Below are 57,381 nucleotides of genomic sequence, written 5' to 3'. Positions count from 1 at the left end.
ATTTGGCTGATTTTCGTGGAATAAAACGTGATTTCTGATCAACGCCTTCTTTTACACCAGATGTACATCCACTGATTGTAGCAGCAGAGAGCCTGTGTGTTATTTTACGTGAGTGTGATGTAATCTTAGCATCCAGTAAATAAAGTCCCATATCAGCTAAAATGCAGCGTGACAAAGTCATTATAGTGCGTCAACACAGTGGATTTAATAGAGTTTTAAAGAACAATCTCTGAGTGGAGTGAGGTTAGTTTTTTGTCTCACTGCAGATATAAAAACGAACTCTGCATCAGTCAGACGCAGCAAAGCTCACCGTCTGTATGAGCGTGAGCATCGGAAAGCTGATCAAATTAGCTGTAAAATAATTAAAACAAAAGTAAAAATGTTCCTTTGCTTTTTAGAGTCCACATCCAGAAGACTGGAGCCGTGTTTCACTGACAGGCTGTCAGACTAACGCCCTGATGAGCTCAGCTGGGACAAACTGGTCTGATGTTTAGGTAAGTGAAGATCTGCTTCTCCAAGGCCTTGAGATGCTAGTAAAAAATAATTTAGCCAGCTTGCTAATGTTACTTTTCTTCTCCTCTAAGGAACACAGAACGTTCAGATGTTGAAGCTCACGTCACCTACTGAGGAAGGAGACCCACCAGTAAAGAGATGGTCTGGACCAGACCAAAGTGAGTGATGACACACCTCAGCCACCCTCATCATTAAGAACACCTCACCCCCTGAATCACTCCGTCTGATGACAGCAGAGTGATTTATTTGATGTTTTACTTGTTTAGTCTGTTTAGAAATTATTGAATTACATTATTTTCTGTAAACAACCATCTGATCTGGACGTGTGCAGAATAACTTTCCCCAAGTTCAGCAGCAGCTGGTCTACAAAAACAGCTGCAGCATGTAGTAAGTCTGTCTGCACTGCTCTCTAATGAGCTTCCTTTCATAAGGAATCATTTGTATAATTTTAGTGTCACTATTTTATTACATTTGTAAGAATATGAAGTCACTGCAGCAAAGTGAACTTGTGAACAAACACAAACGTGACTATAAACATGAAAGCTAAAGAAACAACTTTCCTAAAGCTGCTTGTAAACAAAATATGTCATTAAAGTTATTGTCTTTCATTGCAGAATATGGCGATGACATCATGGAACTGGTCTTTGGAAAAGTTTTCCCTGAACCAACTCCGTTTCTAGATGAGGTAGAGAAGATCTGCATCTCACCAACCCTCTGGTCTCAGTATTCAGACAACGGAGGTCTCCCACTGTTATCCAGGACCAGTTTGAAGCCCACATACTGCCCCTCCCTCATCATCAGGAAACATCAATCCGTATCCTGAGGACAACAGAAGACGGCAGGAGGACAGGAACTCTGAGACCTAGATACCACCAGCACCGGGACACAAAGCACCTGTGTGCACAACGCCTGTTTAACTACTAAAGCCTGTTTATTATATTATTCTACTTATTTGCTGTGAGGTTAATACTTAGAAAATTTGTATATTAATGTAAACAATAAAAAAAATCACTGATTGTATGCTTTCTTTTAGATGTAATGGTCCAAACTCAGCCTTGTAGACATTTATTGCATCCTGTAGGTAAATACACAGAACAGGCCCAGATCCAGGATGACCCAGCATGCTCTTCTTCCATTCTGGCTGTTAGGGATTGTATCAATAACTCAATGCCTACTGATGTTTTCACCTAACGGTATTTATTTAGAATGCAGGTAAGATTTAACTATATTTGTTAGCAAAGCAGACTGATCTTGGGAATTTCACTGCAGCACTGATGTCCACCTCTCTGTACACATTAGAGAGAATTACCACTTTACAGCTAAACACATTTAATAAAGATATAGGCTACGCATTGCAGACAATAAAAACAAAGTTCTAAGCATTAGAATTATAATCACATTAAAGAACATTTGGAGGAATGTTCTTTATTTTTGACTAGAATCTCAAATCTTTAAATTAAAATGTAACTGCTTTTTATCCATTTTCAGCCATTAAGACACCCAATATAAAATAAGACTACTTATAAAATTATTTATAATTATATGTATGTATATATATAGATAGAGATCTTAATAAAATATATTCTTTTAATGGTGTTTTAATGAGCTGTATCATTTTTTAAAACATTTTTTATAGAAATAAATAAGCAAGCAGCATTCCTTGTGTGTGCGCGCGTGCGCGAGCCTGCTCGCTTGTCTCGTCGGCCGTGACGGGTGTGTGTGTGTGTGCGCACGTGCCTGCTCGCTTGTCCCTCCGTCGGCCGTGACGGGTGTGTGTGAGTGACTACAGACAAATGCATGAGAGAGTTAGCAGCCTTGAAACAGCTTGATGAACTACTCTCCCCACATGTTTTAAAAATGCTAATATGCTATGCTAAATCTGCTATGCTAAATAATGATTTCTCTATAGAACTACAAAGTCCGGCTGGGGGAGGAGAGTACAGGTCTGCACTATGGAGGGGGGCGGAGTTTACAGCTCCTCCTCCAGTTTAAAGAGACAGTACCCAAAAACGGCTCGTTCTCAAGACTCTCCTCAGAACAGGGGTAGATGAGGGTCTGTAGAGCAACAATAATGAGGAAATCAGACCAAAGAACTGCAGTTCCACTGTTTTTAGACCCCAAACTGAAGGATTTAGATGTAAAAAGGAATAACTTAAAAGCATGTTATATCTCCAAAATGTTCAAATTTAGCCACGATGGGACGAGGTCTTCTGCTGTCTCCTCTTTTAGCTCCAAGGCGATGTACCCGGTGAAATGTGATGTTTTTAACTTTTTCTTCGGGTATCTTCATTTCTGTCTGAAGAAAGTTCTTTATTGTTTGCTCGCAGTTCTCCGCCCCTCCCGTCTGCTCCGGCAGACCTGCGAACACCAAATTATCCCTCATGCTGCGGGCCTGAAGGTCCAAAACCGTCCCCTTCAGAGTTTTGTTGTCCAGGGTGATCCGCGTCATTCCCTCTTCCAGGGAAGAGACGGACTTCCGCAGAGACGCGTTCTCAGCAGCGAGCCGCTCAACCTGTTCCTGGCTGAACTCCAGAGATGTTCGGAGGTTCTGAAACTCCTGGTGAAGAACCTCGAGCAGATGAAGTCGCCCCTCAAATCCCAGAAGCCGTTTATCAATAGAATCTAATAATTCTAATACGTCTTTCCGGGGAGATGAGGCCTCAGGCGAGTCCTGAGGACGGCTCCTCTTGGTCCCAGCAGGTGTTTCAGCCTCAGCTGCTGATTTCTTTGGACCCATAACGAATAACTCGAAAACTTCGTCAATATAATTTAGTAAACTTTCTGAATTCTCTTCACTTACCTCCAGATTGAGTGAGTTATACTTACCAGATTATTATTTGCGTTGTCAGTAAATAAATTAGGCGAAAATGTGTCTTAATTGTTTGTGGATGTTTGTTAACGAGCTGCCATCAGCTTCAAACGCTGCCTTGTATCCGGTGATCGGCCGTCAGCACATGCTCACCTCCTCAGCCCAAGTTAAGTTATTTATTAACATACTATTTATACATTTAGATACTTATTCCATCTTATTCACATGAAGGCGTCACATTTTAGCTACTCACACACACATCTATGGGTGCACTAAGGTTTGTCTCATGGAACGTACATGGGGCTGGCTCTAGAGAGAAGAGATTACAAATTTTTGATCAGTCAAAGAGATTGCAAGCAGACGTAATATTGTTACAAGAGACTCATAGATCTGCCACATCCGCAGATGAACTTAAAACACCTGAGTTTCCCAGCATGTTCTCTGCCTGCTATAACTCTAGGCAAAGAGGTGTAGCTATTTTAATACACAAAAACATCAATTTCACAGTATTGGACACAGTCTCTGATCCAAAGGGTAGATTTATAATGTTAAAATTATCTGTACAGAACCAATGCTTATGTATCGTCAGCATATACTGTCCAAATATGGATGACCCTCCATTCTTTCATAATTTTTTCTCTGTACTCTCCGAACACTTGGACTGTCCACTTATACTTGGAGGTGATTTTAATTTTTGGATGAATTCCTTAACAGACAGGCTCAGTACAGCTGGGACTCAGCGCAATTGGCAATCCACTAATATAGTTAAACAGTACATGAGTGATTATGGGCTTTGTGATGCATGGCGATCTCTTCATCCTAACCGTAGAGAGTATACTTTTTTTTCGCACGTCCATCACTCTCATTCACGTTTGGATTATTTTCTAGTCAGCAGCTCATTGTTGGCTGACATTTCAGCCACTGAGATACACCCCATAGTTGTCAGCGACCATGCTCCAATTTCTTTAACTCTGGTAAATAAAAAGACAATCCCACCAAGCAAAAACTGGAGGTTTAATACATCACTGCTTAAAGACGAAGGTTTTATAGAATTTTTTAAAAAGGAGTGGGGTTTATATTTAGAACATAATGACCTGCCTGGAACATCAGCATCTATTCTTTGGGAGGCAGGAAAGGCAGTGATGAGAGGTAAAATAATCTCTTTCTCATCACATAAGAAAAAAACGGAAAATAAACGTATTCAGGAGTTAGAAGAAATCATCAAGTCTTTAGAGGCGTCCACAGAAGAAGAGTCAATGAGCAAATTACGTAAAGCTAAATTAGAACTTCATGGAATTATTGACAAAAAGACACAATTTTTAGCACAAAGACTACGAATAGAAAACTTTGAACATAGTAATAAATCAGGTAAATTCTTAGCTAGCCAATTAAAAATAACTAAGGAGAAAACTACCATATCTGCTGTTAAAGACTCAACCGGGAATATAGTATATGACCCTGAAAGAATAAACAACACCTTCAGAGACTTTTACCAAACGTTGTACTCACCACAGATAAACCCATCAGATAATGAGATCAATGAGATCCTTGGCAGGATAACACTTCCTAAATTATCAAACAGCCAAGTTACAGTCCTGGACTCGCCACTAACATCAGCGGAGCTCCAGGAAGCCCTTAAATCCATGACGAATAGGTCCAGACGGGTTCCCAGTAGAATTCTACAAAGAATTCTGGATCATTCTGGCTCCAATATTTTTCAGAATGGTGAGGGAAATCGAAGAGAGCAGCAGATTACAGCCAAACATGAATTCAGCCAATATTAGTCTCTTGTTAAAACCAGGCAAAGACCCGGCATTTCCTACCAGCTATCGCCCAATTTCTCTTTTTAATGTTGATCTCAAAATAATTTGTAAAGCCCTGGCCAAAAGATTAGAGAAGGTAACCCCCTTCATAATACACCCTGACCAAACTGGTTTCATTAAGGGTAGACAGTCATCCACTAACTCACTTAGATTACTTACTACAGGCCGTATTCAATTAAAGGCCGGGTGGCCGGTCCTCTTATTGTGGCCAGGTGGGGGTGGGGGGTGGTTGTGTCATGTCTCACTTTTGATTTGCCAGCGATAGACCGCGAGGGTAACTTTAACCATGCGGAGACACGGAGACGAAGAAGAGGCGAAAACTTGATATTGTAGTGACCCCTAGCATCTCAGCGGCAATCCCCAACTCAACCAGCAGGAGGCAGTAGTGGTTCACACCAGACCTTTATTAGGCTTCTTCTTCAACACTTTGTAACGCTACAGACACCGAACTTCTATCACGCTCCTACCACACAGAGTCACGGTGTCAGTTAACCATGCTAATTCAACCCGCTCCACAGAACACACATCACCTTCCCTGTGGCTTACATAACACTCAAATCAACACATAGAAGCTAGCAGAATGTTAGGAAACACATATAACACAACACCCAGAATGCACCTGGCTTACAACCCCAGCCAGGTCATTACAATATCAAGTTCAAAGAGAACGTTCTGATTATGCTGCAGAATACTGGGGAGCAATAGGGGTTGTATGAACTAGTCGACTTCACTATAGTGACTTTTTCTGCCTGTCGTCGACTAGTCGCTGTCACGTGATAATGACCGGCAAGATGCAGCCCTCGGAAAATACAGCAGCCTGCTGTCAGCAGGTGACAAGCTCCTGCACTGGCACAGCTCCAACGCGCTGTGCCAGTGCGTAGGTACTGACACGCGATCGTTCATGTCGGTTCATTTCCTTTAATGTTTTCTGTCTTTTATTTGCGCCTGATGTGTTTCGCTGCTGTGGAGCGGGGCACATCGCCTTGTCCTCCGACGCACTGATCACTGATGCGGCCGCCAAGCAGGGAGCGCTCCGCTGTTTTTGCGGTCGGATCTGCCTCCTGAGCACGGCCACAGTAACAATCAGGTGTTGCCAAATTATTTAACATGCAATAGTTCATTTCCTTCAGTGCGTCGGAGGACAAGGTGATGTGCCCCGCTCCACAGCAGCGAAACACATCAGGCGCAAATAAAAGACAGAAAACATTAAAGGAAATGAACCGACATGAACGATCGCGTGTCAGTACCTACGGTCTGGCACAGCACGTTGCCCCCCCCCCCCCTCCCCCCCGAGCGCAGGAGCATGTCACCTGCAGACAGCAAGCTGATGTCTTTTCCGAGGGCTGCATCTTGCCGGTCATTATCATGTGACAGCGACTAGTCGACGACAGGCATAAAACGTCACTAGTGAAGTCGACTAGTTCATACAACCCCTGCTACTGCTCCCCAGAGTGTTATTTGCGCCTGATGTGTTTCGCTGCTGGAGCGGGGCACACCTTGTCCTCCAACGCACTGATCACTGATGCGGCCGGCAAGCAGCGAGCACTCCGCTGTTTTTGCGGTCGGTAGATCTTTTAGAACTGCAGTTCAAAGGTAACTCATGAGGTGAATATATATGAACCCAGGTAGCAGTTTTTCTTTAGGATTGAGAGGAGATGCAGGAAGATAATAAACAGACAGGACAGAAAAATAGTCAAATAAAAACAAGTTAGTTTTTGTACCTGGTGGTTGCAACAAACAGACACCACTGAAGGTCATCAGAAGTGAGGAACAGAAAATGAAATAATTATTTTAATGTTTAGAGCAGCAGGAACTCCGAGAGGCTGCAGGCGCATCAGTGAGTTGCAGGGGGAGGGGGGAGAGGGCTGAAGCAGGGGGAGGGGGGAGAGGGTTGAAGCAGAAACTACCGTTGTTAAAAGAAATGTGTTTAACTTTGAAAATGTGGGCGCAATTTTAATTGTCAAAAACTCCAGCGAACCATTAGTTCATTTTGCTCCAATAGAAATAGAGGCCTGCCTCTAATACTGGCCCTCCTTCCAATAAAGGCCTGGAGCTTGATGAGCTTGAGTCAAATACAGGCCCGGGCCTGTATTAGAGGATTTACGGTATTATTGTTTTTCACTGGTAAACATCTACCTTCTTTTCAAGCACTTTGTTTTGTTTTCATGATTTTATTTGAATAATTTCCTTCCAGAAAAACTGTTTTCCTAGATTCATCCAAAGAGATCTACCGAACGCAAAAAAAAAAAAAAAACCTTAATATGCGCTGTGCTCCAGCAGGGCTGATTATTTTGTTTTAGCGGAGCGATTTTGTGAATATAACAACGGCCGCGTGCAGGATGCGGATCTTTTTTATTTATTTTTTAGGAAACCCACATTTTTGATTCTGAGTTTAAAAATACTATGTAATTAACGAGTTACTGACAAATGCGTCAATTAAATATTACATTACAGTGATGCTTACCATCTGGTTGTTAAGGAACAGCTGCACGGGTTGTGCTTTCTTCGTCACTGGTCACCGACGGTTGTTCTGGAAGGAGAAAAAAAGAGAGTATGAATGAGTCATCTTTTAATTTATTAAACACTATTTTTTTTTGGATCACTTACCAGCTGTCTGCGCGGTAGCGGGACCACGTGGTGCGGGGGGAGGGGTTGACGCGGCATGTTGACCGCAGGTTATCGGCGGATGCTCTGGAAGGAGAAAAAATATGAATGAAACATCATCTTTTACTAAAAAACTTTTTTTTTTTTGACTTACCAGGTCTCTCAGCTTCTACGATCGGATCAGCTTGTTGTCTGGTCACCGTGTAACGCAGATCTTGATGTAACTCCGTTCGATGCTGATTGATGCGTGGAGGCATGGTTGTGAAAAAGTTTAGACTTCTGGGGTATTGCTGAAGTTCCGTTCTAGCGCCCTCCCTTTCTGTGAAATTAGCTCTTTCTCAGCTGAAAAAAAAGGAATGTTAATACATTACGTATAAAAAAAAAACACTGAAATTTTTCAGGGCTCGGTCGATTTGGCTAAATGTATCATGAGGGGATGGTGGTTTGGCTCGAGGCGGTGTACGTGATAATTGAGAAAGAGGAAGTTCCTCCCATTCACTCTCCAATGAGATAACAACGATTGCGTCTAAAAATAAAAAAAGATTAGATGTTGTTAGACCAAACAAAGCGGAGCCTGAGTAAAAAACTCACCTGTCATCTTGGTAGCTTCACAGAATCAGGACTCCAAAATGCGTTCTACATTTTTATACCGTCGTTTAAAAAAATCTTGAATAGAAACGACGCGATTGGTCGAGGCTAATGTTTAAAAACACTACAAAGAATTATATTACAGCTGTGCGTGCGTGCGTGTGCATGTGTGCGTGTGTGTGAACTAGCCTGTATTTAACTCGTGTCCATCGGTTCTTCAAAACGTTCCACAGGAGAAATAAAAAACCCTTTACGATCCAAAAAATAATACTTGACCAGCTTTGTACCTGACAATTGTTTGTGGAAACGTTTATGAAAAATCTGTTGCGATGTCAGGCCTGTCTCATCATTTCGCAATTCAAAAGTCGTTATTAGCAAAGCAATATGAGGCTTTTTATGGATCAAAACTCATGTTAAAAAATGTTGCAGCTGAGTATGTTCAGTGCAGCTCTGAAACGACCATCACCCCCTACGGCTTCTTTCACTAATGTATGACAATATCGTTGTGGAAGAGGGTGTGTGTGTGTGTGTGTGTTTTACAGAACAAAAAGTAAGTCAAGTGCTTTGTGAGCTGAGGAGCTGTTTGTCTCCATGCCGACTACAGCATCACCAGAGGTATGGCTCAAATTTTATTCATAAAGCACCTTATAGGCTTGAGTATGCAGGGTGCTGTACAACAAAACAATAAACGGTTTAGAGTCGGTAACCCTTCACTAGTCTTAGGATCGTGCATAGCCAAATGGATGGTAAATGATCAACTAGTGTTTTGTTCACAAACTTCCTGGCACTGTTTAAAAACCCACCACAGAACAAAAAGCAAGTCAAATGCTTTGTGGCTGAGATGGGGGTGATTTTGTTGTAAAGCATCACCAGAGGTATGGCTGAATGGTTTAGAGTTGGAGACACATGTCTGAATGTAACCCTAACCCTGTGTGTGTGTGTGTGTGTGCGTGCGTGCGTGCGTGTGTGTGTGTGTGTGTGTGTGTGTGTGTGTGTGTGCCTGTGTGTGTGTAGATCCGTTTACGACATGCATGGGAATCTAAGTTATGTGTCTTATTTCCTTGAGTTTAACTATTCTGTACTTCATATCTGAGATGTTAAATTACCGGGCTGGTTCTGGAGATTTATGCTTGGCTAATGTTAAGACAGTAAAGGGTTGATAAAGAAGGTTTGACCAGAAGTGATAAATTTGGCTTGTATCAGTAGCTGCTGTCTTTATGCTTTAATTCATGTTTCCATAGTATCAAAACTGACTGGATGTGACGTCTTTTAGTACATCTGATCCATCATATTCCCTCTGCTCACATCTTTTTTCACAGATGTGCCTTTAAACAAAATGGTCTCTTTGTGTTTAAATGTTACAACAATTGAATGTAATTTTCAGAATTAGATCTAGCAATGGTCAAACATTAATTTAATGTGTGTGTGTGTGTGTGTGTGTGTGTGCGTGTGTAGATCCGTTTACGACATGCATGTGAATCTAAGTTATGTGTCTTATTTCCTTGAGTTTAACTATTCTGTACTTCACATCTGAGATGTTAAATTACTGAGCTGGTTCTGGATGGATTTTTCACAAAGCAAGGTTTGTGATAGCGGCGACAGCATATCCACACTCTCTTCTTTCACCTTTTGGGTTGAAGTTGAAGCGTCGGATGTAAACACTTCTTCCTTTTCCTCTTGGGTTGGTGCTTCATCCATCGCTTCTTGCTTCACTTCCTTCACCTCTTGGATAGACTCTTGCTTCACCACTTTCTTAGAGGTATTTCTTTGGCTCTTCATCATTCTGACATGATCTCAGTCTGACCCTTGAAATGAATCTGAGCTTTTAAAGAGGCAATCAGGGTTGGAGGGTATTACGTATGAAAGGGAGGGGCTGTGGGAACTGCGGGGCTAAGACAAAACAGTTATCAAGCGTAACTAAAATGATTCACAAAAGGAAACTTCATGCGCCATTACACCCAGTCATTTTCTTAACATATCGATCTTCACAAAAGAGACTACTGACAATATGATTTAGGCTAAGGTGGGGGGACTAGGTCAATGAACAATACGCATGCCAATCAGATTTATGCTAGGGCGGGGGGGCCAAGGTCATCGGGTCATTGAACAATACGCCTGTCAATTTGAGTTAGGCTAGGGAAGAGTGGGGCAAGGTCATGAGGTCAAAGAACAATAGACCTGTCAATTTAATTTATGGTAGGGATGGGGGGGCAAGATCATGAGGTCAAAGAAAGACCTGTCAAAAAGTTTGATGAAAGGTGGGTCCTTATATCTCTCTCATGGCACATAACAAGCTGAATTAAAGGGACTATAGAGATCCGGACGTCACGTGACTCTCAGAGAGTAGACGCCATATTGGCAGGCAAAAAAGGTAAACAAACACGGATCTTAAACATGAACATGAATGGGATTGGCTTGGATTTTACTCCGTCGGAGTTCACTTCTCACTTTAAAACCGAAGAAACCATTTTATATAGTCATAAATTAATTATCTCCGACCCTTACCATGCCCCTGGGATAGTTTTTAAAATGCCAGAAGCTGTCGGAGTGGACCTACCGGATTTGAGATACCCTGACATTTACAATTTTCTTATTAATTTTCCCTCGTCCTACTCCGGAGCATCGCTACGAGCATATAAAAGCCTGGAGGGATACAAATGGACACAATCAGGGTTTGTTGTCAGTATCCAGTCTGGATTCTTTCTGCAAAGGACAGTGCTGTTGTCACCGGGAGGGTAAGTGGAGATTTTTTTTTTACCGTTAGCAACAGCCCGTTGCTAGGTTATCTCTGTGTGAAACGTTGTGCGTTCATGAACCTCAGAAAAATAACTTCAGTATTTTCTTAAAACATAGATGTGAAACAGAACTGTAAACTTGCATCACTTAACTCTTTAGATGCCAAAGGTGTAAAATTGCGACAAGCAACATTTCTGACTGTTACGAGCCACAGTTGCAGATTTGATCACTCATTCTGCCAGGAGATGATAGACATCTGTAACTTAAATCTAAGACACTTTTAATGTGTGTTATCATGTAAAAATTTGGAGTAAATACAGTTTGAAATAATTAATTTTAAAAGTGTCCTTACAAATAAAACAGATATTCCTACCAGCTTCTAAAAAATATATATAAAAAAAAACTTTACCGTAGTCAAATCAATTAAACACACACACACACACACACACACACACACACACACACACACACACACACACACACACACACACACACACACACACACACACACACACACACACAAATAAAATATAAACAGGTGCCTAAAGAGTTAATGATACAGGAGCAGTTATAATGATGGTATTAAATCTGTGTTACAGGCGAATCACTCCCAAAGATTAAATGACCCTCAGTTGAAGCCATGGGTGGCCATCAGGAATGATGGAGTGGTGCTATTAATCTGAGTAATTCGTGTGAACCCTAACCCTGCACCTGATACAGGTGAATGATGCAATGCTGGGTTCCGTATTATTGTTTTATTAATTACAATGATTGGACCGTGACATATAAATGTTTTTGGCTGTTGTTGGGAATAATAATAAAATCACGGTTCGGTCCAGTTCGGAGAGAGGGCGGGGCGCTCCACCGCTTGGTGTGCGCTCGTTTTATAGATCTAGTGGCTGCAGAGAGGCGGGGATGCTGCCGCCGATCTTCCCCATCGTTCCGCCGTCAATTGTGAATAAACGCGGAGAGCAATGGCCTCGGACAGTAAGTAACTGTTTTATAGATGTTTGACCGTTTCTAATGCAGATTTTATTCATTTCATTTCTAAACTGGAATCCGTTCAGCCCGACTGGGATCGAGGGAACCCATAGGCCAGCTGATCGCTTTCCTCTGACGATGGCTGCATTATTATCATTATTATTTTATTATTGTTATTGTTGTCAACGGGGATGATCGCGCTCGTCTGTGGCATAAAGACCACCTGTGCTGTTGTAAGCAGGGCAGTTGCCTCATCTCTAGTCTTATATCATTTATTTGCACTTTGCAGATGTAAATTTCCCCCTTTTGCCAAACCAGCAGGCGGAACCTGAGCATGTGCAGATCCTCAGTCAGTGGTGCATCATGCTGGATCAGGTTTAGGGTTTAATGCCCTGCAGGAGAATCATGACTAGGATGCAGGAAGGGTTCTGCTTGACAGAGTTTTACAGGCCTCGCTCAGCGTGCAGAAACTCATTTATGATGGTAATAAACAAAATAAGCAGCTCCACAGGTAACACACCTGTAGTTCTGTTCAAATCAAACAGACCCACTCAGGCACAGCTACAGCAGCAGGGTTAGAGGAGGTAACGGTGGAGTCCACCATAGCAGCAGCGATGTCTGAATGTCTCCCGCCTTTGATCATCTGTCTAACTCAGACGATGACGCATGCTGCCATGTGGCTCTACTCATGTAACCATGCTGAGATCCCTCTGCTGCTGTGGTTGTGCTCTATGACCCAGTTTGGTCCAGCTGTTGGATGGATCTTCTCACATGTGTGTCTGGAATACTTTGGTAATTGGAGGAGTTCATGTCCAACCCAATACCAGGCCCAAATCATCAGCTCTCCACCACCGTGCTAACTGCTATTATGAGGTTCTGGTGTTTGCTGTGAATCATGAATCTGTGGTCCTCATGAGCATCATGTGGACCCCTGGGAAGCTCATCAGCATCTTAAGTGTTGTTCTTGGTGTGTGTAAACACACACCTACGCTCCAGACCGCCACAAACCCCTATCACGGTCGTTCTGATGACAGTAGAGCTGAATGATGTCAGAAAAAACATGCAGATTTTTGGTTTACTTGTCTACGTTGTGATAAATCCACATTTTCTTGACTCTCACCACGACGTAACAAAGCATCCCTCACAACTCTATCATCTGGGTGCAGAGAGATGGACAACACAACCATGACAGCTCTAGCTAGCTGTGAGTAAGAGGAGGCATCGTTGAGACGTGTTGTGACTAAACCGCAAGAAGAAACTTGGCACAAAATTCATTAAAATATTTTCACTGATTGTTTTGTTTGTTGGTTGTTGCCTCAGCCTGGTGGGTTGTTGCTGTTTCTGAGTGTTCTGGCCTACTTTCAGCTCCTCTTCCATGTCTAATTCATGTCCGTCTCCTCCCTTCTCAGGGATGGCGCGCGCTCTGAGAGCCACTTAATGCTGCTGTTTCAGGAAACTGGAACCAGCCTGAAATCCATGTTTGTTCCTGTCTGTTTGAGCAGTGGGGCCTAGCGATGTGCTGCCCTCCTTTTAGCCTTAAGCCAAGCCTCGGACAGTTACCGGTTTTTAGCACGCTTTGCTGTAAGGGTGGAGGGAGTTTAAAGTTGCATTAAGTACAAATTACAGCAGAAGTTTCTGATTCAGAAGAACAGAAACCTTTCCTGACGTGTGATTAGACTGGAGACCTGTCCTGGACGTCCCCCACCTGCTGGCTGATGGAGGCAGAGCAGCTCCCCGCGACTCTAGTGAGCAGGGTTCAGAGGAGGAATGGAAACCATTTAGTTCAGCTGCTTTTGAGTAAAAGTAATAAATGATCATCGGAGGCCTCCCGAACGACCTCTGAGTTATATCCAACAGGACTGATGAACTAACAGCTGAGCACAGATTCCACAACAACTCATGAAAACAGTGTTTTATACATCACTGTTGTTGCTTTCCACGATTTTTTATGTGTGTGAAATTCACCAGCTGCAACAAAACGCAGCTCTTCACTACAACTAAACTTTATTTATATAGCGCCTTCACATGGCCCAAGGACCAAACAAAGCGCCGCACAACAGAAATGAACATGAAGAAATAAAAACATATAAAACCATTTAAAAACCAACAAAAACATGCAGGTAAAGTCTAGGTGGGGGAGCAAAAAGTGCAAAGCCATCCGTTAACGAGACTCCTCTTGAGTAAAAGCCAAAGAATAAAAGTGTGTTTTCAGACGGCTCTTAGAATTGCCGAGCGTGGTGGCCTGACACGTAGGTAGCTCATTCCAGAGCCTCGGCTCCAGTACCGAGAAAGCACGACCCCCCCGAGATTCCAGTCTGGTTGGGAACGACCAGCAGTCCTTGCTGTGCTGACCGAAGGTTCCTTGAGGGAACATAAGGATGGATCAGATCCGATAGATATCATGGAGCCAACTCATTTAAACATTAAAAACAAACACCAAAACTTTAAATGAAATTCTAAAGGAGACTGGAAGCCAGTGTGGGGATGCCAAGACAGGCGTGATGTGTTCAGATCTCCTGGTACCAGTCAGTAACCTGGCTGCCGCGTTTTGGACCTTCTGTAGTTTGGCTTCAGGTGCACGCAGGGCTCAAGTCTGGCAGGAGTTTGTTAAAGGGATCGTTCAGATCCTCTGAAGAGGACTTCTAAGGAAAAGTTAATTCATTTCCTGCTGTAAATCTTCTTAAAACTGAACTGGTTTTGAATTTCACCCGATTATTGTAGCATAAACAAGACAGTAGAGGCTGAAGCGTGTTCCTGTGTTGGATCGCCTTCATAGGAGGAAAACGTTGACGTTGGTGGAGCCCGTAGTTCTAACAATAGGGTACTAGGTGAGTAGCTGCTGCATTTCTGCTGCTTGTTGTGTCTCAGTGGCAGGATGTCCGCCTCGCCTGCTGATAGTTAACACAGAACCCAGAGCAGGGTCAGAATTCATTCGGGGAAACGGTACGACTCACGTTTGTTACCTTCAGAAGCGTTTTTATCTGTAGAAACCAGGAGAGGAGGAAAGGCATGGCCAGCAGTGGAGCAAGCGCAGCAGGATACAGTAGGTGGAAGGATTCTGTCTTCAGATTTTGGATCCTTGTGAGCGAACACAGCTAAAAGAGAGCCAGTTCACCAGGTCAAAGCAGTATAACCCTTATAACTGTCATGAACCTTTGTCACAGACTAACTGTACTGAGTCCAGAATAAAGGCTACTTGGCTGTATGAGATATAAACAAGTATTAAGTTTTAGAAATATATGAAATGTATTTAGTCTGCTAATTTATCTCAAATACTAATAACTACCGTATTTTCCGGACTATAAGTCACACTTTTTTCATAGTCTGGCCGGTCCTGCGACTTATACTCCGGAGCGACTTATATACCAAATTATGTAGGCTACACCCCGCTGCTGCGGACCGGCTCCGACCCAGGAATGAGCTCCCCTGTCCCGCTGGGAGGGTTGGAAACACCGCCATCCTCTACTGGAGACCGTGGCGCGCTGCTGTGCTGCGTTGTTTATTCTGTTATTGTTACCGGTACTTGTCTTGCAATGTGAAACGCTTGGTCTCAGATTTTGTAAGAAAAATAATAAAATTTCACCCCAAAATGCGACTTATAGTCCAGTGCGACTTATATATGTTTTTTTCTTCTTCATTATACTTTTTATGGCTGGTGCGACTTAAACTCCGGAGTGGCTTATAGTCCGGAAAATACGGTACGTTAAAAATATTGAAAACTTGCTCATAACAAAATATATTTTCATCAAGGAAATAACTTATAAACTTACCGATTTAATACTTTTTTATTCACAGAAAGATAGTTTTCATGAAAAAGCACCGCAAACCTCCACACAAACTCCGTGTGAGCTTCAGGTCGCTGGTGTTCCACAGAGTTAGCTCCGGTTGTAGCTAGGTGGCTACCTCCGTTAGCTTAGCTCCCACCTCTGCGTTAGCTTTGGATTAGCTTCAGGTTAGCTTGCAGCTAGTTCGACCGGGTGTCGTCAGTTGATCCCAGCCTTACAGCCCCACCCTCAGCTCCTCCTCTCTTCCCTTTTGTGGAATTGTCTGGGCTTGACGGAACCTGTGACACGGTCAAAATGGCGGTGGTGGCCGCCTCCCATTTTTCTTCAAAAATGTGTTATTGGAGACTATGGAAACCCATTGTCCATATATGTATGTCGATGCAAACTAAACAGACATGGGACCAGTTAGCTTGTTCTAACATAAGGGATCTCAATAGAGGAGACCCCTGCTTCACTCACCACACCAACATAAAGGCATTTCAGATCATGATAACTGATATCATTATTTATCTTTATTTTCTATATTCAAATTATTTCTTGGGCAACAAATTAAAACCAGAGGAATGTTTGTTTTTGTGTTTAAAAGATGCGTGAAATCAAAAGTGGAACCAAACAAAAGCTTTTGGAGGAAAATGCAAAGATGCTCGTTTTTACCGCCTCCTCTTTAATGATGGAGCCATGATAGGTTCAGGATGTAAATCAAGATGAAAGTCACGTTTTATTTCTCCTTCCATGTAGATAGACAAGAAGAAATAAACACTTTCATGTTTAGAGCTTTTTCAGTTCTGGTAGAAAATCCGTAAAATCGTTTTCTAAGTTAGAGATGATGAAGAGTCGAGTTGTTGAGTATTTATGACTCAAATGTTTTCAATAACCCCAAACCTTTATTTCTGTGAGACGTTACTTATCTTTTATTAGATGAGTTTTGTATTAATTTTCTTGTCATGGTGTGTTCGTTATGAGAGTCCCAGTTTGGGCCCCAGGAAGCTTCCAGCACGTTTATCTGAAGTATTAAACAGGTTGTTTTTATAATTATGGTCATAGAATAGAAATGTGTCCATTTTTTATAAACTGTGTTTTAGTGTAAAGTTGTTTCCTGTGATGATGTAAAGCAGATTTACTACCAGTAGAGGGCGCTTCAAAACCAGCATACTCTCTCACTGCGGTCATTTAGTCCTGATCAGGCTCCTGGAGGGGCTGCAGCCACACACACACACACACACACACACACACACACACACACACACACACACACACACACACACACACACACACACACACACACACACACACACACACACACACACACACACACACGTGATGTCACTGATTCATCTTTCTTAATTCATCCTCTGGTTTCGGGTTAATTGACAGACTTGTTGTCTCGTTATCATGTTTTAAAATGTTTCTGATGATTTTAATTAAAGTCTGTTTTAATGAAATAACTGGACTAAAAGATGAGCACACTAGAGCCACATGCTGAAAGGTTCCATTTACCTACGTGGTGCATAAATGGATCACCTGAGCACCCCCCCCCCCCCCCCCCACCACCACCACCACCACACACACCCAGTAACTCAGCTCTGAGATCCATCCCAGCCAATCAGGGCAGACAAACGGATGCCACCATGGTAACATAAAACCTTCACATGTGTGGGTGGTAAAAAGCACATTCATTACATCCTAATAGAGCCACTGGACCGTTTCCAGGGAAACGATGATTTTCAGGAGCATGCGTACGCCCTGTGGCCTGCTCTCTGCTGAGAACAACTTGTGTTTCTGGGTTGATTTGACCTCCCATCCCAATGTCAACAACAACAGCTCAGCTGTTTGTGGTCTCGGTGATGTCAGCAGGAGGGGCGGAGCCGTGTTTGACATCATGGCTGACATCGCTGGCTGACTGGTTTCTGCTTCTGGTGTTGTTTGAGATTCGTTAACGCTTTTATGGTATGGTTGTGGTCAGAGATTGTCCTTCATTTGGGATTTTTGTGATGGTTTGAAGTGTTTTTTCATATAGAATTGTAGAATTTCTCTCCTCCACCCAGGCTCAGACTCAGACAGAAAATAAAGTATGGATGCAAACAGCCGAAATGAGCCTCCTGCATCCGGGGAGGAGGTCAGAGTAGCGGCGCTGTTCCTCCTCATCGAATGGAGCCAGGTGAGGTGTTCAGGCATCGGATTTGGATGCTCACTGGCTTATTTCTTCCAGTTCTAATTGATTATACGTATTTCATTAATTACCGCTTTGACTCAGCAAAAGAAAAACCCAAGAAAGCAACTTGCTCTGTTTCTGGATCTGAAGCCACGCGGTGCTGTTTGCCAGCGCTCTGAGACATTGTTCTCTTTTGCTCACATCAAAGTACTCTCTTCTCTCATCTGTAGCTCCTCACTTCAAAGTGGAGCCTGCAAAAGTCTGCAGCTGCATAGTAATCAGAGGATAAAGATCGCGTTGTCACACTCACAAACATCCTCTCACCACCAAAGCTGTCAGAGTAGTATCTGTGAACATCGCTGGTTCTATTTCTCCACCTCGTTAGTGTGATCAAATGCCTCCTGATCTATTGTCCCTCACGTTGCCTCAAAACCTTCCTCAGTATAATAATTTATTAGGTTTGGCATTTAACGTTTGCACATTCATCACAATGTTTCAGGGAGTCCAGGGGTTCTTCCAGTCCATCTGGACACAAACAGTAGGAGTCTCTGAGCTTTTAACACTGAGCTCAGTGTGTGCCCGAGCAGCTGAGAGGGAAACTCCACTTTACAGATACACCCAAACACACCTTCCTGTTGTTGTGTGTGTTCTGGCAACACCTCAAGCAGATCCTCACCAAGGGCAGCAAATCAGCACTTCTTACCTACGTGCATGTTTTAAAAGTTCAAAATGGGGTGGCTGAATAAACTTTCCTGTCGAAACCAAAAGAGCCCCCACAGCATCACCCGTCAGGTTTCTGAAGAAATTACTTGAAGCCCAGTGGGAGTCAATGGGGACTTGCTCCTTTCTGGAACCAGCCCCTACTGGATGAGGGAGGAACTGCAATCGTGTCACTTTCAAGTTTAGACAGGCAGACTTTCTCCTTGGTTGTAAGAAGGCTGCAAGTATTTAGCATCGAGTTCTTTATCTTTATCTCTGATGTGAGTAGGGTTACGCTGCCCACCATGGTGGATATTACATAGGAAATCAGATGTTTTCATGTAAAAACTGAATAGACCAGATCCACACAGAGTGGAACCATTTTTGTTTGGTTTTTGAGATTGTGAGTGTTTGCGTTTAAAACTTTCAATTAACACAGGGAGTTTTGGTCTGAATGAATGAGAGATGTCTCCGTGAAACGTCTGAAGGAACATCATGGTACCAAAGTAACATCAAAGCCCTTTTGGCCATAAAGCATGCATTTGGATCATCAGGATTAGTACCTTCATCATAAATCATCTCTGAGCATGACTGTCCCACAATGGTCCTTGGAGACATGAATGTTCACCTGGACAATCCTAGCTCATCAGGTTTCCTGTCCTTAATTCTCAGCACTTCTGACACTCAGAAACAATTTTTGACATTCAAAACTCTACTGAACCCCCTTCACCACCTACCAGCAATCTATCAGCAGACAAATTTGCCTCATTTTTCACTGACAAAGTGGCAGTTATGGGCAGTTTACTGAACTGGTCACTCCTGAGCCTTCGCTACTGCAAAGTATTCCTAGCCGTACCATCTGAAGCCCTACTGCATCATTTTCTTCATTTACCCCTCACTGAGAACTGTGTGTCCAAACTTCTCACATGCAGCTGCCCTACCACACGCCTAGTTGACCCCATTCCTACTAAGCTGCTCCAATCTACTGCTGCCACAGTAGCAGTCACACACGTGATTAATGCTTCACTAACACCTGATGCATTTCCCACCTCTCAAACATGCTCAGGGTAAACCGCTGCTACAAAAACCCTTCCTTTCCTCCAAATCATGCAGAGAATTACTGACCTGCCTTACCGATTTCTGTCTAAATCATTGAATGGGCGGCCTTCTAGCAGGTCACAGAGCACTTCTCACAAAACTGTCTGCTTGACCCACACCAATCTGGGTTTAAAAATGGCCACTCCCCCAAAACAGCTCAGTGACAGAAACCTTAAAAGAAGCTAGAGCGAGCCAAATCCGCAGTACTCTGCTTGACTTATCGGCTGCATTTAACACTGTCAACCATGGCTTCCTTTTGTCCGTACTCTCTTACATGGGCATCACAGGGAAAACACACACCTGGTTTAAATTGTACCCAACAGTATGATCATTCAATGTATCTTGGCTCGGACAATCCACTGCTGTTCACCATCTTGCCACGGAAGTCCCCCAGGGCTCTGTACTAGGACCTCTTCTCTTTGCCGTATACACCACCTCACTGGGTGAGATCATTCATTCACATGGCTTCTTTTATCACTGCTATGCTGACGACACCCAGCTCTATCTGTCATTTCCGCCGGACAACCACACAGTATCCGCACGAATCTCAAACTGTCTCTCTGACATATCAAAATGGATGAAATCTCACCATCTCCAGCTCAACCTCTCAAAAACTGAATTACTGTTCCCAGTGAAACCATCCTTACGGCACAATGTCTCAATCCAAAATGATTCCCTATCTCTGGTTCCTTCAAAGGCAGTTTGAAATTTGGGTGTTGTGATTGATCACCTGCTGATCTTTAAAGACCATGTTGCACAACATATGCAATGTATGTACAGTATAACATACATAACTTATGAAAGATCATACCTAACACAATATGCCACCCAGCTCCGACCTAGTGCAATCTACTGTCATCTCCCACCTCGACTACTGCAATTCCCTTCTAACCTGTCTTCTAGCCTGTACTGTGAGACCTCTTCAAAAGGTCCAGAAAGCAGTGGCGCGCCTGGTCTTCAATCATCCTAAAAGAGCACATGTCACCCCTTTGTTCACTGAGCTCCATTGGCTACCGTTAGCTGCATGCATCAAATTCAAATCGCTAACAGTAGCATACAAAGGCCTGGATGGTACAGCTTCTATATATCTAAGTCCTCTTGTAAAGGCTTACGTCACAGCCCAGCCGCTCCGGTTATCAAAGGATCGTCGGCTAGCAGTGCCTACCCCACGCTCAGTTTTCCGGCTATGGCTTCAAACTTTGGTTTACTTGTGCTTGTTAACTGATGAGGAGACAAACTTCCACAGAACTAAGATTAAAAGATAACAACAATTTATTCCACAGCTTGTAATCTTACAGGAGTATCCAAAATGAGTTTTCCTCAAAAAATAAAACAATGCTACGGTAAGAAAACCATATTGTTCTACAATTCACGACCCTCAGCTGGACGTAACTGGCTTCAAAGGCCCTATCATGTGTCTGCCTTTCTCTTAAAGTGACAGTAATCTATTTACTACCCTACATGAATTGACCAAAACAAGACTTCTTTAGCAAATAACGTTTTTAAATCAACATATACACAAATAAAATTGTTTTTGGCTTAACATATTCTATGAAATTACCTATTTATGACTTGTTAGCAAAAATGAAACACATCTTATACCAAACAAACAGAGTAACTTATTTTTAGACTTAAACAAATATGAACTCAAACTTGGCTCCCACATACCGGCCCTAAATTAAACCACAATTACCAAACAATAAACATGTGGAGCCAAAGTATCAAAGTCTTTCTGTGTAGACAGTCTTTCCTTATCAGTCTCTGCAGGCAGATGCTTTAATCAGCTTCTTGCAGGAAACAAATCTTCGTAATGAGTCTCATTGTTGTCTGTAGAATTGTTGTCTGGATTACCTTTCGTGTGACCCAGGAGTTGTATGGGGTTGAGTCATCAATGATAAGCACAATGGCGAAGTTGCGAGACGGATGGGACAACTTTTGACGCTCCTGAAGTAGCGGCAAATATTCCCTGGTTCACCTCTATGTCAGATAAATACTGGATCTGTTTCCACCTTCTCCTGGCGTAGACATCTTGTCTGTCAAAAAGACCAGGGGCCAAAAAGGCTTGGTCTTGAGAAGCAAGAGGTAATTGGGCGTAAGAGCTTCTAAGTCATTTGGATCATCTGATGCCTTTGTTATTGGCCTACTGCTGATAATAGACTCTGCTTCACACAACAGTGTGCATAGGCTCTCTTCGTTCGGTGGTTGTTGCTTCAGGGTGGCACTTAAGATCTTCCTCACTGACCTAATCATTTATTCCCAGACACCTTCAGGGTGGGAACCAGTGGGAGGATTGAACATGCATTGAATGCCACATTGTTGTAGTGTGCTTTCAATGTGAGAAACGTTCCACTCGTCAATGCCTCTCCTGAGCTTGCGCTCGGCTCCGACAAAATTGGTTCTGTTATCTGAGCGAAGGATCTGTACCAAGCCTCCGCTAGTTATGAAGCGACGAAGAACATGTATAAAGGAATCCGTATCCAACGAGTCCGCCACCTCTAAGTGTATTACATGAATTGTTAGACACGTAAAGATAACGCCATATCTTTTCACTGTGCTTCGACCTCGTTTCACTTCGAATGGCCTGAAGTAATACACTCCAGTGTTTGTAAGGGGAGGGTCATCCAGCAGGACTCTATCTCGTGGTTGGTCAGCCATATCTTGCTGTCCTGCAGCTCCAGGTATACGTCAACAGATAATGCACTTAGACAGATTTCTCCTTATAGTGGTGTTAGCTCCAGGAATCCAATACTTGTACTTGGTCCTCAACTTGGCTAGAACATAATTGTGACCACTGTGACCCATGTACTCATGGAGGTCTTTGAGGATCAGAGTTGTTACATAAAGAACTTTGTTCAGAATTGCTGGTCACTTTGACTCTACGGGCGATGTGGCTCTGCTTAGCCTACCAAATGCCTTGCTCAAGGACTGGGTTGAGCTTGAAAAAGCTGCTGTTCCTCTTCATGCATTCACACTGCTGAAGTGCTGTGACCTCTTTAGCAAACATCCTTTCTTGGCAGTGGCAAACAATAGCTTGCTTTAGTAGTACTCAACTCTTTTTTCTTGTGACACAGCATTAGCAGAATGCTCTAAACTTTAAGCATCCATACAACTGCCTTCTTTCTTCACTGGCATTGGCAAAGTTTATTGAACGCTGTCTCTCCAAAGCCAGCCGGCTTAAAACATCTTGGAAGGCTGACACTATCAAGCTGGAGAAACTGAGTTTTCCACTTGTGCCACTCACGAACAAGGTAATCTGGAATGACAACATCCCAGCCTATTTTTCTTCTGCACAGCTCTTGCAAGATTTTCTTTGCCAGCAGTATAACTGGTGCTAGAATACCCAGCGGGTTGTAAACAGAAGATGTTCCTCCTAGTCTGAACTTTATCTGACATGATGATCTTAAACTTGAAGCTGTCAGACTCGATACACCAGTGTCCCCCAAAGCTCTATTTATAGGAAGTGCGTCAACAATCTAGTCAAGGCCTTTGACTTCTGTCACCCTCTACTCCTCTGAGATAGTTGACAGCACTGTTCTGCTATTGCTTATCCACTTCATGAGTTTGAATCCACCTTTGTCACATAGTACAGCACTAAGTTAGTGGTATCGTCTTCTGAGCAAACTGACTTTAGGCAGTCATCCACGTGGAACATGTGCGGCACTGTTTCGACTACTTGGCAATTTGACTGATCTCTGTTGTCTTTAGCACTCTTGCTCAGGGCAAAGCTGGCACGGCTCGGCGATGACGTTGCACCGAACAGGTGTACAACCAACTTGTACTCATCCATCTCCTGGCTGATGTCACCTGATGTCCACCATAGAAACTGCAGAAGGTCAGCATCTTCATCAAGGACCTTAACCCTTTGATGCATGAATTATGAAATCTTCAACCATGATTTTTTAAACATTTTTTTCATTCATATTTAGGTGTGAATGAAACAAATTTCAACAAATATTTTTTGTAAAATTTTATAATTTACAAATAATTTATTACATGTCCACCTCAGTGGACAGTGTGCATTCTGAGCATGAAATATGTTGGCTTGGCTTACTGAAGTCCAAATGGAGGGGCTCAAATGCAACAAAGTCTTCAACAGCTGTGCTTAGTAGCAAAAACAAATAAATAACAATTTTGAGTACTTGTCCACTGTAGTGACCGTTATGCATCAAAGGGTTAACCTGGTGGAACATTGCTTCCACATCTGCCGTGATTGCCACTTCTTGCCTGAACCTTGTAATGACACCAAGTAGGGTACTAGTAAAGTTTGGCCCTTGTAACAGTTTGTTATTGAGAATGGTGCCTTGGTACGACGCTACACAGTCAAAGACTACTCAGAGTTTGTGCTTCTTGGGGTGATAGACCCCATGGTGCGCTAAGTACCAGACTTTACCTTTGTGTTTGCTGAGATCTTTGTTGGGTACCTTTACAGCATAGCCCTTGCTAATAATGTCTCTCATGAAGGCTGAATATTCTGTGTGATATGTAGCGTTCTTGATAAACTTCCACTTAAGACTTAAAGCTCGTTGTACAGCAACTTCACGATTGTTGAGCATTTTGATGTTTTTGTTTCGCAGTGGCAGGACGATACTTAGTGTCCATTCACCAGGGTAGCTGACAGTGTTGCCATGTCGAGAAACTGCAGATCTTTCCTTGACATTTCCAACTTGTCTTCCTTTTCACATTCAGGAAAGTCACTTCTGAACTGCTGAGTCCAGAGTTTGTCTAGTCTACTGACTGATATGCGGTTTGCTGAAACTTGTATCAGTCCCTAGTAGATTTATTAGAAGTGTCTTCATGTATGGGTTCACTGACAGTCCAGCCAAGCCTGGTTTTAACCAGCATAAGGACCATCATTTTTGCTTGTGATGACCTTCCAGAGTTCAATAGCTTTGGGTGCATTAGTGCCTATAATGAGTCCAATTTTTGCATCAATCTTTGGGATAGACACCTGCTGAAGATGGGTCCAATTGTTCACATACCTTATGTGGCAGTGTGAGCGTCCTGTCACAGTGTCCTGATTGATCATGCACCCTGACTACTTCGCCAAGGGGATGTCCCTTTGGCTGACTGGTAAGCGCGCATGACTCTCACCCGGGAGTCTGGGGATCGAATCCCGCCCGGGCCCTCGTTTCTCCACTTTGCCACATTTAGTGTAGCAATGTTAACTACAGATGCAGGGATGGTGCTCTGGCTGAACATGTCTGGGAGTTCTAGAAAGTCATTGTTATCGATGCTGCTTATTGGGGTTAGGGTTATTTCCAAGCTAGAAACAATCTGACTGTTGACCACCTTTTGTTCTCCCATAGTTTTCAGTAAGATACGTGTTTTCCTGCCAGCGAAATATAATTCTGTCCTTGACGCTTCAGTGCAGAAGCAGGCGGTTGAGGATTAGGGTTAGGAAAAAGGCATATGTTTGGGTTACTCGACTCATTCTGTGTTTAACTGGAACCAGAACTATTGCTAAGATGTGTTCTGTACTCTCAGCACCAGTAGTTGATCCATCCATTCCCACATCTTCATTCACAATGGACTCTGAAGGGTTTCCAATGTTTTCTCGTGACTCCACTTCAAGCTCTGTCTCTATAGTACCGGGTCTCACTTTGATGTGTAACACTGTTGGGTGTGACTGTGTGCAGGCTTGGCAGCTTAATTTCTCCTTACATGCATTACTCACGTGTCCATGTTTAAAGCAGCTGAAGCACAGACCTTTTGTTCACAGGAAGTCTATTTTGTCTTTATGAAGAGTCTTATTCCATAGCATGCTGGCCACCTTGACAGAAAATACAGGGTTTGGAAAACGCACAGACTTGATTGCCACTGACTTTACTCTTTGGCTTTGGGGAAGCCTCTTGGTTACTGGCGATAGTTGCAGCTTTGGTGAAGCTTTTCCTAGTACCACTTTTGCTGTGCAACCTCTCATCCACTTGCCCTATAGCTTGACACCTTGACATTGTGTCCTTTATGCCCTCAAACAATGGATGCAGTACTTCTTTGGCTTGTCTATTAACAAAGTCCACTAAGTCATGAAACTTGACATTGCGATTTTCCTAGTCATAAATTCCAAAATTCTCCATCTTTCCCTCAGTTTGTGCAGAAGCTTGGCAATAACAATAATAATAATAATAACAACAATAATAATAATAATAATAATTATTATTATTATTATTATTATTATTATAAGATGAAGACAATCTTTTATATAGCGCCTCTCAAGATTAAAAATCACGAATGATAAATGACCCGCACTTGTATAGTACCTCTCAGAGTAAGGACTCCAAAGCACTTTACACTACAGTGTATCATTCATCCAGTCACACACACATTCACACACTGATGGTGATGAGCTACGATGTAGCCACAGCTGCCCTGGGGCACACTGACAGAGGCAAGGCTGCCGAGCACAGGTGCCACCATCCCTCCAACCACCACCAGCAGGCAAGGTGGGTTAAGTGTCTTGCCCAAGGACACAACAGCAGGATTCTCTGTCTGGAGCCAGGATTGAACCTGCAACCTTCCGATTACTGGACAACCCGCTCTACCTGTTGAGGTACTGCTGCGCAACGAAGCGCTTCACCTAAATAAAACCAAAAAAATTAAGCATTAAAATATTTCAAAAATGATTAAAAATATGTTTTGAAGGAGAAAAGGAAATATGTAAGGAAAGAGAAAAAGAAAATAAACAGGAAAGAGGGTACTCAATGGATCGCGGGAAAGGCAGAATAGGACCAGAACAAGAAAAGGATGGTTTTGACGGTCACACAAAAGCAAGTGAGTCTTCAGCTGCTTCTGAAAGGAGACCACTGAGTCCACTGATGTCAGGCTCAGGGGGAGAGAGTTCCAGAGTCTGGGGGCCACAGCAGCAGATGATCTGTCACCTTTGGTCTTTAGCCTGGTGCTGCACAACCAGTAACAGTACAAATATTGGCTGTATTGTCGAGCTCTTCCATGTACTCCAACTCAGTCATAGCATTACAACATCCTGTAAGATAGAGCACCCAATCTTAAAATGTAGATTAGCTTAGCATGAAATAGGAATAACCAGGGCTTAATTTGAGCCGGATCTTGCAGGAACAAGATCCGGGAACTGTCTTATTTTGAAAGGACCGTCCCGGCAACTGTCTGCCAGGATCCGGCAACTCACACGACCAATTTGTGCTATACGAAGGGTTCGAATTACGGATGAGCTAAAGGGAGCCCGGCTCGCCCCAAAGGATGACCCTCCCCTGGAAGCCCTCAGCTTCCACACCCAGGGGGAGCCCGAAAAAGATCCTGGTTCTACTGATATTACATTATCTATGTGGACTCTAGGGATTATTTAGAGCTGAGAGGTGCAGAGCTCTGATTGTTGATGCGCTCCAGACAGATGCGTCCTGAGCACGACCACAGTAACATTCTCAAAGTGTCGCCACCTCAAAAACAAAGTTAACACGCAATTGTTTATGTCAGTTCATATCCTTTTATGATTTCTGTCTTTTATTTGTGCCTGATGCGTTTCACTACTGCGGAGCGGAGCGCATCACTTGTTTTGTCCTCCGGTGACTTCCCCGCATCGGTGCGGTCAGCGCGCGGTGCGCTCTCCGCAATTCTCAAGGGCAACCTGCTGGCTTCGTTATCACTTGTAAGTCGCTTTGGACAAAAGCATCTGCTAAATACATAAACATAAACCGGCTAAATCCAGTCCTTTTCATGTCTACTGGTGTGAAAATGTCTGGAGACTTCAATTGTTCCTCAATAACCGACAGCAACCTTTGGACCATGCTGTTGTCGGTCTCGCAGAACTGCCGCACTTCCTCGGGTCCTCCACTCACATATTTAGCAACAGAACACCACTGGTGTGGGAGGTTCTCTGCTCAGTATCAGCGAAGCAGGAACAGCCGGCTGCTACCACTTCAGCTTCAGGACAAACTACTAGAGTCCCAAAAAGAAAAACTGAAGTCACTGACAACAAAAGGCGTTTGGACCTAGAAAACAGCGACTGGTGTTTAGCGCTATCTCGTTTACTCTGGCAATGCAGGTTTCCAGTTCTGGCAGAAGCTTCTCAGGGGAGATACCTGAGGGGAGGGGTGAGTGACCCAGGATTGTGCTTGCATTTACGTAACACCTAGCTTGTTCTGTAGATTCGCTAAAGCAGCTTTAAGCTGCCAGCTGCAGGGTGTCAGCTGGATGAACTTTGTGGGTAGATTACACTCTTGCATGGTTCACAGTACAGACTTCAGTAGGTTATCACAGACCAGCCTGACTACCTGCACACAACAGGTAACCAAGGACACGTCCTCAAGCAGAAATCCTGCAGGAAGTTTGTTTCAGATTTTCAGCAACCCTTCATTCCTCAGTAAAACAACATCGGTCCAAGTTCCCTAACATACCTGTCATCAAGTTTAAAAAGTCACAAAAGGCCTACATGACACTCCTTAAAGCACACATCTGAATGCACTGGCAGTCTGGAAAGTGGCAAGCTTCTCCTCTATAACCTTTGTTACCATGGTAACAAGTATTGCCCCAGGAAGATAACAGTGTCTAACACTAAAGTCTTTTATCAGCTGATTTCATCACAGTTCTGGTTATGTTGATCATTAATCTTTTGTTTGCATCACAGAAAAGTATTAAGAGTGTTAGAGAGAGCATGCAGTCTCTTTAGATGGATCATCTATGGTAGAGAGTGATCCATCTCAGTAAAGCTGGACTCTATTGAGCTCTATTCTACTCTATCTGACACGCTGGCTCAGCCCAACTGGTCTGGGGTTGTTTGTTGCTTTTTGCTCTAATGAACCACAGATGACAACTCATTTACTAAATCTGCACTCGTTGTGTTTGTGTGTATCACATGTACCATGCGTACTATGTGTGTGTGTGAATGTGTGTGTGCACGCGCATGTGTGTGTGTGTATCAGGCTGTCTGTTTGTGTGGTCTGATCAGTGTGTCATTGTATGTCCCCTCTCGCTCTCCCTCCTCCTGCCAGTCACCCCAGAGGCCATCGGCTTCCTGTCCGCGGTGGGTGTCTTCATCGTGGCCTTGGCCCTCCTCTTCCTCTTCATCAATAAGAAACTCTGCTTCTCTCATGTCGGTGGGTTGCCCTGTTTAGAGCAACGTGGACGCCACAAGAAGGGACGGTTCGGTGTCCTCCAGGGACTCGGTGAGTGACCATGACTTTACATTTAACAGCTTTCATTTGTTTCTATATTTAGTTTCTAATTTATCTTGAATGAATTGGCTTTGAAAATCACTGATATGTTTAACATTTAAAACAAACACCAGTGTTCACCAACCCTGGTCCTCAGGGCCCACTGTCCTACATGTTTTCCATGCCCCTGCTTCAGCACACCTGATTTACATATGACACCTAGAGGTCGAATACATTGGCTGCTCAGGAGTCCATCATGTGCTGCAGATACCTGTTGATCACTCGTTCATCTAAGTCAGGTGTGTGGCAGCAGGGAAAAATGGGGGGTTGGAAGGGAAACATGGAAAACATGCATGACAGGGCGAGATTGCCGTACAGAGGCGCTGGCGGTCCCTCTGACCACCACCAGCATGTAAGGAGGGTGGAGTGCCTTGCCCAAGGACACAATGATAAGATAAGCTTAAAGAGAGGTGTAACAACAGCAGTTTTAAATGATTTAGTAACACTTTACAATAAGGGACCCAAAGTTGTGCTTCGTCACTACAAAACGACTTGGGAGGAAACGAGTAAGGAACGAGGAACTAACGGGTAGTTAACTGGTACGTGCTGGTATAAACACCAACCAGGGACTAATGGGTATTAACCGGTACGTGCTCACCCACCGGTCCTATTCAGGGACTAACGAGTAGTTCATTCAATTCAATTCAATTCAATAATACTTTATTAATCCCAGAGGAAAATTGATTGCTGTAGTAGCTCAGAATAATAAAAATGTAGTGAACCTGATTAGGCTCTTTTAATTATGTAGAGTAATGGTTTATGCTCTTTTATGAAAGAGGAACCATCCTACATATTTCATAGTTTTAAGAAGACTCAAAGGTTGTTTTCATCGATAAACTGTCGATAATATCCGTGGGTCTGTGTTTCAGTTCAATGAAGAGACAAGTTTGAAAGTTAAAAGATTTAATTCTTCAAATTAACCTAATGATTTTGAAATGACAAGCATAGGAACAACAATCAACATTGGCAACTTTGTTGAACAATCTTTAACAGTTGATATTGTAAACTTGCTCAAATAGACCTTGTGTTGAATGTGCTGAAGATTGAGAGTGATGTGATTAAGGATGCGTGTGTGCAAAATGTAGTGAAAATTGAGAATAAGGTGAGAAGAATGCGTGTGTGCGTCTGATTTTGCTTCAGGAAGAAACAGGTGTCTGAGTGAAAAGTGATGGTTTGAATAAACTTAGGTTTTGTTGGAAAAGATGCATCAACGCTATCTTTCGTGGACTGCCTCACCCTACGAGGACCCTCGTTCAGATCCGGAACGTCAACGGACAATGTTTCATCCAGGTCACCTCGGCTGGCAGAGAAGACAAAGGTGTGCACCGGTCCGGTCCAGAGATGCCCCCTGGTACACGTTGATGATAAAGCGTTTGCAGATGCGCTTTCTTAAGTTTAATTACTCAGAAAATCAAAAGACTCGGGACGAGTCTGCGTTAGCGGTTGTAATTCAGCTGTCCTGTCTGGCTTGGCAGGAACAGCGTGAGAGGGGGTGGGGGGTGGGGGGGGGGGGGAAGGAGCCGGTGGGCTCCGTTCCCCCATTAGCGGTTGTTCACACGTCCTCTCTCGTTGACCAACTCGAACTGAATCATCAGACTGAAACTTACCAAAAGCCTTTCTCTTCTCAAAGCAAAACTTGTGCGTCAGCGCAAATGTGTTTTGGAGTTTACTGTGAGAGAGTGTGTGTGTGTGAAGGTCATTATAACATCTTCAAACATTATTTACTTAAGCATTGATTCATTAGTTATTATGATTAACCAAAGCATAATAATCATTCATTTGATTAAAACACATTTACAATGAGCAAAGTGATAATACTGATCATTTAACAACTTAAAATAAAGGAAAGGAAGTTTTTAACTTTGTTATGTTAGGACTAGCTTTTCCATGGGAACACATCTTCTGGCACTGCAGGTGTTCAGATGTTTTGGTTTCTCCCAGACTCGCTGGCGTTCAGGTCTTAATCTGTGGGTGAAAGTTCTCAGCGACCCAGCTCTTGACCCAGCCAGCAAAGTATAACCTTTTGCACAGAAAACCCATATTTCCTCACGTTACAATAATAATAAAGTCATCAAAGAGTTGTTGTATATTACAATGGCTGTTGGCAGGAAGGATCTCCAGTAGCGGTCAGTGTTGCAGCCAAACTGAAGAAGCCTCTGACTGAAGACACTCTTCCGTTGTCGGACAGTCTTGTGAAGAGAACGCTCAGGGTTGTCCATCATTTTCTTGATTCTCTGGAGAATCCTTCTTTGTATTATCTCCTCCAGTGTTTCCACAGTCGTCCCCAGAACAGAACCAGCCTTTTTTATTAGGCTGTTGAGGCTTTTCAGGTCCCTGCTTCTGATGCTACTACCCCAACAGACGATGGCTGAAGAGATTACACTCTCAACAACAGACTTGTAGAAGATCTGCAGCATCTTGCTACAGACATTGAAGGACCTAAGCGTCCTCAAGAAGTGAAATATGCTGTGTCCCTTCTTGTAAACGGCTTCGCTGTTCTTTCTCCAGTCCAGTCTGTTGTCCAGGTGAACTCCAAGGTATTTGTATTCCTCAACCACCTCCACTTCTTCTCCCATGACGGAAACAGTGTTTGACTCCACCCTGTTTCTTCTGAAGTCTAAAATCATCTCCTTTGTTTTGTTTACGTTCAAGGTCAGATGATTGTTTCCACACCATGCCACAAAGCGCTCCACCAGCTCTCTGTACTCAGCTTCCTGTCCATCTCTGATACACCCAACAACTGCAGAGTCATCTGAGTACTTCTGTAGATGACAGGTCTCTGATTTGTACTGGAAGTCTGAGGTGTACAGAGTGAAAAGGAATGGTGAGAGTACAGTCCCCTGTGGTGCTCCAGTGTTACTGATCACCTGGTTTGATGTGCAGTTCTTCAGCCTCACAAACTGTGGTCTGTTTGTCAGGTAGTCTTTAATCCAGGCGATAGTTGAGGCCCCCACCTGTGTCTTCTGGAGTTTCTGGCAAAGTACATCAGGCTGGATTGTGTTAAATGCACTGGAGAAATCAAAGAACATGACCCTCACAGTGCTGCCTGCTTTGTCCAGATGATAGTGGGTTGGTTGAAGCAGCTGGATGATGGCATCTTCAACTCCAACTCCATGGCGATAAGCAAACTGCAGCGGGTCCTAATATGTTCTAGTTTGCTTATTCAGGTGGACCAACAGGAGTCTCTCCAGGACCTTCATGATGTGGGATGTCAGGGCAACTGGTCTGTAGTCGTCATTGACTGATGAGCGAGTTTTCTTTGGAAATGGAACAAGGCAGGATGTCTTCCACAGGACTGGAACCTTCTCCTGGGCCAGGCTGAGGTTGAAGAGGTGCTGCAGAATCCCACAGAGCTGCTCTGCACAGGTCTTCAGTATCCTGGGGCTGACACCATCTGGATCTGCAGCCTTGTTCCTGTTCAGTCTCTCCAGCTGCCTCTTCACCTGACTTCTAGAGACAGATGGGTGTGAGGGGGAGGTAAATGGGGCAGCAGCATCTCCTGACTTGGTTGAAGACAGATTTATAGAACCAGAAGAGTCCATGACTGCGTTAGAGGACAAAAGAGCTGGCATGTGACAGGAAAATGTTGGATCTGAGGAGGATGGGATGTCTGATTGGCTGGGGACAGGCGAGGAGGATGCTGGGTTTGTTCCTGAACTGAACCTATTGACGAACTTCTTCAGCTCATTGGCTGTGTCCAGGCTGCCATCTGTGCAATCCTTCCTCTGCTTGAAGCCTGTGATCTTCTTCATCCCTGACCAGATATCTCTGGTATTGTTCCTATGTAGTTTGTTCTCCAGCTTCTTCCTGTATGCCTCCTTGCTGTCTCTGATCTTGATATTCAGTTGCTTCTGTATACTCCTCAATAATTCCCTGTCTCCAAAACAAAACAGTCAAAAGCAGGGCTTGTGTTGACCGGACAGTTCCCGTATTTGACCGTTTATTTTGACGGAGAAAGAATAGAAAGAATTACCCCGACACATGCAGACGAACTGACATTTTATTCTACGCACATCGCAGATGTAGCTAAATCACTCAAAAAAAGATTTCCATCTGAACATCTGAGCTGGACACTGCTCAGCGCAGCTCGCTGTCAGCACATATGTGCACAGCGAGCTGAAGATGTGGAGAGGGGCTTGGAGCGCGTTGCAGAACCAGAGCGCATGCGGGAAGATTCCTTCCACTGAAGGGAGAGTTTTCCAAACCCGGTCTCTCAGAGAGACTTGTGACTTAGAAAATTTTCCCTGATGACGAAACTTTGGCTGAATAGCGCTTGTTTCCTGTTCCAGAATTAGCTTACAGATGTAAAATTAATTCAGTAAAATATAAAGCATTTTATTTAAATATCCATTCATTATTTTACAAGCACAGAGAGCCGTACATCTTCAGCTCGCTGTGGACCTTATGTAGTACATGCTGACAGTGAGCTGCGCTGAGCAGTGTCCATCTCAGATGTTCAGATGGGAATCTGTTCATGAGTGATTTAGCTACATCTGCGATGTGCGTAGAATAAAATGTCAGTTCGTCTGCATGCGTCGGGGTAATTCTTTCTATTCTTTCTCCGTCTAAATAAACGGTCAAATACGGGAACTGTCCGGTCCACACAACACAAGCCCTGCTTTTAACTGTTCTGTTTTCTTGTGAAAATTGTTGCAAAGAGATATAATTTAACTTGATTAACACCAGAGCCAGGCGCACTGCACCGTTACCTCCGTCGCTGTAAATGAGGGAAAAACAAAATGATCGGATCCTTTTCTGATCCCCACCTACAAAGTTTAATTACAACAATCAAACGTGACAGAGCCTGGATTTGTATTCTGAACAGTCTAAACATGTTTTAAAAAGAAACGTATGACAAAAGTGGCACCTGCTCAGTAAAACCACCAACAGGGTGAAAAATATCAAAATACTGTCGGCAGAGACGGGCTACAACTTCTGGATCCACTTTATAAATCGTTTTATTGATTATCTTCTTATGAAAGATAACTGTGACGTACACGAGTGACCGGTACTGGCTGCTGTCACCTGTTGTGAGCAGCTCTCTGCTGTCTGAGGGTAGGCCCCGCCCACAACGCCACGGCTGCTGTGGCTCCCAGTGTTTTCTTTACTGTGGGAAACGGGTAATAATGGCTTTTGATGGGAACAGGTTGCCGACCCCTGGTTTAAGTGTTTCAATTCTTTTAATGAATTCGATTAAAAATAAAGGCGTCCGGCCCGTGTCCGAGGTAATTACACAGTCGTTGGCCCGAGGGCCGTCGGGCCGGGCCAACCCGAGGGCCGTCGGGCCGGGCCAACCCGAGGGCTTAGGGCTTCAATGCAGGGCTCTACTGGTCCCCACTCCAAATCAGTCTGTGGCTGTAGCGTACCTCGTGTTGTTTCTAGGGCGCCATAAAACACCTGATAGAAGAAGGAGAACTCAAATGAGTGAAAATACATAATAATTAGCACTTCACTAGTTCCTATTTCAGACTGGAATGATGAACATACTCCATAGTTCACTGAGTTAGCTGAACGACAACATCCACTTAATTAGCAAATGCTAACTATTCTGTGCTAAACCACTTTTAGTGTAAATAAACATTTAACTACCAGACAAACTTCTATACACAATTCAAACCCCCAAAACAAGTGACCAATACCAACCATCCATAAACCTGTTTAATTAGTCCTAATCGAGACACGTCTCTCTCTCTCACCACTCTGTCAAAATGCTGACTCAGAGATAGCGGTAACATGCTAACACTTCTTTCCACTCTTTCAAATAAAACCAAAATAAAAAACAGCAAAATTATTTTACATTTTTTTATGCTTTTAATTTATAACAAGGATTAAGGAGTTTTTAAACATTTTCAAACATCAACCATTACATAATCATCTAAGCTCTGGAGTCATTATTGTATTTTTATTAACAGATTTTTTATTTGACTTTATTTGGTAAATATATCTTTCTGTCATCTGCATAGAAATGAAAACTTGAGGGGTTTTGTCTCATAAGACTGAACTAAAAGCCTCCCCCATGAACAACAGGCATTTGCTTCAGTGATGACATTGATCCAAACTTATTGTGCATGAGGCACATCAGTTTGAATCATATCCACAAGCGTGCGAGCGTTGTGACTCTGTTTAGTGACAGCGAGAGAAGGTGGGGGAGTTTGCATTTGTGCGATAATTTCTGTGGGCGAGTCGTGTGACTCAGCTACAGCCACGAAGATTTCAAGCAGTGCACAACTAGAGCACCGCCAAACTTTAAACAAAGCAAAAACAAACTATTCATTCGAAGGAAAACTGCTGGCAGGGTTGAAAACTTTATTTTCCACCCACTTGGTAAACACCGCATACACCCAACCAAGGTAACAACCGGCACTCAAAAGAGATTTAACTGCTCGACATTCTTTCGTGCTTATTAGAGGGCAAACCAACCGCGGCTGAGTTAGTGACTCAAAAAACAGAGCAGTTATTTTATTTATCTCAGTAACTCTATAATGCAATGAAAAAGTGCATCACACCAAAAAACGACAACTTGAAGAAGACCCCGGTTTAAATGTTCTGTATGCTGATTGTCTGCACGTTAGCAGCAGGTTAAAAGAGAGTAAACAGTTTTTTCACTGCTCACCTGCAGCAGGTGGAGCTTTAGGTAAATCCTCTGTTTCCTGATCAAACAACACGTCCTGTTAGAGACAACCGGACCGATCTGGAGCAGCACAGGGGGAGGTAAGAGCTGGCAGACACTCCGTCACACTCAGCATTATCACCTGGTTAGCTGTTACTGTCTGCTTGGAAAAGCCGCTGACTGTTTCCTTCTTACTGCTTGAAATTTTAGGAGGTTCTACACTGCAAAAGTTATTAAGGTGGTTCAACTTAAGTCGAGCATGCACGTAGGATTTTGTCTCTATTCCATGTCCACACACACTTTTCTCTGCACGCAATGCACGGATTGTCCAGGGAGTGTGTTTGCTGTGTTTATGTCTAACAAAACAACAAACCAACCCCTAAACCCCAGCGTGTCCTCCAGTGATGTGAGGTGAGGTTCATGACTGGGGAGGCACCGAATGCTCTGGAGTCAGATTTACAAATTTATGATCCCGAAATGGAAACTTATGTTTTAATTTTGACCTTGAATTAAATATGTTGCTGTTTTAAGGCTTTCTAGTTGTACATGAATGAGTTTCATACTATTCAGCCATACTCTAAGAGGAAAAGCAAAACAGTATTTAACAATAGGGAGCTCTTTTATTACACTTGGAAATCATGAATGATCTTACCATTATGTGTTTATGCACATGCGTCTGACATCTCCATCACTCTGCTGTAAAAATCCTCCTCTAATAAAGCGGTACTCACTCCTGGTCCTGGAGAGCCGGTGTGCAGCATATTTTCCTTGTTTCTCCACTCCAGCACACCAGTGGCTGAACCCGTGCGGCAGCTCGTCAGGCTCTTCAGAAGCCTGTTAATCACCTGCTGATTGAAACCAAGTGGGTTGGAGCAGAGTTCATTCTAAAGCTTGCTGCGTCCAGGTCCAAGAGTGAGGGCCACTGCTCTATTATGTCCTGTTCTGACTGAAAAAGCAAGTTTAAATAAATCTTTCAGCCACAATCTCCCATTTAATCAGAGCAAATTTAAACTAATTCACTGTTACAGACCTGTCGGCACCACACCTCCGCCCTGTGTGTGCAGGCAGCGTGCACCTGAGTCTAGGTGCTCAGCGCTGCCCCGAACCGTCAGGCAGGGTACCGCCTGCCTCCCCCAGTGCATTTTCACTGCATAGTTGTGGTTGCTCAGTCACTGTGTGGTACACTGGAGCGTCCATCAGGGACAAGAAGAGGCTGCAGCATGTTGTACGCTCTGCTGAGGTCATTGGCTGCTAACCCCCCTCCATACAGGAAATGTACACCTCCAGGACCTTGAGGTCGGCAGGTCAGAGAACAGCTGACCCGTCTCCAATGGCGGTATTAAACGGGGGCCCACAGGGGCCTGGGCCCCTGTAGAACCGGCCCTGGCCCCTGTGCTGAAGAGATCGGAATTTTTTTTCCCCGCGCTGCCTCGGAGAAGGGGAACTAATGCGCTGCAGCGTTTCACACGGAGCCTTTAAAGCGCAGCACACTCTGTGGACAGAACTGTTTACCCGGTGGATTTTGGAATAAAAGATTAAAAATAGTTTAAATAGGACCCGAAGAAATTCTTGAGGACGCCAAACGGAAAAGACGCTAAGAGACGAAGGTAAGCAATACAGTTTATTTTCCTGACATCAGTGTTTTGATCGTAGTCGCGGGTTTCTGTCATTTACTTTTAAGTTCCTAACTGAGTCTATCCACAGTTAACACTGATTTATTTTTGCTTTGTAACATTAACTGTAAAATAAAAATGAAGTTGCTGGATTGTAAGCCTTAGACATGTTGAGATTAGATCACAGTATTCATTTATCTATGACTTTCTCGCTGCACTGACTGGAAGCATCAGCGGCCATGAAAAGAAAAAGGGTCATTTTGTCCTTTTTTACCGCTGTTAATAAAGAACAGCGTAGACAGAGAGAGGATGAAAGTCACGAGGGAGCTGAGAAGCAGGATGAAAGAGAGAAGGAGGAGTTGGTTGGAGAGGAAACCAGAGAGGTCAGAGGCTGTCCACCCTGAGAGTGAGGATGAATATGTAGGCTGTGAGGGAGAGAGTGAGGAGCAAAAAGAGGGACATCTTCTGTCATGTGCACCGTGTACACTACCGTCAGGTTTGTGGGTGTTGAACAACCCCTCTGTCATTGCAGCTCATATTGTGTGTAAAATGCTTTGAGGCATGATGACTCTGGACCAAAATTTCTGTTGTTTATATTTAATAAATAGATAAAATAAGACTCTGAATTAACTAATTATGACTTTTATCCTCATGCTAACATTTATTTTCTTTCAGATATCAGCAAGTGTAAGGATCACCCACCTACTCAGCATCATTTGAGGACATTTCCAGGGACATTAATAGGAGACAGAAGACACAGCTTTCAGCCAAGCTGGTATGAAAGTAATCCTTGGGTTGAATATTCTGTTACTATGGACTCTTATTGTCATGCGTGCAGACATTTTAGCTCGCCAAGTAGCGCAGGAAGTGTGTTTGACTCACCATGTGGATTTAGGAACTGGAAAAAAGCAACTGAGAGAGGAGGGGGTTTTCAGTACGTGCAAAGTCTGAAAGGCATAAGGATTCAATGATAGCGTGGAGGGACTACCAGAGGGCTGTGAAAGCTAACACCACATTGGCTAATATACTCGACAAGGAACACAGTAAAAAGGTTAAAGAAAATCGTGAGTATATCAAAACAATTGGTAAAGTGATGTTGCTTACGTGTGTGTGTGTGTGTGTATGTGTGTGTGTGTGTTGACTACAAAAAGCAAATTGTATTGTGCAGATATTTTATTTGTTTGAATGTTTATTTTTCATATGTACAGTTCATATAATCTTCAAATAAAGTCACAAACTATAATAATTGACTAGAATTGTTTTTTTTACTCAAGTCTCGTGTTGCGGTGAGGCATTCAGAATTGTTTTCTGAGTACCATAAAAACATGCCAGTTTTCCTTTCACAAGTAAACCATTACTGCATTCACTGTAATAGTTTACTTGTTCATTGTCTTTTATTATGATTTTTTTTTCTTGTGCCCCCATGAAAAAATTCTGGCCCCACTGTGGCCCCCCTGGAAAATTTGGTCTAGAACCGCCCCTGCCCGTCTCACCCTGGACATGGTCTTTTTGACTCGCTCCCATCTGGCAGGAGGCTCTGATTCATTCAGACCAGAACCTCTCGCCACAAGAACAGTTTTTTCTCCTTTGCAGTCGGACTCATGAATGACAATCCTAGAACTGCCCACTCCAGTCGCTTGGTCTGAGTCACATGACCCGGTGTTTGTACCAGAACTGATCCGCTCTGATCAACTTACACTGTATATATAGTAGCCACTAACTATTGACACTTTACATTAATTATTTTACCATGATTATATTCTTACATCCAATACTTGCTTATCTCTTATTTTTCTTTCTTTTGCACAAAGTACCGCAGCAATTTCCTAATGTTGCGATTTCTCACGCATTTGGCAATAAAACCTCTGTAGAACCCCAGCGTGTGCAGCACATGTAGAATAAAACATGCATGTTGGTGGCATGAAGACAGACAGCAGTGAGCATGTGCTACCTGGCTGTTTCAGTCTGATGTTGCAGCGCGTCACACACTCGATACAGGGAGTCGGTGCATGCACTCTGCCTTAATCCGTTAGTGTGTGTGTGGAGCAGCTCAGGCCTAGTCCACACGTAGCCGGGTTTTTAAAAAAACGAATATCCGCCCCTCCAAAAACTTGCATCCACACCACCTCGTTTATAAAAAAACTCTGTCCACACGTACCCGTATAAATACGTTGTTAAGGACATGCCAGACCTGTAGGCGGCAGTACTTCCCCCGTTCTTAACCTCGTCCTTCGTCTGTGGTCTTCCGCGAGGAGCAGTAATTCCGCTTGCAAAAACAAACAAGCAGAAAGCGCTTGGACAATTGATAAAGCGAGCGCAGCTCTGAGATCATCCATGCTGTCGGCTAGTGTAAACACAGGTCGCACACGTGATGTCAGCATTTTTTTGTCGCGGAAAGTGACGTTGCGGACCTTAAAACTCCGGTTTTGTCTGTCGACACGCAGACACCCAAAACGGAGAAAACGCAGATCTTCACTTTGGCCGGAGTTTTTAAAAAGATCCGTTTTTGTGTGAAAAAACTCCGTTTTCGTGTGGATGACAGGCCAAAACGTAGAAAAATATCTACGTTTTGGCAGATCCCCGGCTACGTGTGGACAGGGCCTCAGTGAGGGTGGAGACAGCACTCCTCTCTGCCTGCCCTCGCGCCGCTGCCATGTATCTGATTAGGAAACACATAAGTTCAGTGATTTTGACCATGACATTATGAAATCACTCAGAAAATTCATGTCTAGACCAGTCAGTGGATACATCGATTTTATTATTATTAGTATTAGTATTTTTCTTGTCGGGATGACAGAAGAGGCAGTGCCTCACCTGCCCTGTCTTCCTGGACTCCAGGATCTCAGGTGCTTCATGTGTTGTGGTTCTCCATCCTTCCCTCTTTCCTCGAGCCTTCAGTCTCAGGGTGAAGGACCGGGGGTGAAGCCCTCCATGCTTGTGAGGAGCTTTCTTGTCTTTGTATCTTCTATCTCCTCCTTTGGCCAAGCTGTTGAACCAGCAGGGTACTTGTTGCTGGCTCGGCCTGAAAGCTGGCTCTTCATTTACGACCCTCTTTACTCCTTTAACTAGGCTTTTTTATCAGTGCCTTTTTGTGACTCTTTGGTTTGTAGTTTGTTCTGAAACAGCATCACTCTACCACCACGTCACTCCTTCAGCTGTTGCTATCCAATTATCCTTTGTGTATTTTAGTGAACGTGAGTCACTGTGTGTTTTAGCATCTCAGCCACAATCATCTATATTCAGTCTGAGCAGCAGCGATTCCCACCCAGAGGATTTCAGTGGGATCTTTTTTTCCAACAGAACAAACCTGTGTAGCACATATGCAAAAATGATGACTCAGCAAAATTAAATAAATTACTTTAACAACTTCATACCAACAGTATTTAAATAACGAACAGAAGTCTTTAAAGCATTTTGTTCTTCTTTCCTTCCATTCCCTCTCCTAAACATCCCCAGCACTCCGTGTTAGCCGGTCCTTCAGTTTCCCTGTTTTTCCCTCCTTACAGTGAACAGTTATGGGGAAGAAGACGAGTACATCACCAGCTCCTCCGACAGCGATGACGAGATCCTGAAGCAGTTTGAGATTTCCGTGTCGCGCTCGCAGAGCTTTCGCTCTGCAGCAGCTTGCACCACTTTGGAGTTGACCCACAAGGCTCAGCTACAGCTCGGTCGGTGCCACAAGTTCACTCGCTTGTCTGACCAGGAGGAGGGCAGCACGGAACCGTCAGACTGTGAAGGTATGGAAGTTCATCCTCCTGATCCAAACTGTTCACAACTCACCTCCAGTTTAGAGAGGTCATTTACGTCTCTCATGACTCAGCATTTACACAGAGAGCCATGACTCATGGGCCGTATCTCAGTATTAGGTCACTCCTGTTTGATTGGTGATGTAAGCAGATTCCAGGTCAGTGGAGAAGAAACAGCTTCCTGACACATTTCCAGCATCAGGACCATCGACATATATACCGTACTGGACAATTCGTGTCCATAGGCTGCAATTATAAGTTTTTGTGCCAAAATGGGAGGTGGCCACCACCGCCATTTTGACCGTGTCACAGGTTCCGTCAAGCCCAGACAATTCCATAAAAGGGAAAAGAGGAGGAGCTGAGGGTGGGGCTGTAAGGCTGGGATCAAATGACGACACCTGTCGAACTGAAGCGATGTAGCTACAAGCTAACCCAAAGCTAACGCGGAGGTGGGAGCTAAGCTAACGGAGGTAGCTACCTAGCTACAACCGGAGTTAACTGTGCACAACACCAGAGCTTCTGAGTCAGAGATGCGCCGGGCTGACCGCTGGGTGACACCGGGTGGAACACAGAGGTCTCCGAGAGCTCCACAAGCCGGCAGCCACACAGCAGACAAGCGCCGCGGAGATCAGAGATGGGCCAAGCTGCCGCTGAGGGGAGGGGACCATACCGATAGTGGGAACCCAGCTCCACCAACATGTTATATTTCAACCCATTTTCAAAAATGCAGTGTTATGTTAAATGCACTGGGTTTTACCCTATTACATTAAAATGTCATGTTTAAACAGTTCATGTTCAAATCTAAGCTCAGCTCGGCAGTGACCTAAAATACATAAATATAATTTTACTTACCGAAAAAGATGAAGTGGAGACTCCTTGGACGCTCTATTAGTGCAATTAATGCCACAGCAAGTCATTTTGTCCAGTTGCACCAATAATATCCAGAAAGAACGCACAAACGCTACAACTAATGGTCTAAGTTGAGAGACTGAAAATGGCGGAACAGTTTCCAGGCCAGACCGAGGCTCTACTGAGGCCTTTCCACGGAGCTAGCTCTGTGGTCACGTGAGTCTGATGCTCATTAATTATACAGAATTTTAGGCTTTTAATACACTTAAACAGAAGAGTGAGAAAAACATTCACCCCCCTCAGAGTTGTCATGAGTGTAAACTAGATCATTTAAACCAAAAACATGTTTTGGTACCAGGCTGTAAACATGTTTATTTCTGCTGTGAAATTGGTATTTTTAACATGGGAGTCAATGAGGATTTGCTCGATTCTGACACCAGCCCCTAGTGGATGAGGGTGGAACTGCAATTTTTGTCACTTCCTTTTTTGCTTCATATCCAGACCTGAATCATGGGGGCTTGATCAGAACACACGGAGAAGATCCATGCTCTTTCAGTCTGTGGACAGGACATCTGTGGAGTAAAAACACTGTTGTCACGGTGGTTGGACCCAGTTTCCCATCCTGAGAACAGAGTTTAGTGTGACTGACCTTGTGGGAGTTTAAACAACACTGGTTTCTGACATTTGTTTTTCTATTGCAGTCATAGTCGTTTTCTAATCAGTTTAATTGTTCAAATAAGGAAAATAACTTCAGTACAGTTTAAAGCGCAGGTTCACCAAAGCTTAATTCACACTTCTCCATCAGCTCCGCGAGAGCGAGATGCCCACGCGTTGACAGAGACGTGTAGCTTTCAGGTTTCTCCATCAGCTGAGGATTGTTGAATAACATTTCCCCGCCAGGACAACAGAGGGCGTAGCGCTATTCTGAGGTATCCTGCCACCTTTACCGTCACATATCCGGTCCACGATAGTGTATTTACTATTATGTTTACATTGTTTTAATGTATTTCAGAGACTTATTAACACGAACAAATTTGTGCCCCATTCCCCTCCACCTCGTCATACGATCAGCACCTCTAAACCCACGTTTCTTGTCTTCTCCGTCCACGAATAAAACGCCTGCTGCATATCTTTGTACTCCCATCAGTCACGGGTGAATAAACATTCACATTTTCAGACTTTTTCCACGATGCGTTCTTCAATCTGTTCCATGTCTGCCACTAAATATCTAAAGACGGTGCTGCTGACGAAGGAAAATAGGAAGCAGCATCCTGACCAATCACAAGCTTGCGTTCTCCGTCTCTTTCGACGTTTAGTTAAACATTGGGGCATGTCTCCGTCTTCTTCCACAAGCCTGTCAGAGGGCTCTTGCCGTGTGGCGTTGTGTGTAGGGATGTCCTGATCCCGAAATCAGATCGGGACAATTTTTGTATATTTTTCCGTGATCGGAGATCGGCAATTATAACTGACGAGTCTTACCGATCTCCCAAAATAGACTATGAGCAGTAGCTACTTCCAGGGGACAACCTCCTGTAGAGGGATCCTTTTCCTGTGTGACAGTCTCGCCCTGTTTACGGTTGGGTTTTCCAACAGAAGTCAGCCAAATGGATGACGAGTCAAGCAACGATTTACGTTTCTCAAAATGTCTGGGACACTTACCAAATTGCTCCGCTCTCCTGTGGGCTCACGTGAGTTTAAATCCTTCCAGGAAAACCTCAGAGTAACGCTCAGTGCTATGAGCTGGTTCAACCACGTCTCAGTAAAAAAAACACCAGGCTGTTGGTCCCGCAGCAGCCTGGTCAGCGCTGCCATTTTATTGGGGAGAGAGCGAACATTTCCCACACATGGTTTATATCTACCCTACAGCAAATACCTTTTATGAGCTTCCAGAAGCGCAGAAGAAGAAACAGGCTGGAGGAGGCTGTGGGGATCTTTTCGTAGCCTCATTTTTGTTTTCCATCACATTGATCACAAACAGGAACCTTTGACACGTTCGAAGCTTCTGTTTGAGACTAGCAGCTGGTTGGGTAGCATCGTCCTGTCTCCAGCCGCTCAGTTTCCACCTCCAGGCCGCGTGGAGAAGTGGTGCAGAGACGTAACTCACAGATGAACGACCTAACCCACTAGCACACAGGGAGATGCCTCACCTCAGCCTGTTGCCATGGTGACCTCCCCATGCAACCATTCGTACAATAGAATGACAGACCATAATGACAAAAAGATTGGAGGTAATTGCTATTGATTTACCCAAGAGACGGTGTGTCTGCAGAACATTCCTAAATGAGAACGGGGGACTTGGAAAGTACTGCAGACGATCACACCCCTTCAGAGTCAGATTCCTTTTAAACACATCAAACGTAGATCTGATTTTCATCCGACGAGATGTGCACGAGAGCTTTTAGCATCTTAGACAACATTTATATCAGATACTTTAAATGAGAAACGACGCAGAATCCAATTCTGTTCTCTTTGTCCCGCAGAAATGGAGGCTTCAGGCCAGAAGTCCTTCCTGGACCCACTCTGTGTGCTGGCAGAAAAGAGCGAGAGGACGTCCACGCTGTTTTTGGACAAAGCTGCTGGAGTGGAAGCATCAGTGGCTAAGGACAGTCCCACCCTGAGTATGAGCCGACAGGCTGCAGATGGAAGCGAGGATGCGGAGAACCCTCTGGACTGTGACAAAACAGACGTCCCAGACAGTTCCTCCACTTTGGACCCAGAGGTATGGGGCGTAGGGTTTAAGAGCAGGTTCTCTGAGAAACCGTGTTTTTTTGTTGTTGCAGCAGCTCAGGAGGTAGAGCGGGTTGTCCAGAATCTGACGGTTGTAGGCTCGATCCCGGCTCCTGCCCGAGAACGCTGCTGCTGTGTCCTTGGACAAGACACTTAACCCACCTTGCCTGCTGGTGGCGGTCCCGGTGGCGCCTGCACTCGGTAGCTTCGCCTCTGTCGGTGCGCCCCAGGGCAGCTGTGGCTACATCGTAGTTCATCATCATCAGTGTGTGAGTGGATGAGTGATATGGGCTCGACACACGGGAGGCGGCATCCCCTCTCCTCTATTCATTTTCAATGAGACATGCGCGACAAAGCGATAATCGCGGGTCTCTCTCCTACCAAGCGAAATGCAAAAAACGTGCGTGTGAAATTATGCGCTCGTGCACGTGTCGTGCACAGGCGACCCAGCGACGCGATCCCAGAAAGTTGAAACATTTTCAACTTTTCATCGCTGTCGCTCGGACGAGGACCAATCAACGGAGGTTTCATTCACTGACCAATGAGTGGACAGGATGCTCCGTACACCTCCGAGCAAACATGGAGGAGAAGATGATTATTATTATGTTTTATAGTAAAATCAGAAGTAAGATTTCACATAACTCTAGCAGCACCTTGTGAAACATCATATCTACCGCTTTATTAACTCTGAACCGCTTAAATAACGTTAATTCCCTCCAACCTGACACAGCCAAACAAAACAACGGAAGTTTAGATTTTGCCATGGAACAGAACGCGTAGACGGCTTTGCCCCTGGCCGCTGCCGCGGATCGCCTCCCGTGTGACAGGTAATAAAAGCGACAGCGACAAATTTCGCTGATCGCGGTCGTTTGTCGCCTCCCGTGTGTCGAGCCCAATACGCTGTAGTGTAAAGCGCTTTGGAGTCCTCTGACTCTGAAAGGCACTATACAAGTGCGGGTCATTTATCATGATCACTCACACCGAGTTTAACATGGAGGCTAAACATGAAGGTAGCCTTCTACTGCTACTTCCTGCATTAGCCGCCGATAGGAAAGAGACGGGAACGTTCGGATTCGGACTTCACATTGTCAAACTATCATTTATAGACTCACCCATTTTGGCTCACAGCAGGGAAGGCTGTTGTTGATTCAGCTAACTGTTAGCATTAGCAATTCCACCACATGGCAGAACTCCCCCGGGCTTGAGCTATTAGCAAATAGAGTCAGTGTATACTGTACCAGCATACGGCTAAACCAGCACCAAAACACATCGTAATCTGGTCTATGCTGGTTTTTCAGCAGGGTTACAAAAGATAAAATTACTTCAATCAAAACAGTTCTGAATTGCATGAGAACCCTAGGAAGACACAGAACCATAAGAAGTTGGAACATAATTTTTTCGAGCTGGCCCAGACCCTGGTAGTGATGCTGATAATGGACTCGTGGTATTTATCAGAATCAGAAACATTAAAACAATCCACCCTTCAGACCCAGGACGTCTGATGCTTTAATCATACGAGACCTTCTTTATGTTCCAGATCTGCAGAAACTCACAGATTATTTTTTTCCACAACAATCATATTTTCTGTATTAGCTTCATTAGTTGAATTGGTAAAAATAAGATGCACCAGGGGAGTTTAAACATGCTGTCCTGCGGCCACTTTTAAAGAAACCAGGGAGTGACCCTGAAATTTGTTCCAGCTATAGGCCGATTTTAGATTTGCCCTTTTGTGCTAAAATACTTGAGAGCGTTGTGTTTTTGCAGCTTCAGTCCTTTCTTGCTCTAAATGACATCTTGGAGCCATTTCAGTCTGGCTTCAGGACCGGACACAGCACTGAAACTGCCCTCTTAAAAATTTTAATGATTTATTCTTATAGCATCTAATGCTGGTGAGGCAGTGGCTCTGCTGCTTATTAAACGAGGTTCTTTTTGCTTCGGACATGAAGGTGTTTCCAGTTACCTTCATGTCCGAAACAAAAAGAACCTTGTTTAACATTTAAAAAGAGGACCTAATGAACATTGTAAAGGGTTCTGCTGCTGTTGGACTTAGCAGCAGCATTTGATACCGTTGACCATCAGATATTGTTGAACCACTTGGAACACTGGGTGGGGCTCTCTGGTTCTGCGTTGTGGAAAGGACTTCCTCTGTTTTCCTTGGTTCTTATTCATCAAGAGACGCTGAACTTAGGTGGGGTGTTCCCCAGGGCTCGGTTTTGGGACCCCTGCTGTTTTTGCTCTCTCTCTCTCTCACCACTGGGACTGTTGTTTAAGAAACATAAAATTAGCTTCCATCTCTATGATGATGACTGCCAGCTTTATTTGCCAAATCAGCAAGAGGCCAGTGGCAGCATACGGCAGCTGGTGAATTGTTTACAGGACGTTACTCAATGGATGGGGTCCAATTTCTTGGCTCTGAAGGAGGGCAAAACTGAAATAATAGCTTTTACCCCGAATAACCACCAGCCCTTTTTATCGCTGCTCCTCTATGAGAAGTCTGTTTTACAGATTTGGGTGTTAAAGTAGATTCTACTCTAACATTTGGTAGTCAGGTGAATTCTGTTGTTCGTTTGTGTTTTTACCAGTTTAGGCGCTTTTCTAAGATTACATCGATCCTCTGTTGCTTTGGACTGGTTACCAGTGAAATGTTGTATTCTCTTGGTCTTTGTTTTTAACGCTTTGTCAGGAACTGCCCCACCATATTTAGCCTCGCTGCTGACCCGTTATGTCCCTTCAAGATGGCTACGTTTGGGTCAGAGTGACCTCCCAGTGGTACCGCGGTCAAAACGAAAGTCCAGAGGTGATCTTGTCTTTTCAGTTCTGGGTCCTCGGCTTTGGAACCAACTGCCACTAGAAACAAGACGGTCCACATCGCTGCCCACTTTTAAAGCTAGGCTGAAGGTGCATCTTAGATCTGTTTCTTAGTTTTAATACTCGTGTATTAATGTTTGATCATCATTGTTGTTTTGCTGTTTTTAACTCGTGTCTTCGATTGTTTTATTTCTGTATTTTATTATATAGCAGATTGATTGATTGATTGATTGATTGATTGATTGATTGATTGATTGATTGTGCTTTAGTTGTTTTTACGTTATCTTCACCACCGTGGGCCCCTTGACTGGGGTAAGGAAGGGGCTTTACAAATAAACTTGAACCTGAAGATGAGCTAATTTATGATTTTTTTAATGCAGAATGTTTGAGGCCGGTGAGCAATTTTAACTCTTGGCCGCCATCTTGAAAAATTAGGACTATTCTGTTGTTTACTTATTCATTTTCAGTCATTTTCTTACGTGCTTGCACACACACACAAACACACACACACACACACACACACACAAAGAAAATACTGCAATGCTCCACATCCATACTTGGCAGATTCGTGACCAGAGTCAGCTGTGATTGTATTTCTGTCTGTAATCTGCTCAGGTTCATGCAGGATTCACTGAAACAGCAGAACTCTCCTCTCGTGGCGGTGAACAAACAAAAGCTCGGGAACTATGATCGGTGTGTGTGTGTAAACAAAGACTCTGTCAGGATGAGACTCTTGATGATGCCTCTGTGTTTCCATTGTGTCGCTGGAGAATGTAACACCCTTTCTGTCACCAAATCACACTTTTATGGCAGAAGAAGCAACGACCACCTTGATCACTATATCCACCAAGGAAGGACTTGAAATTCCCTGTGTGGGAACCTTTTATATTCCCAAAGATGCTAAAGGAGACATAAATCTGCACACTGCACTTCCTCCAGCTGAGTACCAGTGCTCAACAGCTAACGTTCCATCATTGTTGTTTTCATCATAGCTACAGTTTAAATGTTGCAACAAGTTCCTGTACAGGTGTCAACTAGACAAAATACATACTGGTGGTTGGCTAAGAGCAGGAGTCGGTGTCTGTCCATCAGGACTATTGGACAGACACTGATCAAAGAATGGTAGGTAAACTTCCTCCCAGAGGAACTCCTCCAACCATCCAACAACAGTTTGGTGACCAACAATGGACACCCTCCCTCCTTCCCCAGACCTTAACCCTACTGAGAACTTGTGACTAATCGTCCAGAGGCAGGAGGACAAACACAAACCCAACACTAATGTCAGGACCTGGACTAGAGGCCGACTGACAGCAGCTTAAAGAGCAAGTCACCCCCAAATCAACTGTTTTTTGCTGATAAGCTAAATAAACGAGTGTGTAATCGTGCTGCAGACACGTGTCGTCAATAATTTGGCACTTCAGTGCATCTTAATTAAAATTTAAATATTCTGCCTAAAACTGGCAGTGTTGTGCCGTTGTCAGGTAAAAACTGCACTGTATTTGAATTTAAATCTGCCACCGCTATTGGCTAAGAGGTATGCTATGATGTAAACTGGTACATTATGATGTCACAATGCTGTTTTTGTGTGTGTGTGTGTGTGTATTTGTTAGCGGCTCCGCCCTCTCGGTCTGCCTGGCAACAGCATTTGTTGCATTTTTCAAACATGAAGTGGGAGTGGAGTTAGACTCTGGTAGGGGGTGACTTGCTCTTTAAGTTGAACTACAGAAGGACCACCTCTGCAGATATTGAGTCTTTGCATGAACTTAATCTTCCCTAAAAGTGTTTGGATCTTATGAAATGTTTGCGGTTCTACTTCAGTAACCATGGAAACATCTGACAAAAGGATGTGTCCTTCTCTAAACGTTTAGCCACATTCCTGATGCAGACGGATTAGAGCCTTTGCACAGCATTCCGGCTCTACAGTATGTGTTCTGGGAAGGAAAACTGCAGTACAAGTGGGCATTTGTTCACTTTAACTAAAATAGAAAATTGTGCTTTAATCTGTCTAATGTGTGGCACCTTTATGTTGATTTTTAAATGACATTTTAAAACGTGTTTGCTCATATTGTGTTCCGGGAATCATGACGGCTGACGGTTTAACATCTGTGTAAAACTTCTGTTCTCAGCTAACGCCATCTCCTTGTGATGACGCTGCCTCTCAGCCAGTCTGCTCCTCCCCTCGAACCCCCATCTCTACATGTGGAGACCTGGTCCTCTCTCTGGAGTACCGGCCCGAATCGGAGAGGCTGCTGGTCACCATCATCACGGCCCGTGACATTCCTGACAAGGCTCGCAGTGGGATGGACTCTTGGCAGGTGCACATGGTCCTGCTGCCCTCCAAGAAGCAACGCCACAGGACGTCTGTGCAGAAAGGCTCACTGCCGCAGTTCAACGAGACGTTCCGCTTCTCCCGTTTAGAGCCGTCTGACCTGCAGCTGTCCGCCATCCGGTTCAGGCTGTACGCCGTGGGGGGGAGGATGTCCCGTGAGAGAATGATGGGGGAGAAGGTCCTTCGCCTAGGGGGGCTTGACACAGACAGGAGCACAATGGAGGTAACGCTGGTTCTGGAGCCCCGAAGTAATCTTAAGGTAAGAGCTGGAGCGTAAGATGAACTCTTAGGCATTTGTTGCCGTTCTGATCCGTTCTGGTTCCACCTTCAGAGTTTGGACTCCCAGCTGAGTTTATCAGCTGTGTCTCAGAGTGACAGCGCCTCGTCCACTCAGTCCCTGACTCACGGTGGTGTCCCCGAGCTGCTGGTTGGTCTCTCCTACAACGCCACCACAGGACGCATGTCTGTGGAGCTCATCAAAGGGAGCCACTTCAGAAACCTGGCCATCAACAAACCTCCAGGTCTGCTCGAGAGTCATGTCATAACCCGTTCCGCTCACAGGTAGGCAGCGAGAGCAAGTCTTACGCCCTAACCCTCAAGACGTTAAGGAGACTACGTTTCAGCGGGTATTTAGTCCCGGTCTTCTTGCAGTCATGTCTTCAGATGTCCAACGGCGTTGGGGACAGGTGAGGGTCAGTCTGCAGGTCAGTCCAGGAAACGGTGTTACAGGTGAAACTGGGGACATTAGAAAGTGATTCCACCTGTGATGTAGAGAATGAATGGACATCCCTAGAAAGCCTTTGTTGGTATTTTCCTCGTCACCCCTGAAGTGGAAAGAGGCTTTGACGTGAACGCTGATCCAAGCTTGCGGACGTGTCACAGGTAACAGCCTGGATGTTGCTGTTGGCGACATAAAGGAGTCGGCATCTTCAGAGAAGCTTCGCGAACGTTTCAAAACATTCACGAGGATCAGTTTCCTCGCACAGGCTGCAGAGTCTGGCCTTTGCACAGGAGATTCGGCTTTAGAGGACCTTTTCAAAACGAAGATTTAAAAGGTGGAAATGTTAGCAGCCAGACATAAAACAGGTCACTAAACTGTCACACGCGTTGTTTTTGTGTGGTCGCAGATTAAAGCCAGGCGCTGGAAAAAACATGTCTAAATAATCTCATTAGTGCTAATTTCTTCCATCTCAGATGATTTTATCTTCTTCATTTTGAAGGGTTTGATTACAGGATTAAGAGCAGCTTCTCACATGTCAGTGATCAAACACAGGAACGTGTTTTTAATCCTCCAATAACACAAGCTCTTCCTCTCTCTTTGTTCCACCCCACGCCCGATCCAGACACGTACGGACGTCTGACTCTGCTGAACTCTGTGGGTCAGGAAATCTCTCGCTGTAAGACGTCGGTGCGCCGTGGACAGCCCAACCCCGTCTACAAGGAGACATTTGTCTTCCAGGTGGCTCTCTTCCAGCTGTCTGACGTCACGCTGCTGATCTCCATCTTCAACCGCCGCAGCATGAAACGCAAAGAGATGGTGGGCTGGGTGGCGCTGGGCCAGAACAGCAGCGGCGAGGAGGAACAGCTCCACTGGCTGGACATGAAGGAGAGCCACGGCCAGCAGGTCTGCCGCTGGCACGTCCTGCTGGAGGCGTAGCGCCCCGTCTCCCGAAAGCAGGACTTTTTATCCGTGGGCTTTAGGGATTATGGTCATTTGTTCTTCAGTTAGGAAGTTGTGTGAGTAAAGCGGACACACACATAGGTCATGCAGAGTAAGGGTTCTGACGTGACATCACATCTGGTTGGATTCAACTCCGACAGCGCTTCTCATTTTCAGAAACACACACATTCACACACCAAAAAGCACATTTTGGAACACCAGGTTCAGCGATTAGGATGATGTAATCCTAATAATCCAAACATTAGCTTTACAGTAAGAAATGAATGGTAATTTGTTCATTCAGGGAAGCGGAGTTTGGGTGACAAACTCCAAATGGCATTTACAAAGAGGTTCCCCAAAACGCCAGGAAGTGTTTGCAAGGGCTCAGCTTCCAGAGCCTTGTTCTCATGTCGCTGGAAACTCAGGAATGTTTTCTGCTGAAACTTTTCCCTCCAAAGCAACCACACCGCTAACAAAATCAGACATAATTTACAACATCTGCGAATAAATTGCATTTAATTTGCATTAAAGTTGCACAGAATGTGCAGTTTGTCACACGCTTTATGTGACTTGGCCACGTGGAAAGGTTCCTGCAACATTCCTGCGTGATTCCAACTGATGGATCAGCCCAAACTGACACGCAGCAACAACCCTTCAGATGAATAGACAAGAGTGTGGTGCTTTGTATGTTTCTGACTGACTAAATGCAGGATTTTCTCTCGTATTTGATGCCGTGTTTTACAGTGTAGCATTTCTTCTGGAGGACCACGTGCCCTTAGACAGCAAGAGCGCAGAAGCTAAATTACTTTAGAGTTCAAGTGGACGAGAAACACGCCTCATTCATATTCAGATGGCATTCATTTCCTCCAACACTCCGACGCTCGCAGACAGGAAGACCAGCAGCTGGAGACTCTTAACCCCGCATAGATGAGCCTCATCAGTGCTGAATGATGCTTTCAGGCCTGAACTCCGTCTCATTCACGTGGAAACGCTCATGTCAACACGCCGAGCTGAAAGAGGCTTTAAATGTCAACGCAGCTGTTAATAAGGTGCAGAGAGTTATCCAGGAAAGTGTCTGTGAGCGTGCAACGTAGTGGTTACAGCTGTTGAAATGTGCCGTGCAGCAATGCTGCTGATCGTTCCGGTTCCCTTGTGCACAACTAGAAGTCCGAAGTTCAGCCCAGAGCAAGGATCGCTGATAGATCTGCACAGAACCGCTTCATGTTTAGATTCTGATCAGACTTTAGGGAAAGTAAGCATCTGCGTGACATTTTACTAAACAACAGAGAGAAGAGCTCCTAAACCTGATCAGACACATTGATCATCAGCTGGTCCGGAGCATACAGGTGTGTGTTAACACAGAGAGACGCCTGTACTGCTCATCAGTCTTAGGTGGGGTCATGGGGTCATGAGGTCATTCCCGATTTATTGGAAGCCCGTCTGCAGAGATAAAGATTATTCATCCATGGAAACATTTTAAAACACTTGGACTCAACGTCCCAGAAAATCCGTCCCGAGGTCAGTCCAGCTCAGGTAAATCAACCCATGAGATTTGCACCAGAGTCACAGGTGCTGAAGGTCAAAGGTTAAAGTTTATGATCAGATAATTAAAGGTAAATGGCCCGTATTTGATTTAGTGCCGTCTAGAGTCCTATAACCCCCCAAGGCACCATACAACACAATCAGTCATTCTCACACACACGCATTCTCACCCTGGTGATGGTGAGCTACAGTGTACCCGCAGCTGCCCTGGGCGCACTGACAGAGGCGAGACGAGGAAAAGAAGGGGGTCGGTAGGGTGAAAGGTGAAATGATCTCTCTAAAACAAACACTTCTGAACCTATAACGGTGCGTCTGAAAGAGACTTCTGAGACTATGTGCTTTAAAGAGATGAGACCAATGTGTGTAAGTTCACCCACGATGCAAACGTGGATATCTGCACAAACACCTCACACCAGCTGTCGGCAAGGTGGTGGGGGGCTGATGATTAGGGCTAGGGTCTCTCAGCCTGACAGCTGCAGTCTGGACCACACTGGGTCACCCAACCCTGTGATCCCAAACACAGCAGCAGAAAGTCCGAGAGAGACAGAAATGCCACAGCCAATGGGTGAGAAGACCCCTGAAAGGTTTGTGTCCAGTTACCAGAGCAACTCTGGGATTGTTGACATGAGAAACTTTGAGTTAGAGGAAGTCTGTGGGTTGAGTGGGATCTCCTCGTGGTTGCGATGTAAAGGTTAATGTTTCGTTTCCATGGATGCAAAATGATGAACAGGAAAACTTGGAATGATTGGAGGTTGTAGAGATTCATAAGTCAGATGTTTTGTTGGAGCGGTCTCATCAGCACTGCTGCCCTACTGGCATGACTTCTATTTACTGCACAGGAAAATGTATTTTATGCATGTTGACTTGTACAAAATCTATCTGATATATTATATTTTTAGCAGTAACTGTTGACTGAAACGTCTGCCAGGACTGTACCTGCATATCTGCATGCTCTAGTCGAAATGTACGATTGTGTTGCTGCAGATGTGAGACAGTCCGATTGTCCTGCAGATGTTGTACAGCTACGCTACTGATGAAGTGCCTGTGACGTGTCGGGATGAAACATATCTACTGCAGCAAAGACGTGATGCTGACGTGCATGAAACCTTGCTGTTTCCTGGATGCTGCTGTAGGCTGCGTGTACGGCAGGTCAGTGTGTGCGAGATTGGACGAGGGCTGATGCCAGACTTCACTCACAAGACATGATAAACCAAGTCCAGAGCTGAGAGCATCAACGACAAAGGTCCTTCTGATTGTTTATCCAAACAGTGTCAGTTTTTTGTGAAGAACTTTTTTCATAGTTATCATCACCGAGGCGTTTCTCTGACCCCTCCTGTCCACCAGACGCGTGAGCGGTGTGTAAGAGGCGTTTTACCCGCCAACTTCCTTCCAACTGGGAGCGAAAACATTCCATGCAGCTTCTCCTGCAATGTCACAAAATCACGGGAGAGTTCCAACCCCACACGTGATTTCAAACGTTCACATGATAAGCTAGGAACGTGCATCCACAAAGAGTCTGAGCTTTCTTTTCTGTTCGGTTTACCTCGGCTACAGACGTTTCACAGGAAACAAAATGTGTTTTTCACTGGTGAAGAAAGCTGCACGTGACTTTTATTTAGAAAGGTTCTGGTTGTTTTTGACTTCCTGTCTGGCCCAATCTGAACTGCCAAGTTTGACGTAATCTTCTGGAAGCGCAGGAACTTTATGAGCGCGTCCAAAACGTGACGCTTCGCAGACAGTGGAAAGGCACCCGTCCACTAAAACGGCGGCTAGCTGCCACAAAGTACGTTTTTCAGCCGTTTGCCGTGGGTTGATGGAGAGGATGGCTTGCAACACTTACTCACTGATTTATTTATCTGTTTTGTTCTTTAAAGAGACTGAATCCGGAACCGGATCGTTACATCTGGGACAGAAATCTAGAATAATCTGGAAGAACAAGCGTCTGTAGAGGATTGGATGAATGTATCAGTGCAGAGCCCTAAGCTCAGGTTATCAGCTGGACAACCTCTCAGTTGTGATCATAAGTCAGCACGAGGCTCAAGCTGTAGGAGAACAATATGCACTGCTAAAGAAATCTGTCCCTTTTGAAATGTGGACATGTCCTCTAAGTAGTGTCCCATGCCTTAGAGATGCAGATGGACCTGACGAGCCAGCTGTGACCCCCTCAGACTTGAGGGCTGACCTGCTCAGCCGCAGACCTGATGACAGACAGGCTTGGCACCAGCGGGACGTTAGTCTAGAAATCTAGACCAACCGTGTTGGCAGAAGAGTTTTCTTTGCAGGTCATTCTAGTCGCGCTCCATTGTATCCTCAGCAGGTCTACCATTGGCCCAACCAATTTATGCCCGGCCAATCACAGCACTCTGTTTGAAAAGACGATGGGCATGGGCACCAGAGCTTTGACAGAGAAAAACTACAAAGATGGCGTCGGCACAGGAACACAGCTAATTTTAACAGCTTTGGCGTCATCTTTGGATGATTTAGACTTCAGCCGGATCACATCCACCCTCCCTAGAGCACACCGGCCATGCTGGGATTCTGTAGGACTCACAGATTGCCTCTGGTGTCCTCCCTGATGAACCTGATGTTGTCCGTTGGGTTGGGTCCAGCTTGGATGTTGACCCAGGTGTCCTCCATGGTGCAGCTATGATGTTCCCTCATGGGCGTCCGGGGCTCTTTTTCCCACCTCCTCCATTCAGAGGTTACCCACACATCTATGCACTTGTCTGCAAAAGGTGTCCCCATATTTGGAAAAAAGGTGAAATCCTGGTCTCTGCTGAGGGAAGATGTGGCGAGGTTAAGAATAAGCAAATCCTCTGCCTCAGGGGTAGCGAGGAGGTCCACAGCTGGAGGGGAGTCGGTGACGTTCTTTGGATGTCAGGTTTCTCCCACTGGTCCTGAGAATCTTAGTGGAAGGTCACCTGATGTTCTTCTCTGGGGGAGTCTGATGATCCATGATGGGATGGCTTCCTGCTGCAATGTAAGGAACTTTTTACTCTTAGGATTGGGTGAACAGCCTCAAAGGAAGATGCCATATAAACTACTACCACCTGTAGTTGTTGCATCCTGTGTCTTTGATGGTTTTGCTGTGGGATCATTCTGCTTCGACTGGTTTTAAAACCCACATTTATTAAAAGCACAATTATAATTTTGTTTTAACATCGAACCAAACATTTGAATCTGCATTCAGACCGTTTTGGTTGTTTAATTCCCCATCCTTCTCTACCACTGAGTGAGTCAAGTTGTCTAAACGGAAACACAATGTAGTAGTCCTGACATGAAGGGTAGGATAAAGTTTTGCTCTTCTTTTTTACTAGTTTGTGATTTTCGTCTATTGCTCCGCATCTGTCGACGGCCTTTCCTGGCACACATCCTGTTGCTGATGCTGAAGCAGAGTACGGTTGTTATGGAAACAACGATGCCTCTGTCACTTTGGGCATGTGAACATGAACATGGATCTTGAACTGGCTGTAATCCTGCATGTGGAACGCCTGCAGCACAAAGAAAACACCTTTTTGTACAAAGTTTTATTGTTGCCAATAAAAACCTCTTTCTGAATCCACATCAGGCCTTTTCCATTATTAACCCTAAAATATTCTGCATTCAAGGAGAAAAACGTTGATTGGAAATGGAAGACTGTGAGTTTTAATAATCTGTCCTCGTTCGTCGTAGGAAATCATGACCAAAATGATGCTTAATCCAAATGTCACGTTAAACTAAATACCTAGCCAGATGTTTGGATTTGTGTTCAACGAATTTTTCATTCTCATTCATAGTTGCCCCTTAATGGTTTTACTCAAATTGAGAATTGTTTGATTTTTAAATAGACAACAAAGTATTAATTAAACTATAAACGTAATTTTAATGCTAATGATGCTAAAAATGTTTATATTCAAACAGAAACGGTTGCAGTGAGTCAAGAGGAACTATAAAACACAGACAGACTCAGAACAACTGGCTTCTTTGTGTATTTAGGAAGAAAAAAAGCGGCGATGACGGATGCAGTCTCCTAGCAACAGGAAACATCTGGCTACGTAAGCACCAATCAGGACGCGCGCGCGCTCTCCTGTTGCTGTGAACGGGATGTTTTCAAACTCCAGGGAGCAGAGCGCGTCTGGTCTCACCCCGACAGGAGTTGGAGCTCTCCGCCCGGTGTTTCCGCCACGAGCCGAGTCGACCCCGGGCTGAAGCCGAGCGGGAGCGTGGCTGCGCGGGCGTGAGGTCGGTGGACGCGGCGCAGAGAGGACAGCAGCGCGCGGAGCTACGTCACAGGTGAGGAGCTCACGTGTGTAATAACTCATTTAGAGCAGCAGCTCGGGTAAGTGGCGATGAACGTTTACAGGTTAGAGCAGAAACATCCAAATGGGGAACGTGAAGGAAAAACTGAAGGTGTCAGAGGAAGAGGAGGTCGTTAGATCCTCTCAGAAGGTCAAAGCAAAGCTCTTCTGTTTACTCTGCTGCTGGAGTCCAGCTCACATTCACAAGAACTCGTGTTCTGGTTCTGGCTGCAGATTCAACACAAAATGT

The 57,381-nt window shown here is 44.4% G+C and overlaps 1 protein-coding gene and 1 long non-coding RNA gene across 4 annotated transcripts; both read left to right on the top strand.

The window, feature by feature from the left end:
• Window positions 1-234: 234 nt before the first annotated feature.
• Window positions 235-1,437, top strand: LOC139063817 (uncharacterized). Its single transcript, XR_011517151.1, has 3 exons — window positions 235-494; window positions 585-671; window positions 1,128-1,437. It is a non-coding gene; the product is annotated as an uncharacterized lncRNA (long non-coding RNA).
• A 10,450-nt stretch (window positions 1,438-11,887) lies between these two features.
• On the top strand, window positions 11,888-56,416 carry syt16 (synaptotagmin XVI). Of its 3 annotated transcripts, none has more exons than XM_015969034.3 (7): window positions 11,888-12,060; window positions 28,749-28,922; window positions 40,700-40,930; window positions 44,269-44,507; window positions 49,450-49,911; window positions 49,984-50,173; window positions 50,996-56,416. In XM_015969034.3, the coding sequence occupies exons 1-7, from the start codon at window positions 12,048-12,050 to the stop codon at window positions 51,307-51,309; spliced, it is 1,623 nt and encodes a 540-aa protein (XP_015824520.3). In that variant the 5' UTR covers window positions 11,888-12,047; the 3' UTR covers window positions 51,310-56,416. The 3 variants fall into 3 exon arrangements, with proteins under 3 accessions (XP_015824520.3, XP_015824519.3, XP_054598036.2); XM_015969033.3 differs by having other exon boundaries at window positions 28,680-28,922; XM_054742061.2 differs by lacking the exon at window positions 11,888-12,060 and adding an exon at window positions 14,093-15,097.
• The last annotated feature ends 965 nt before the right edge of the window (window positions 56,417-57,381 follow it).

Source organism: Nothobranchius furzeri, chromosome 18, assembly GCF_043380555.1.
Source record: "Nothobranchius furzeri strain GRZ-AD chromosome 18, NfurGRZ-RIMD1, whole genome shotgun sequence".
NCBI lineage: Eukaryota > Metazoa > Chordata > Actinopteri > Cyprinodontiformes > Nothobranchiidae > Nothobranchius > Nothobranchius furzeri.
Note: the sequence above shows the minus strand (reverse complement) of the source record. Positions and strands in the feature narration are given on the sequence as shown.

Bases quoted from the DNA above. Each gene is read 5' to 3' on its own strand.
- syt16 (XM_015969033.3), top strand. The intron at 44,508-49,449 runs GTATGGGGCGTA...TTCTGTTCTCAG, and splicing joins CCTCCACTTTGGACCCAGAG to CTAACGCCATCTCCTTGTGA. The intron at 50,174-50,995 runs GTCTGCTCGAGA...CGCCCGATCCAG, and splicing joins GGCCATCAACAAACCTCCAG to ACACGTACGGACGTCTGACT.